Here is a 62,396-nt window from a genome sequence, read left to right on the forward strand (position 1 = left end):
ATGGGGTCCTGGGCAACCTGATTCCTCCAGGGCCCAGGCAGCTGCCCAGGAGCTGTCCTGGTGACCACAAACCTCCGCCAGCAGTCAGGCCTTCCTGCCAGTGGTTCTGTCGTGACCTGCTTTCCAGCAGAGCCAGAGTCCTAGGCAAATGGGCCTGCACCTGCCAGCATCCAGCCCCACCCCTGTGTCCTGCCCACCTAGAGAGATGAGGCCTGCCAACCAGGGAAGGGGCTAAGACACAGCACCTCTGGGTGGTGGCCAGGCTCTGCACCTTCCTGCCATCTCCACACCATTACCTGGGCTGTGTCCACCCCCTGGCATGCCCTATTCCTCCAACAAACATTTATTGAACATCTATCTACTATGTACCAGCCCTTGGACTAACTAGTCAACAAGACAAATCACCTACCTGCCTTCAATCTAGTGGGGGTGGGTAGAGGAACCAAGGTTGAGATGGATGAGAGCACTGTGACTGGGTGGGGGCCCAGAAGGGCCACGAGAAGGTGATTTGGGGGCCATAGAAGGACAATAGGTAGATTTGACAAAGCACATGGGGTGCGGGTTGAGGGGTGGGAAAGGAATACTAGGCAGAGAGACCTGCTTGGACAAAGGCCCTGAGGGAGGCCCCACCCCCTCGGGGCAGCTCAGCTGCCACCCAGTCTTCAGCGGCCATGAATGGGTCTTTCATGCCCTGGACCAGGGCAAGGTCAGGCCTGGCTGTTCCCTCCCCCGCCCTGGGCTCCTGACTGTCTGATCCTTGATCTGGAGGAGGGTGGCAGGAAGTTCACAGCTCCCCCTCGGGGTGAGCTAAGGAGGCCGGGGGAGGGACAGAGCCTCGCCTGAAATCACCAGAACTAGCAGCACCCTTCTAGTTGTGAGACTTTAAGTCAAGCCCTGCTCGTCTGGGCCTCAGTTTCCCCACCTGAGCTGCTGGTTGGGCAGCACTGAGCTCCCGTCCTGCTCCGACCGGGGAGGAATCCAGTGCGGGTTTCGCGGGCGTCCACGGCCACTGACACCTTCAGCTCAGCAGAGCCGGGCTGCGGCCCCGGGTCGGAAGGGGCCGGGGGAGACCTGGAGGGGACCAGAAGGCCTTCGGGGACCCAGAGATGCTTTTGAAGCTGAACCAGTCCCCGGTGCCTGGCACCACAGGGAAGGGAAACCCTGCCTGCTGCCTGTGCTCCACCCGTCGGTACTCCCTGTATTGGTGCCCCGCTGTGTGACTCCAGTCAATCCCTGCCCCTCTCTGGGCCGAGCTGGAGCCAGGCCCTTGGGCAGTGGCACGCCAGGCCCCGCCTCCTCTCAGGCGGGTCCCAGCCTCTGTTTCCTGGGCCAGGTGCTGGCCCTCCTTTAAGCCCAGGTTGGGGATCGTCAATGTTGGGTCTCGTCCCAGGTTCCAGCTGTGGCCCGGGAATCCCCTTGGGGCTCAGAAAGAGCGGCTCAGATTGGCAGAGGCCTCCTGTGACGTCAGGGCCTCCCCGACGCCCCCTCCCCCAAAGGCACGTGGGGGCGGTCGCTGCAGGGAAGGGTCCCGGGATCCCGGTGGGTTTGGGGTGTCCACCCAGCCTGAGCCGGCAGCTGGGCGGCGCAGACGCAATTCTCCTCGGACAGATTTTTCCCTCTTTCCAAATCCCCCTCCAGCCCCCCCAAGAACGGCAGCTGCTCGAGTGGCAGATGCGCCGGCTAAATCCGCCCAGCTGGTCCCTCCACAGAGCTAACAGCCTGGAGTCCATGGTTTGTGCTGGGGGAGCGGGTAGGTTTGTGTGTGCGTCATAGTCCTTACCCTTCCCTGACCCTGCCCTTTGACCCTTGCCTCTTCACTGGGGAGAAGGGGTCGTCTCTTGGACACGTTGCCAAGTTCAAATACCCTCTGGAGCTCCTGGAGGATGTGGGTGTAAGTGGTGCTCAGAGAGGGTGTGGAACTTTCCAGAGACTACACAGCACCTGTGGGTCTGCTGCCCAGAAAATACCTCATATTGTGCATATATTAATCATTATAATGATGAAGATTTATGGAGCATCTACTGAATGCAGCCCCATGATTCTAGAACAAAGCTGCTGTTATTATCCCATTTTCAGGTGTGGAAACTAAGGCCCACAGAGAAATGGCTTCACCACTCACATAGTCAGGAAATGGAGCTGGAATTGGAACTCCACTCTTTTCATCATTTTCATGGGCTGAGGGACTCCCTAGCTTGGAAGACTTTTAATACAAATGACTTGGGACCTGGGCTGAATGAGTGGGGTCTCAGTGGCCTTCTTCCTGCCCCCTGTCCAGGCACATCTGAGCCTGGGATGGACCCTCCCTTCCTTGTTTCTTTAGCTCCATCATGAGTGCCACTCTCATCTGAAAGCACTGAGGATCTAGGGGAGCTTCCTCAAGGAGGAGGCATCACTTGGGCGTGTTGGAGGTACAGCTGTGAAGGGTGTGAGGGTGTCTCTAAGTGTGTAATTTTGTACCAAGCCTGTCCTGCCCCAGGGCCTTTGCACTTACTGTTCTCTCTGCCTTGGATGCTCTCCCCATAGATTTCCATGTGGCCTCACTCTTCATCCAAGTTGCAGCTCAAATGTCACTTCCGCAGGGAGGTCACCCTGACCTCTGCATGTACAGCAACACCCTATCCTTTCTTATCTCTTATCCTGCTTTGTTTTTCTTCATTTTATTTTTCACAACCAAACATTGTATATTATCTCTCCCACAGCACCATTTTGTTCCCTGCTGGATCCTCATTGCCTAGAACAACCCTGGCACACAGTAGGTACTCAATAAATATTTGTTATCCAGAAATCTCAGGGACATGAGCACAAATGGGGGCTGGAGGGCAGAAGCAGCCATGGGGAAGTACATATGGTAGTTCTTTTTTGGTGTGTGTGTCTAGGACCCTAGGCCATGACCCTGTCCTGTGCCTCCTTCATCCACAAGTCTCCACAGGGCCCACCTCCTCTCACACTCCCCCCATCATTCTGCTTAAGCTGCACAGATCTCTACCTCCTCTCTGCTCCTCAGAAAAGTCAGACACACTCCAGCCTTGGGGCCTATACATTGGCTGCTCCTTCTGCTTGGGAAGATAGTTGAGCTTGGTCAATGTTCCTTTCCCCGAGAAGCTTTTCCCGACCATTGCAAGTGAAGGAGGCAGTTCTTTGCCACCCAGGTGTTTCCTTCTAAGATTATCTTTTCTAAAAAGATTTTTAAAATTTATTTTTAGAGAGGGGGAAGGGAGGGAGAGAGAGGGAGAGAAACATCGATGGTTGCCTCTCTCAATGCCCTCAACCAGGGACCTGGCCTGCAACCTAGTCATCTGTCCTGACCTGGAATGGAACTGATGACCTTTTGGTTTGTAGGATGAGGCCCAACCCACTGAGCCACACCAGCCAGGGCTAAGATTATCTTATTGACTCATTTTTGAATCAGTGATGGAGTAGTGAGCTACCTGTCATTAGAGGCAAGCAAGCAGGTGGTGGGATAGGTGTGCCCTCTTCAGTCTGGGGTCCAAACCTCAGCTTTGCCACTCCCCAGCTTGAGCAAACTGTTTAATGTGAGGATGTTTCAAAAGATGCCAGGGCCTGACACATAGTAGGTGCTGAATAGAGATGGGTTTCCTTCTCACCTCCTTCGAGGTTCTGAAATTCCATATTTCTTCCTCATCCTTCCTTGAAAGTTGTGAGGAGCTATGATACCCTTGACATTGTTTGGGGCATTGTCAACAGAGAAGCAAAAACAGACATCTAGAACAAATACTTGTATGTCAGGAATAGATCTTTGCACACTTATGTTCATACCACCATTATCCGCAATGGCCAAAAGGTGGAAACAACCCAAGTGTCCACGGACTGATGAGTGGATAAACATAATGTGGTCCATCCAAAGAAGGACATTCTGACACCTGCTACAGCATGGATGAACCTTGAAGACATGATGCTCAGTTAAATACGGCAGACACAGAAGGACAACTACTGTGTGATTTCACTCATAGGAAGTCCCAAGAGGAGTCAGATCCGTAGAGGCAGGATGGTAAATGATGAGAGCCAGGGGCTAGGGCAGGGACAAGGGGTGGAGAGTGTTTAATGGGGACAGAGTTCCAGTTTGGGAAAATAAGAAAGCTCTGGAGATTGGCAGTGGGGATGGTTGCACAGTATTGTGAATGTATTTAATACCATTGAGCTGTACATTACAAATGGCTAAAACAATAAGTATTATTATATCTAGTTTACCACAATTTAAAAGAAAAGAAAAACTGCTATGGAGGAAAAACCAGATGGTGATAGTAGAGAGGATGTGTGAATGACCTCAGCTAGTGGCAAGTCCCTCATTGCAACCAAGGTTAGAGGCTCAAGTGATGCTGACGTCGGTGTGTGGAGGTGCTGTCGGCAGGTGCTGAGCTTGCAACTCCACACCCATGCTCCCTGTACCCTTCTTACCCTTCCTGGGACAAGCTCAGCTCCAGCTACCAAACCTCCAATGTCTTCAGGAAGCAGAGCTGAGCTCATGGGTCTCAACCCTCATTGACCTATTTATTCAGCTAACTTCATTGAGCACCTACTGTGTACCAGGCTCTGGGCGGTGCTGGGGACTTAGCAGTGACCAAGACCAAGCTGATCATGGAAGAGTTTATAGTGAGCAAGTGAGATGATCTGATTTAATTTTTAAAAAGGTCCCTCTGGCTGTCTTGTGGAGAATGATGCATCCTGGACAGGAACGGTTCATAGGAACCAGGGAGAAGGTGACTGCATTAGACTAGGGAAGTGACATAGGTGCCTGGACCAGGGCAGGGGCTGCGGAGGTAGAGATCAATAGGAGGATTTGAGAGGCATTTTGGATGCAAAGACACAGGACTTGGGGAGTGAGGAAGAGGGAAGAGCCCAGGAGGACTTGGAACTTCTTTCCTGCAACCGCCTCCCCAATCTGGCTCTTCAACACCCCTGTCCCCCATCTCTATCAATCTCCTTTGAGCTCAGTTCATATCACCTCCTCCAGGAAGCCTTCCTGATTGCCCTAGGTGAGTCTGAACTGTCTGCCTTGGTTCTGCCAGCTTCCCAGTGCCCAACACAATGTAGAAGTCCTATGTGTTCCCTAAGAAAAGGAAGATTCCAGAGTTTTGGAATATGAAGATTTCAACAAACTTGTAATTCTCACCTCTGGGCTTAAAATGTCATCAGCACCTCCCAGAGACAGGTCCAGAGATGCCCCTCAGACATCTGACAGGAGGAGGAAAGGGCAAAAGTTAAGCTCATTGGGGTAAACTGAGGCTGTGCCTTTTGCTTCCCTCCACCGTTTTCTAGTAAGGGTACCTGGAGTTGGGGGCTTTGGCCCAGCAACTACTAGGGTAGGCACCTAGCCAGAAAAGATTCAGAGTGGGAGAGAGGTAAGGCCGAGAAGAGCTAGAAAAGTGTCTATTTTTCCTCCTGCAGCTATATTTATAGATTCCCTTTGATGTCCCAGCGGTTGGCTGACCTGGTTCTCTGCCACCATGGGAGGAAGACAGGTTCTTGGAGCTGCTTCTTGGAGCTGGGTGGAGGTGCCTGGATGTATGGAGCCTAGTGAGCACTGACTAGGGTCCAGAGCTAGGGAGGGGGGAGGCAGGGATCTGGCCTCAGTTTCCCCATTTGCAGTGTACGGTTCTCTGAAAGTTGAAAACATGGTTCCTCCCAACAGAGTAAACACGTGTCAATGATAATTAACTCACTCAGGGAACCAGTTAAACGGTCACTGGTTCTAAGAGCATTGGAAGAACTAGGTATTTATCAGGATTTTTCTTTTTTAAGAATGCTAGAATAAGGTTAGGCTGTGATACAAACGCAACGCGTCCTGCATGTAACAAACTAATAGAGCTTCTCTTCTGCACCAGGCAGGAACCTACAAGGAGACTATAGCTTTGCAGGGCCTGAGCTTTAACCTGGTGATAAAGAGCAACTTCGAGCAGAGGCTCTTTTTCCTGGAGACGCCTGGTCCAACGGGACTTCCTGTGATGAATTCTGTGCTTTTTTTGACACAGCAACCGCCAGCCATGAGGCCATCGAGCACTTACACTGTGGCTAGTATGAGTGAGGAATTGGATTTTTAACTTTATTTCATTTTAATGGATTTAAATTTAAATTGACATAGTCGCCAGTGGCTGGTGGTCCCATACTGAATGGTGCTGTAAAAATGAAATAATCTGTGGTGGTCATGTTGGACACTACCCCTGTGGAACTTCAAAATTGCACACTGCAGCCCTGACTGATGTGGCTCATGGGTTGGGCATTGTCCTGCAAAGTGAAAGGTCACTGGTTTGATTCCTAGTCAAGGCACATGCCTGGGTTTCGGGTTCAGTCCCACATAGATATTTCCCTCTCTCTCTCTCTCTCCCTCCCTTCCCCTCTCTCTAAAAATAAATAAATAATATTTTTAAAAAATACCACATGGTGCTGTCTCTTTTCCTGCATTTCCAAGTTTTAGATAAGTTTTCTTAACGGGTAGAAGAACAATAATAACAGTAATGATAATAATGGCCCTATTCGTTGTGTGTTCCCACTGGGTCCCATTTATACAGCTTTGTGACTTGGGGCCAATTGCTTAACCTCTCTGGGCCTCAGTTTCCACATCTATTAAAGAGACCTCTATTAACATTTCCCACACCTCTTTTGGTTTTGGGGAGACTTATATGAGTTAATCCATATAAGAAAGGCAAATAGTGAACAGGCAATATGTGTTATGTTGCTTATTACTGATTAGACTCTTTCACCTTGTGAATCACATAACCTCGCTCTGTGCCTCAGTTTCCATTTCTTGTACTTGAAAACTCAGAGTCCTGCTACAAGACAGAGTTTGTTCATAGAAGGATCTAAACATGGCCCCAGGCACATATATGCACTGAAGACGTGTGGGCTGGCATGATTGCTGGCTGTGATGGTGACCAGAGATGCTGTCTAACTTTCCCCAGGCCACACACCCAGGCAATGCCAGAGCTAGGAGTTGAAATGGGGTCTTTTCAGCAAAGGTTGGGAGCAGTGCCAGAGTTCTCTACAGGGTCAAGAGGGACGGCATTGGGCCTCTGAGGACCCGGCGCCCAGGCTCCAGGGTTAAGCCAGTGAAGCAGCTGAACTTCCGTGCGTCTACTCCTCTGAAATCCCTGGGAAGCAAGGCATCAGGTGTTCCGGAACAGGCGCCTGCTCTTGACAGACTGGCGCACACATGGAGGGACAGCTGCTGGAGGGCTGGTGGGCCAGGGGGAGAGAGGCCCATGGGAGGGGGCGCCAGAAAAAGGTCACAAGCTGCCCCAACCTGCTCACCCCAGACAGGGACCATGAGACTTCTCTTTCATGACAATCTTCTAGAACCTCAGTTTTCTCATCGACATTTGACAAATACTTATGGACTGCCTGGTCCCTTCTGGCCTTCAACCTGAGTATTGTGAAAGTGAGGCTCAGAAAGAGTCAATCACTTGTCCAGATCACAGAGCAAATAAATGGCAAAGCTGGGACCAAAGCCAGGGGCTGTTACCTCAGGGCCTTTGCACTTGCTATTTTCTGTGCACCCTCCCTTAACCCCTAATGCATTTAGCTCTCAGTTTAGATAATACCTTCTGCAGGAAGTCTTCCCAGATCCACCAGCTTACTGACCTCCCTCCATAGCTACCTGCTTCCCCATCACAGCCCTCTGACCCCCATCACCCCACTGGACTGTATCCCCAGCTATATTCCGGACCTTTAGCACAGACTTGCAGACAGTACGCGCTCGTGAAATATTTGTTGAATAATATGAATGAATGAGCCCTGGCCCTGTAGTTAGGTTGTTTAGAGCATTGTCCGGATAAGCCAGGGTTGCAGGGGGTGGGGGGGTTTGATCCTTGATCAGAGCACCTACAAGAAGCAACCAGCGAATGCATAAATAAGTGAAACAACAAATCAATGTTGCTCTCTCTCTGTCCCTTCTTCTCTCTCTCTAAAATAAATACATATGAAAAAAATATGAATGAATGAATAGATGAATGAATGACAGAAATTCCACCCATCCCCCACTTCAAAATCCACTCCTAGATGGGAAGTGAAGTGGAGAGGTCTGTGCTGGGGTTTGAAAGGGTGGGGAGTATGGGTGGCTAAAGGTCTTTCTGGCCCAGTTTCCAGCGAGGAGCTAGCCTAGGACTGCACGTCCAGGTCTGTGCTGTTCACAGATGTTTGCTGGGTGATCAGGCTGCAGGAAGCCAAAGGGCAGAACCTCAAAAGTTCTGGCCTGTCTTCATATCACAAACTATGAGGGTGCTGCCACAGATAAGGAAGTGCCAGGAGGTCCCCACTAGCCAAAGGGTCACATTTATCTCTGGGAAGGGGTGTCCCAGGTCACCCCCTCTGAAGGGGCTGAAAATGGGAGGGGGTGCTCAGAAAAGAGAGAGGGGAGGGGATTCAGAAGGGAAAGGAGGCTCAGGAAGGGGCGAGGGTCAGGGAGGGCTGGGATCTTAGAAGGAGCGGGCTGAGAGAGGAGAGGGGACTCAGGAGGGGGGCTGGAGACTCAGCGGGGGAGGGGCTCAGAAATGGGAGAGGCTGAGAGACTACAGGAGGCTCAAAGAGGGTGGGGGCACAGGAAGGGACAGGGCTCAGGAAGAAAGGGAGCTCGGCAAGACGCTGGGCTCAGAAATGTTGAGGACACGCGGAGGCCCGCCTTCCTTCTGCCCTCCCCTGGGGCCCCAGGACGCCAGGGTCAGAAGTGTATCTTGTCACCGGGTTTCGTGCTCATCCAGAAACCTGACCGCATCCCCAGGTCTCAGGGTCGCCCCCCCCCCAATCCTTCACCCTACCCACTTCTTCTAAGGTCCTTCAGGTTTTCTCCGATCTCCCCTCCACCCCTCAGCCAGCTGCGTCCATATTTATAGCGGTGTAACCTATGTCACTTCACTTCCGAAATGGATTGTGTCCCTTATCCTGCCTTCAGAACCCCGACACCTGTTCCTGGAACGAGCTGGAGGCCGGGGAGAGTGGGGGGCCTCTCCTTCTGGAGCTGTGGTGGGAGAACTAAGGTGCCTCCCCTCATTTAGGCTCCTTCCCACCCTCTCTGAGGCCTCGTCCCCTCAGAGGTTCCGCCCCTCCTGGAGCTCCCTTGGTCCCCCACCCCCGCCCAGCGCCACCCTCTCTTGGAGCCTCCGTCTGATCTCAGGCCCCCTCTCTGCACACCAGCCCCAAGTCGCCTTGTTCCCAGGCCCCCAAGGCCCCAGCTCCGCCTACCCCCTTCCTAGGCCCAGCCTGCTTATTGTCCTGGCTCTGGGTTCCAGGGGGCTGGGCGGGAAGGGGTCTGCGTGCAGGAATAGTCGCCTGCCTGCTGCCCACCCGTCTCTGGGCAACGCTGGCAAACCTCGACCAGAGACACAGAGGCAGTGCTGTTTTCTGGGAGGTTCTAAGGGCATTAGGTGAATGAACCCCTGGGAAGGGGGGGCTCAGGCAGGGGGCAGATCTAACTGACCCAGGTTGGAGTGAGGTTAATGGGCTGCTGCCATGGGACCCGGTCTTGGAGTCCCGGATTGACGTAGGTGTCTGGGACTGGTCCCTTTGCTTGTTGAGTGACATAGTAGGTTCCCCTACCCAACCATCCATCTCTTCTTTCTGGGCTGTGTAGACCACCAGAGCCCCTGAAGTTGGGAGACCCACCCAACTCTGACCCTGTCTTGATAGTCTCTAGGGAGCAAAGCCCCCGCCATGTCCTCATATTGTGATTCCCCAGGATGCAGGGGGCTGCAGGCAGGCTCCCCAGCTCTCCCCCTGTATCCTTCCCAGAGCAGTGTCCTAGTAGTGTGTGTGGGGTGGGGTGGGGTGGGGTGGGGTGGGGTGGGGGTGGCAAGAGAGACTCATTGGAGCAGATTCTGGAGGGAACACGAGAAAGGGGAGTGGGGACAGTGAGTGGGGACAGAAAAACCAATGGTCACTGGAGAGGTGTGTGGGATCAACAAAAGGGTTTTAAAAAGTGCCTTGAACAGGATACATGCTCACCAAAATGCATGCTGCTAAATACACTTTTATTAAATAATAATTAAAATCATTATCCCAATGACAGTTATTACCAGTTCTCAAGGCTTTGGGCAAATCCCAAACTGCTCCAAAGTCTGTCCTCCATCCCTTCAGCTCACAGAAGGGCTTAAAGTGACAGCAGGTGGCTAGGGGGCTCACAGCCCAAGGACTAAGCCCAAGGGTGTCCATGTGGAGGAGGTGTTGATTTTTGTTTAATGTGTTGATTTCAAAACCCAGGAGACTGCAGCTTTTTGCCTCTCAGACTGTCAGGGAGCAGTAATGAGGCCTCTCTAGGGAGGATGGGAAGCTGGAAACAGCGAGGTGGCCACGGTAGGGACAGCCTGGATCAAGGCGGGCAGGTGGGAGGACCCCAGCCTGACCTTCCCCAGCTGCCAGTTGACAGGTTCTCCAGGAGGGGTTGCATCCCAGAGCTGAACTTGAATGCTGGTGCTTTCAGTGAATACGCATTTATTGAGCTCCCACTATGTTCCAAGCTCCTGGAACTTAGTGACATCTACAACAGATATTAATGAAAAAAGCTCCCAGAGAGTTTCAAGAAATCAGAGACTCCAAGTGAGTGAGGGAGCAGAAGGTGTACCCTGAGGAAGTGATGTTTGATCTGAGAACACAATGAAGAGAGGGAAGGAAGCTTGGCAATGGAACAGCAGGAGCAAAGGCACTGGGGCCACACAGAGCACAGAATGTTGCAGAAACTGTGTGACCATGAACAAACCTGTTTCCTTCTCATCTCAGAGCCTCACTTACCCCATCTGTGAAATGGGAATAATCATAGAACCCTGTAGAAACTGCCTCTCCAGGTGGTGTGTGTGTCTATTCATCTTACTCTGTCCCACCCCATTCAAATGTCAGCTCCCCAGGACAGGAATTTGTGCATATCCTGTTCACTGCTGTAACTGCTAGGTGTGGCATGCAGTAGGTGATAAATAATTGCTGAATATGTAAATAATACACATTGGAGAACACTGAGTGTATGCTGGGACCTGTGTGAAGCATTTTCTAACTTATTTCATCCTCCCAGAAGCCCGATGTGTGTGTGGGAGTGCTGTTGCAATCCCAATTTTCAAGCGGGAAGACTGGGGCATAGAGCTGTTATGTGCCCGCTCATCTCATCACCACGCTACACTGCTTCTCTGCCCGGTCTGTGGGTTGTGAGGTCGTTCGCATGTGTTCATGTGCCTGCAGGTCGGTGAGTGTCCCAGACCTGGGGGCCAGGGAGGGGAGGGCAAGTGGCCAGCCGGGTCCCCTCCAGTAAGGTAGAGTCCAGCCTTTGGGCCTTGTTTCCCTCTCCTGGAGTGGCCCCTCCAGCTTGCTCCAGCTGGCCCAGGCCCAGCTGCTGACCTTGGGAACTTGAGTCCACTCACCCTCCTCACCCCCACTCCAGGATATATAGACAATCAATTAGGATTGACAGCACCTGCCTGAGTTAAAGGTCTGTTTTAATGAGGATGCCAGAGGAGCTGCTGTGGGTGGGAGGCATTGGGCTGAGCTAGGCAGAACCAGGCTGGTCAGTCCCAGCCAGGGCTAAGAGGTCCTCAGCTTACCAGTGCCCACCCAACTGCCTAGTTTGTGAGTCCCTGTTTGTTCTTATTATGTTTATCATAATTAGGCTGGCTGTTTACAGACCTGAGTAGAGAAGCCTTCAAATTCTGCTGGTCACAAGCATTTATTGGGCACCAACTGTGTGCTGGGCCCTGTGCTAGGTCTGAGGACACAGCAGAGACAAGACACACCTCCCTGAGCTTCTTAGTTCAGCAGGGGTGATAGACATGTTACCAGGTAACCCACACAGGATTGGTAAGGACTGTGATGGGGACATACAGATTGTAATGGAGACCAGAGGGGAATCAGGGTGGGCTTCCTGAAGGAGGTGATACACAGGCAGAGATCTGAGGGATGACTAGAAGCCACTCTGGAAGGAGGGAAGCGAGGAGGACTACTGTGGCATGGTAAATAATTTTTCCACCTGTTTCAGTTGTTTGAAGCTTTCTAATCAGTTGACATTAAGATAAATTGATTGTTTTGGATTATCCAGGTGAGCCCAGTGTAATCACAAGGGTCCTTGTAAAAAGGGAGGCAAAAAAGTGGAGTGATGCAATGTGAGAAAGGCTTGATCCTCCACAGCCAGCTGTGAAGACAGGCCACGAACTGCGCATGCAGCGCCTCTAGAAGCTGGAAAAGGCTGGAAAAGATTCTCCCCTGGAGACTCCAGAAGGAACCAGCCCTGCCCACCCCTGGATTTTAGACATATGTCAGACTCCTGACTTCTGGAGATTTAAAATAATAAATTTATGTTGTTTTAAGCCAGAGAGAGACTGAAAGAAAGGAAAAGAGGGAGAGGGAGAGGGAAATCTGTGAGAGAAGCTCCCAGCCCATCCTCTGCTTGTCTTCTTGGGGTACCCCAGGCCCTATATCTCTGACTGTCCCGTCCCCTCCCCACTTCCCTAGCTGGTACTTGAGACCCCATCCCTAAGGGGCCACAGTCCCTAACATGGGGTCTCGCCACCACAGGAGTCCTGGGTTCTGCCCTAGAACTCAGATAGTGGCACCATTCCACCTGAAATGGGGGTGTCTACTCCACCCAGGCCTGAACTGAAGGGGAGTTCAGTCATGGTGGCCCCTTGTGCAACCAGCACAGCAGTTTCCCTGCCTTCTCTCAGCAAAAAGCTTATCAGAACACAATTGACTTTATTTCATTCATCTCACCCCAATCTATTCGATCTGTTTTTAAGAGTCTGGTATTTTTTTTATTTTTTTCTGTGTGTGTGGTTTTATATTTCATGTACAAGTGAAACTGTACAGTATTTATCTTTCTCTGGCTGACTTATTTCACTTAGCATAATACCCTCTTGGTCCATCCATGTTGGTACAAATGGCAAGATTTCATTCTTTTTTATTGTTGCATAATATTCCATTGTGTATATGTATCACATCTTTTTAAAAAGATTTTATTTATTTACTTTGAGAGAGAGGAGAAGGGAGGAAGAGATACATTAATGTGAGAGAGAAAGATCCATCAGTTGCCTCTTGCACACCCCCAACCAGGGACCAAACCTGCAACCCAGGCATGTGTCCTGATCAGGAATCGAATTGGTGAGCTTTCACTTTTTGGGATGACACCCAAACAACTGGGCCAAACTGGTCAGGGCCACATCTTTATTTAATCATCTATCTATGGACACTTAGGTTGCATTCATACTTGGCTCTTGTAAATAATGCTATAATGAATACAGAGTGCATATATCTTTTCAACTTAGTGTTTTCATTTTATGCAGAAGAGGAATTGCTGGATTGTATGATTGCTCTATTGTTAGTTTTGTTTTTTTTTTAGTGGAACCTCCATACTGCTTTCCAGAGTGACTGCACCAATTTGCTGTCCTACCACAGTGCACATGATTTCTTTTTTTTCCACATCTGCGCCAAAACTTGTTTGTTGATTTATTTTATTTTACTTCCCAGTCGATGAAAGGAAAATGTTTTTGAGGCCCCAGGGTCACTGGACCAAAGAGATGGTGGAGGGGCCTTATTTGACCGTCTTCTTGGGGCACAGGTTGTTGGTGTGGCTGCCCTCTTTGTGGCAGTTGGCAGCACAGGAGCAGGTGGGCGTGAGGCTTGCAGCAGATCATCTTGTTGCAGTGTACTCTGGGGTGAGCTGGCAGAGGGAGGGCTGGATGGTGCCTCCCCGTGGAGGAGTGCAGCCATTATATGCTGGTCGGGTGGGTGCCCTCGCTGTCTTGACTTTTATATTTGACATTCTCAGAGGTATCACCGGCCTTGACCTTGAGGGGGGATGGTCTTGCACATCAGTCTTCACAAAGATCTGCTTCTCTGTGTCTGCTGGAGAGGCTGCTCTGCCCTCTCATTGAAGAGAAAGAGCTTTTGTTGATTTATTGATGATAGTTATTCTGACTGGTGTGAGGTGATATTTCATTGTGGTTTTGATTTCCATTACCCTGAAAATTAGCGACACTTAAGCATCTCTTCATATGTCTGTTGACTTGTATGTCCTGTTTGGAGAAATCTCTCTTCATGCCCTCTGCCAATTTTTTGATCAGATTGTTTATGTTATTGTTATTGAGTTGTATGAGTTTATTGTATATTTTGGATATCAGCCTATCAGATGTACCATTTACGAATATCTTCTCCCATTCAGTAAATTTTTTGTTTGTTGATGGTTTCCTTTGCTGTGCAAAACCTTTTCAGTTTGATGAAGTCCATTTGTTTATTTTTGCTTTGTTTCCCTTGCTTGAGGGGACATGTCCAAAAAGATACCACTCAGACTGATATCAAAGAGTTTACTACTTAATAATAAAAAAAAATTAAAATAAAACAAAAAGAGTTTACTACCTATATTTTCTAATGGTAGATTTAAAAAAAAAATGTTTACTGATTGACTTTAAAGAGAGAAATATCGATTTGTTGTTCTTTTTTATGCATTCATTGGTTGCTTCTGGGGATTGAACCCCACAATCTTTGTGTATCAGGATGATGCTCTAACCAATTGACCTACCCAGCCAGAGCCTCTTCTGGGAGCTTTATGGTTTCAGATGCAACATTTAAGTTTTTTACTCATTTTTATTTTATTTTTATATATGGTGTAATAAAGTGGTCCAGTTTCATTTTTCGGCATGTGTCTGTCCAGTTTTCCCAACACTGTTTATTGAAGAGACTGTCTTTAACCCATTGTATATTCTTGCCTCCTTCGTTGTAGATTAATTGACCATATAGGCGTGGGTTTGTTTCTGGGCTCTCTATTCTGTTCCATATATGTGTTTTTGTGTCAATATCATGTTGTTTTTATTGTTAGAGCTTTGTAGTATAGTTTGAAATTAGGAAGTGTGGTACCTCCACCTTTTTTTCATCTCAAGATTGCTTTGGCTATTTGTGGTCTTTTGTGGTTCTGCATAAATTTTAGGATTATTTGTTTTAGTTCTGAGAAAAATGTTGATATTTTGATAGGGATTGCACTGAATCTATAGATACTGCTTGGGTAGTCTGGTCATTGTATTAACATTACTCCTTTCAATCCATGAGCACAGTAGATGCTTCCAGTTATTTGTATCTTCTTCCATTTCTTTCCTCAATGTCTTATAGTATTCTGAGTATAGGTCTTGTACCTCCTTGGTTAAATTTATTCCTAGGTATTTTATTCTTTTTGATGCAACTGTAAATGGGGTTGTTTTCTTAGCTTCTTCTGATTGTTCATTATTAGTAGATGGAACACCATGAATTTTTGTATATTAAATTTGTATCATGCTACTTTATTAAATATTTTCTTAAGTCTATTCTTTTTTTGGTGAATTCTTTGGAGTTCTCTCTCTATAGTATCATGTCATCTGCTAATAGTGACAATTTTACTTCTTCCTTTCTCATTTGGGTGCTTTTTTTCTTGGCTGATTGCTGTGGCTAGCACTTCAATACTACGTTCAATAATAGGGGTGAGAGTGGGCATTCTCGACTTGTTCCTCATCTTAAAAGAAGAACTTCAGCTTTTCACCACTGAGTATGGTGTTAGCTCTGCGCTTGTCATGTATGGCATTTATTATGTTGAGTAAGTTCCTTCTGTTGTTGAGTTTTTTTTTTTTATCATAAATGGATGTTGAGTTTGTCAGATGCTTTTTCTGCATCTATTGAAATAATCATATGATTTTAACCCTTGGTTTTGTTGATGTGATAAATCACACTTTTGGTGGATGTTGAACAACACTTGCATCCCTTCTATGGTTTAAAGCAGGACCCAAATTAGATCCACACACATACATAGTTGATATATCTGTAAGTGTCTTTTAGCCTACAAGTTCCCATCAATCTCTTTCCATTTTCCTTGCTTTTTATTCTTGATGATGCAGCATTCTGTTTTAGGTGTGTGCCCTAAAAGAACATACAGGGTTGGGAGAAAGTAGGTTTACAGTTGTGAGTAAACAGGAGTTTATTCTTGTATTATTACTTATTATTTATTGTATTCCATACAAACAACTGTAAACCTACTTTTGCCCCACCTTGTAAAGGTGGGTTTTTTTTTTTGTTTGTTCTTGTTTCTATGCAACTAATTTGAGATCTATGTCTTTCAATTGGTAAGTTTAATCCATTTATATATATTGTACTTACAGACATATTTGCATATATTTCTGTCACCTCTTACTGTCTTTTATGTTCAAGTGATTTTTTCCATTGCTTCCTTTTTTCTTCTTTTTCAACCTTCTGCTGAATTTGTCAGATTTTAATTCTTTTTTTTTTCTTATTCCCCCTAATGAATTGAAATCATTCCTTCTGTTTCTGCCCTCTGAGTAGTAACTCTTATACTTTTTAACATGCATTCTTAGCTTATCATGGCAGGAAGTTAATCAACATCTCTTTCTATCTTCTAACAAGAGACGATCTTAGGCTTCATGCTCCCAAAACCCTCCATTACCACCACTCTGCATGTTACTCTTGTTCGGTATTTGAGGTCTGCCCTGGCACACCCAAGAATGAAGACCGGGTGGTGGGGTGCAGCTGTCATTTGCCTGCAGGGAAGGCAGAGGTGGAAGTGGATTCCAGAGGTCCTAACTCTCTGTGTGGCTCCAGGCAGGTCCTGCTTTTGGCCTCAGTTTCCCCATCTGTAGGGAAGCATAAAGAATCCCTCTGGTGCTGACATCTAAGGATTTTGAGCTCCTCACTCTCTCCTTTGTTCTCACCACACCCAGGCAAAAAAAACTGTGCAGGCAACTAGATTGCAGGACTGAAATGGGGGAAGGGGGTCTCCAGGAGCTTGCAGGAGAAAGCTAATGTCATTATTTACTTCACTGAACTAAATAATCTTGGAAATTGCTCATCGGGGCCTGATAATTCGATTGGATTTTACGCACAATTAGGCCTTCAGAGCTGAGGCATTTGTGGATGAGTTCAGGGAAGAAGCCAGGCTTCCTGCCAGAAAGGCTTAAGGTGAGAGGGCAGCAATGGGGTACCCAGCCCCAGGGAAGGATTAAATGTTCCTGCCAGAGAGAGGCCTGAATGTCTCAAAGTCCATGGATTCAGCTGGGGCTGGAGTTGGAGACCTACTGACTGGATTCAGCGCAGCATTGTTGGGTTATTAGTTGATGTATACTTGGAGAGATGTTTAAGTAACATAGCCCTGCAAATAATACCATGTAAGGACCAACCTCAGTTAATGGACACAGTTAATGTTTTGTCACTTTTGCCTGAGATTTTTGTTTTATTTTATGAAAGAATTCAGAACATTCAATTTAAAATTTAAATCAGATCCATGCCTTTTCTGCTCACAGTCCTCCAGGGCTCCTACTTCTCTCTGAGTAAAAACCCAGATCCTCCCGCAAGTCCCCGCACAACCTGCCCCCATTTCCCCCTGCCCCCATGGCCTCCCTCTCTCCTCCTCACTCACTCTGCTCCAGCCACATGGGCCTCTTGCTGTTCCTCCAACATGACAGACAAGGTCCTGCCCTAGGACCTTTGTATAGGCCGTTCCCATTGCCTGGAATGCCTTCCCCCCAAATCATTCCTTCCTAGTAACTGGTTGCCTATTAATCCTTTAATGGCCTGGCTCCAAGCCCCTCTTCTGTACAGCCTTAATTCTCCCACCCAGACCAGAACCTCCTCTCCCTGTTCCTCTCTGGACAATTCCCCACTATCTCTACTCTTTGCACTCCAACCTGACCACAAGGAGTAGTGGGTGGTCTGTGGGGGACTGGGGTACCTCCTGGGCTCCAACAACTACCAGGACCTGCCTGGGTACCCAGAGATAACTGCTGAAAAGGACATACACCAGCAACTTAAACAATTACGATCTGAATGCAACTCTGAGGTCCTTCCCAGATTTTGGTGACTGTCTCTCCATCTCCCCTTATCTGTGCATATCTCTGACCCCCGTGTGTGCACTTCTCTCCCGTTCTTCTTGGTTTCCTCTTGTCTCTGTTTCTTCCTTGGGACACCTGCTTCATTTACTGCCACCCTCCTTCTCTCTCAACTTCCTGGCCCTCTCCCTCTCCCCCCTCCCCTAACTCTCCTCCCCACTATATCTCCCTCACTCCCCCTTCCCTCCTTTCTTTTCTTGCCTTCCCCCATGAAAGTGGGGGACTCATATACCCTTCTATGACTGGTCACAGGGTGAGGGGGATGGTCTAGCATCCCTCCATGTTCCCCTCTCTACCCTTCCCTCTACAAGCTCCCCTCTACCTGACTCCTTCCTCCATCAGTTTCCCACCTACCCACTCACCTCCCTCCCTTCTCTTTACCTCTCCTCTGTCCCTTGATTTTCTATTTCCATCTCTGGTAGCAGGGATCAAAGATGTGCTGGGCGCCCTTCTCTAGCACTGCCCTTCTCTGAGCTCCACATTCCCCTTTTTCTACTGGGTGGCGTCCCCCTCTATTTCTGGGCCCTCCATCTGCTCCCTGCTTCCACAGCTCTGCAGCTTAGAGCTGGGAGGCAGAATTGAAATGTATCCTATGAATTCTCCCAACCTGACTGGGATGGGTGTGGGGAACAGTGTGGGGAGGGGGCCTCCTCAAAGTTACACAGCAGCTGGCCTGCAGTTTCAGGTGTGAGTTCCATCAGGCCACCACTTGCTGTTTGACCTGGGAACTTCAGCCTCATCTATATGGGGACAACAGAGTGCCACTTCACTGGGTGACAGATAAGCAAACTAGCACAGGGAAGGTACTTAGAACATGGGAAAGATGTTTTCAATGAGACCACTGTAGACATGGCTATTTCCAGGAGGTGGATGTGGAAGTGGGGAGAGACCAGCTTGCTTTGGGACCTCATCCAGAGGCTAGTCTGGTTTAGAAAGGGTAGCCAGGAGGGTGCATGGGTAGGGGGGAAAGGGATGGGGGTGTGTGGGAACAACTTATCTGAAAATGAATTGGGGGCTGGGGGAGTCAAGAGCTTTGAGTTGCCTAGAAAGAAGGATGAAACTGACAGAAAGGGTCAAGGCCACCTACTTCCCAGGGTCTGAGGTGAGGGGATCATTTAAGAAAAGGGAGCTGACCACCTTCCAAGCAAGGAACCAGCAAACTTTCACTTTATAGGATGATGCCCAACCAGCTGAGCCACACCGGTCAGAGAGCATAATACTCTCTTACTTTTTAGGGTGGTTTTCCAAGGGATGGTGAATGTTATCACAGAAAGGGCTTAACGCAGTGCCGGACACATACTAGGTGCTCAATCAATGTTAGAAATTATTATTGTATTAATCTAATTAATTTCCACACTTGTGCATCATTCGAATATACTTTTGTTCATTTATCTGTTCTCGTGTTGGTGAATCTTTAGGTTAATTCTTGGTTTTTGATGTAATGAACACTGCTGCTGTGAACAACTTTTACACATCTCTTTATGTACTTGGCAAAGTATTTCTCTAAGAATTTTGGCTAAAAATGGAATTGCTGGGAGAACTGGATATTTGCACACAGAAGCATCAATCCTCCTCCATCATCTCTCCATCTGTCCCCAAACAACAGCTCACCAGAGTTAATGCCTCAGGGCCTTTGCACATATTGTTTCCTCTGCCTGGAACACTCTTCCTGCAGATAAGCACATGGTTCCCTCCTTACCTCCTTTAGGTCTCTGCTCACATGTCACTTCTTCAGAGATGCATTTATGATCCCCCTGTTCCTCTGGTAATAGGCTTCATTTCTGGTGGGAGGACTTACACCTGCCATTATATTATGCATTGTATTCTATTCTTTATTGTGACTCTTCTCTAATGGAATGTCACTTCCATGAGGGTAGGTATTTTTGTCTGTTTTCTCCACTGTTGCATCCCAGAGCCCAGGAAAGTGCCTGGCACACAGTAGGCATTCAGTAAATAGTGGATGAGCAGGCATGAGGGCTGGGTGGAGCTCTCCAGGGTCCTGACACCTCCACTGTGCCCCTTGGGTTCTGCCCTGAGCTCCCTTGAGCTGAAATCAAGGTGTCAGCAGGATTGCAGTCCTTCTGGAGCCTTTAGGGGAGAACCCCTTTCATCACTTTTTTCAGCTTCTAGAAGTTTCCTGTATTTCTTGGCCCATGGCCTCTCGCTCCATTTCAAAGTCAGCAAAGGCTGGTCCAGTCTTTCTCAAACAGTATCACTACAGTTCTTGGTGTCTGTTGTCACATTTTATCAGATGCTGATGCTCATGCCTCCCTCCTATAACAACCCTTTGATGACATTGAACTCACCCAGTTAATCCAGGACCACTTTCCTCTCTCAAGATCTTTAACCTAATCACATCTGGAAAGTCACTTCTACATGAGGTGACATGTGCACAGGTTCTGGCAACTAGGGCATGACATCTTTTGGGAGGAGATCATTATTCTGTCAACCACGAAGAGATGAAGACATGAATATATTCATTTATTCTACAAACACTTATTGAGTGCCTATGGTATGTCAGGCTGTTGTAGGTGCTGGAGACATAGCAGGAAACAAGGTAGACAATCATCTGGCTTTCATGGAGCATCGTGAGAGAGGCGGACGGGAAACATTGATGAAGAAGACAAAATATCTGATGTGGACTGTCAGGGGGTGTCTGTCTGGGGGATGAAGTCCTAGAATCTGTGGCCAGTGTTGCCCCAAGTACTGTGTGCTTATAGTTAAGAAGTAACATGACTTCAGGGGGTGCTTGACATAGTAGGAAATAACATCAAACTCCAGTTGCAAAGGAATGCCTCTAAATGTCATTTCCATCTTCTTTCAAGTCACAGTTGGGTCCTGGGAGGTCTGTAATACTTTTTCATCTGCTTATCCCACTACATGCCCACAGGATCAGTAGCCAGCGAGATTCAGATTAAATTGTATTTCCAGTTACCTTCTACCTATGGCAAGTGATGCTGATTTTTTAAAAAATGAATACATTTATTGAAAACATGAAACAATTGTAGATATGTGGGAAATGGAAAGAGTAAGAAACCATTGGTATAGGTTTGGGAAAGTTTACCTGTCCATTTTACAGATGGGGAACAGAGGCCCAGGTAAGGGAAAGGGCTTTATGGTGACCATAACCCACTGGGTGAGCTGAAGTTTTTTCTCTGAGGGGTGAGTTGAAGGGAGCAGAAAGCATTCCATCATCTCCACCCTCTCACCCATCTGTGAGCAGGGATCTCCTCCATCCTCCTTACCGTCAGCTAACGTGAAGGAGATTCTCTATAAAGATCTTCAGGAAACAGCATCCCAAGCAGAAGGAACAGCTTGTGCAAAGTCCCTGGGGCAGGACTGTACTTAGCATATTGAAGGAACATCAAAGATGCTCATATGTCTGGAATAGGGAACAAGGGGAGAGAGGGAGGAGGTAAGGGCAGGGAGGGGATGGGTCAGGTCCTGCAGGACCTTGTGGGGAAGACTCGGGTTCTTACCGTTAGGGAGGTGGGAGCCCTGAAGAACTGTGGGCAGAGGAGAGGGAGGACCTTACTTGACTCAGGTACTCACAGGCGCCCTCTAGCTGCTATAGGGAGAATGAATTGAAGGGAGAGTGCAGTGGCCGAGGGATGATTAGTCCCAGTTCTGTCCATCATTTGCTGTGTGTCCCAGACAGTGAATTTCTTCTCTGGGTTAAGTTTCTTTATCTGCCTAAGTGGGTCTGTAACAATGCCTTCCTCAAGTGGCCATGGCAGGGACTCTGAGATAATGTGTAGAAAATGCTTGTTGCCTCAGATTCTGGCCAGATGTGGGGCTGCTGAGTTATTATTTTATCTTGTCCAGCTAACACATCCTCCAGAAGTGGGAGGATGAGGTCAGCAGTACCCCCTGCTCAGGCCCAGATGGAATCATCAAGACAGATAGGTAAGTGTGAGGACAACAGAGGAAATAGATTTCCCCCCTAAGTCCTGTGCTTCCCGGAAATTGAGGATGAGCAAACTTACTAGGACATCACAGGCTGTTCAGGGTAATCCTCAGCACACTTTGCTCCCAAGGAGCTTCCTCCTGCAGGAAGCCCCCCCGGATTGCCTTGACCCTCTGGGGGCTTGCAGAAACCTGGTGGGGGGAAGGTCTTAGGGAAATAGTCAGGGACGTCAGAGAGGCTGACCAGACTGAGCTATGGGAGGGAAGGACAGTCAGAGAGGATGACAGAAGTGTTCTAAAGGTGAAGGAGCTGGACAGGGGGCACAGAGCATGTAGGTTTGAATCCCAACTCAGGACATTAATTTCTCCTGTTTTTCTACTAATGCCCTTTTTTCTGTTCCAAGGTCCAACCCAGGATCCTGCTTTGTTTTGAGTAGCCACTGTCCTTTAGAGTTGCATGATTGTAATTTTAAATAATTCGCATAATTCCTGCTTTGTGATTCACTGGAAAATTAGCTCCATGAAGGCTTTTGTCTGTTATGTTCCACAATAGATTCTCAGTGCCTAGAACAGTACCTAGTATAAAGTAAATGTTCACTAAATATATGTGGGATGCATGAGTATGTGGGGAGGTGCCTAGGGTGGGACAGGCCAGAGCCCTGAATTCCTCACCTGGGTTCACATGGACACCTGGTGACTTTGGACAGGTGATAGTAACAATCCACATGGGTTGACCCACCCAGTCCCATGATACCCCGCAATTCAGTATAGTGGGGACAATTAGCCCCAGTTGATGGATAGAAGAAACTGAGGCTGACAAACAGATAATCACTGGGGCCCGAGCTGGAAACTTGTGATTCAGGAGCTGGACTTCCTCCCTCATGGAGCTAACTTACCAGCTGAGTCTGGAGTGCAAGGATTCTGAGGGGGGAGGGAACAGCTAACCAGGTGTGGCCCTGCATCTTTGGGAAACTAGGAGAACACTTTGTCAGGAGCAAGGTGATGGGGGTGGCTGGGTGGGGCGAGGGTGAGGTGACAAGTGGGGCACTCCAGATGGGTGTGGTAGAGCCTGTTAGAGCCACTGCAGGTTTCAGAGCAGGTGTTGATCAGAGCAAGGAGCAGGGATCTTGGGAGTTTCTCAGCCTCTCTCTGAACAGGGCCAATCTGGGCCCTGGAGGAAGGCAGCTCCTTTGGGGAGTGGCAGTAACATAGCCCCAGAGGGTATCCGGTGGCCTAAAGGGACCCAGAAGAGATGGGTCCACCTGGAGAGACTGGAGGCTGCGGGATCCCCAGAGCCTGGGACTGGGGCGGGGTGGGGGGCGGGGAAGTCAGCCAAAACAGTGGCTCAGTATCAATTCTGTCCCCAACTCTGACCTTCCCCCTCTCTTTGCATTTCCCTTGTCTTCACCTCTGGTCACATCCTCAAACAGTGGGACTCTGCATCTTATCAGTGACCCCCCCAACTCCCCCCTCCCCAATTATTTCCCCCAGGAAAAGGCAGCTTGGCCAGGTCTCCCACACTCTGGTTCTGCCTGAATCTATCCTGCTCAGGACCCCCAACAGCTTCTCCTCTACCCCTGGGTGCAGTTGAAACAGGGCAACCCCTGTCTGTCTCCACATCCCCTCCTCTCTGATCTTTCAAATTCAGTCCTGCCTACTACTGTCTACCCCTTGCTGCCCCCAGAGGGATTTTCCAAATACCCTAATCTTCTCCTGGCTCTAACACACTCTATGGCTCCCCATTGCCTTAGGATGAAATCTGGAATTTCATATTCAGCTTTGGATGTCCTGAGGGTCCCTATGATCTGATCAGGACACACTATTCCCTATCAGCCCCCAGAGCTTCCTAACCTCTGCCCCTTTGCTCCTGCCTGCAGTGCCTTTTATTCAACCCTTCATCCCTTTCACAGAATCCTTATGCCTCCTTCCCATAGCCTGGGGGCTCTTGGAGACAGGAAACAAAACCCCAAAATAATAATAACCAATCTTCGTGTTGGGCACTCAAGCCAGGTTAAGCACTGTCCCACATCCTCTCGGCCAGTCTTTGCAGCTGTCCCGCAAGGTGGGTATCATGAGTCTGATTTAAAAATGAGGAAACAGGCTCAGAGTGGTCCTATGATTTGACCAAAGTCAGTAAGCCAAGAATAGGAAGGACCCTTCTTTCTGCTTCTTCCCATGGTTGACTCCTGCTCTTTATTAAAATTTTTTAAAAAACATTTTATTTATTTATTTTCAGAGAGAGGGGAAGGAAGGGAGAAAGAGAGGGAGAGAAACATCGATGTGTGGTTGCCTCTTGTGTGCCCCAAACTTGGGACCAAGCCTGCAACCCAGGCATGTGCCCTGACTAGGAATCAAACCAGCGACCTCTGTTCACAGGCCTGTGCTCAGTCCACTGAGCCACACCAGCCAGAGCTCCTACTCTTTCTTAAAGTTTTAGCTCTGTTGTCATCTCCCCCTGGAAGCCTCCCTGGGCCGCCCCCCACCCCCACCCCGGGGTCAAGTGACTAATCTGGGCTCCCACAGCTGCCTGTGTGTTCCTCACCACAGTCCTGACTTGGCTGCCTGTGCATGAGCATCAGGTCTCCTCTGAGCCTACTGTGTCCTCAGACTTTTATAAATCCCTGAATCTGGTGCTGTGACTGAGCCCATTTTCCAGTCAACGGAACCGAGGCTCGAAAAAGTGAAGTTTCCTCCTGCCAGCGATGATGTGGGGCTCACTACCTGATGGCTGCAGCAAAGCGGGCCATCCCATCCCCAACTACACACACTCACCTACATGCCTGCACACAGGCCCACAACTGGGGTTTATCACCTCGGATGCCCACCTCCCACACACAGGCCTCACGTGACACTCCCATATGTACACCCTCCTGCTGAGGTCAATGTGATCCTTAGCTGAGCCGGCAAAAGACTGAAGTTGTTTTAGGACCTTCCCACCCTACCTTTCTTCTGCCTTCCTGTTAGAGGAGGGGAGGGGAGGGGTCGCCTGGGCCCTGTGACCCTGACCTCAGGTTGAGTCAGTGACCTCAGAGATGATGACAGACCCCACCAGCCTCAGCACCCTTGGGAAAGTTTTGCGAGACCTCTTGTCCTGGCCCAGTGAGGTTCTACCCCCCTTCCTCCTGTCCCTCTCTGGGCCCACCCACGCACTCCCTTTCTTAAGTGGCCTTGGAAGGGGTCTCTCCCCACAGAGGAGAGGGGCTGGGGACAGATAGATTGTGGGAGTTACGCCTGGGCTTGGGGCGTGGGGTAGGGATATTACGGCGACCTCTACGAGTGGTTCTTCAAAGCGCCTGGGCAGTGGGGAAGCCGCTAGGCCAGGGATTACTGGGGGCTTCTGGAAAAAAGGCTACCCCCTCGCTCGATCCCCCTCTACAGCACTGAGGTCCCATTGCGTAGGGACGAGCCAGAGTCCGAGAGAAGGGATTGCTTTCTCTGGGTCACACAGCCAGGCGGAGTGCAAGGCCTGATTTCGGGGTGCAAGTGACGCTGGATGGGTCTAGAGTCTGGGATGACTTGGACCTGGGACCCTTCCCCGCACGCAGATCCCGCCCCCTCCGGCACCCACTTCTAGGGGAGAGAAGGCGCTGCGGGGCTAGCTGTGGGCAACGCACGCCCCCTGCTGTGCACAGCCGGAATCGGCACAGCTGCTACCCCGAGACCTGGCCTGAGCCCCAATTCCGAGCTGAGCCTCTGACCACAGATAGAGCCTCTGGTCTGTTCCTCACTAGGTTCAGGAGTACCATCAGCCCCTTAGCCGGCGGGGGCAACCCCAAGGATGTCCAGGCAACTCAGAAGAGCTTTACACATTACACCCAACTCAGACTGTCCCAGGTACTAATCCTACCGCTGTCAAGAGCTGGCTGTGGGGCCTGGGACAGGCCACTTGCTTCCTCTGAGCCTGTTTCATTGTCTGTGAAATGAAACAGTTGTAGCCCCTGGCAGGGTTGCTTTGAAGATTCGATGAGTTAATTTATATAAAGTGCTAATAGTGACTGGCACATAATAGGTGCTCAATAAATATTAGTTATACTATTGTTGTTATTACCAGATGTGTTGCTGAGCACTTTCTAAAACAAAACAAAAGGAAAAAATAGTTTTATTGTGACATAATTCATGTACCATTCAATTCACCCATCTAAAGTATACGATTCAGTGTTTTGGGATATTCATTATTCATTTCTAAAATTGTGGTAAATATTTAACACAATGTTTTACCACTTTATTTTTAAGTACACAATTCAGTGGCATTAAATGCATTCATATTGTCGTATAATTGTCACCACCATATGTCTCCAGAACTTTCTCATCTTCCCAAACTGAAACTCTGTCCCCATTAGATACTAACCCCACTCCCCTAGCTCCTGGCTCCCACCATCTACTTCCTGTCTCTGTGGGTCTGACTCCTCTAGGAACCTCATGTGAGTGGAATCACACAGTATTTGTCCTTTTGCGTCTGGCTTATTTCACTCAGCATAGTGTCCTCTAGGTTTATCCATGTTGTAGCAGGTGTCAGAATTTTCTGCCTTCTTAAGACTGAATAATATTCCACTGTATGGATGGACCCCATTGTATTTATCCATCATCTGTTGAGGGGCACAGGTGGCTTCCACCTTTTGACTATTGTGAATAAGACTGTTATGAACATTGAGTCCCTGCTTTCAACTTCATTGGATAGATACCTACAAGTGGAATTGCTCAGTCATATGGTAATTCTATGATTAACTTTTTGAGGAACTGCTAAACTTTTCCACAGCAGCTGTACTATTTTACATTCCTACCAACAATGTTCAAAGATTCTAATTTCTTCACATCCTTCTGAGCATTTTTAATTCATTGTCTTATTTGTGGACCTGTAGGCTTTGTTATTCTTATGTCACAGATTTGGAAAACTGAGGCTCGGAGAGATGAATACATTTGGGCAGATACTGACAAAGCTGGCATCGAACCCACTGCAGTCACACTTCACACCTGCCCATGCCCACGCAGCACTCATTGAAACAATCTTGCTGTGGTTTGATAAGGTGCCAAAAACAGTTCCCTCTGCCCCATTAGCTACCCTGATCCAAAGAAGCAGTCTCCATAATTTGGAGCTCAGGGACATGAAGAGCTGGATCTAGTTCTCAATCAGAGGCCATTCTGCCCCCAGGGAACACTTGGCAATGACTAGAGGCATTTTTGGTTGTTACAACTTGGTGGGGCTACTTTAGCATTGAGTGGGTGCTGCTTAACAGTGCAAAGGTTGGCCCTCTACTCTCACAAGCAGGAATTACTGTCCCCAAATGTCAATAGTGCTGAGGATGAGAAACCCTGGACTAAAGAGAGAGAGTAGGACCTAGTTGTGGGTGGGAAGAGGTGAGACAATCAGTCCTGGGTTTTGAGTTGTGGCCTGGCCACTTGCGCCTGCATGTCCTCTGGCAATTCACTTCTCCTCTCTGGGCATCAGTTCCCCCTCCAAAATGGGCTAAAGAGATATTTTATTAATTTGGGTCTCATGAACCCTGAGTCAGGGTTGTGTGACCCCCACGTGCAGGACAGGACTAGGCACTCACCAAACATGTGTTGTCTGGCCTACTCTGGCCTCCCCAGACTATAGCAGCAACTGGGACCCTGGGTTGGGGCTGCAGGGAGGAAACAGAAGCAGCAGAGGAGCTGGGATCCGCTCCTGGGCCCAGTTCCCAGAACTCACAGCTGCATCCTCTGGGGGGGCCCCAGCTGGCCCCGCCGCCCCACCCACTGGCAACCAGGAGGTTCATTCCCACGGAAATTGAGGCTGGATCTGGGAGTCCCCTGGTGGGATCTCCAGGGCTTGTTTACCCAGCGACTGTCTTAAACCTCACTCTGAGAATTTACCAATAACCCAGAACGACTGATCTTTAACTCTGGGTCATATTCAGCCTGTCTGGGGATACTGGGATCTGCATTTAAAAAAAGGGGCTCCCAGGTGATTCTGTTGTACTTTAAGAAACAAGCTTCTACGCAAATTTTTATTACCCTGGTGGGTAAACTGAGTCCCAGAGGGAGGAAGGGGCCTGTCCAGAACTGCACGGTTGATCTGTTTTTCTTTTTGGCTCTCTGTGTCTTCCTCTCTTCCTCTGGGTCTCTCTCTGTTTTTGACTCTGTCCCCTTCCACCCCTTTCTTCGGGTGGGCCCCCAGCCCGCGTCACCCTCAGCATCCGGCTACTTTTGAGATTCCGGAGGAATCCCCCGAGCCGTCGGGCCCCGCCCCTCTCGCGGAGGTGACCTGCTCCTATTGGCTTCTTCGTACGCCGCCCGCACTGCCATTGGCGGATCCCATGTCCTTGGCCCATCCCCCTCCTCCCCCGGCCTCTACGCTTCTTCCAAGCGGGCGGGGCTGGGCGGGGGCGGAGCGATGGGAGGGAGGGCAGACCTTCTCGCCCCGCCCCGCGTGGTTATCAAGCCCGAGTGCTGCGGTCCCTCGTAGGCGGCTAGGCGGAATCCAGGTGGTGGGACCCACGAAGGGCCCCGAATAGCAGGTGAGAACGATGCCGGGGCGGCCCCCATCTAGGCGCATTTCGGGAATCACCTGGCCACCCTCTGTTTATCTCTCCCGCTCCCCCAGGCTCCTGCAAACCCCCCTTCCCGGTCAGTCTGTATTCCTGCCTGAGTTTCTTTCTCCTTTTCTCCTTTTCCCTCTGTCTCTGACACTCCATTGCTGTATGGATTAGGGAAGGTATACTGGATCTGAACTGCATGGGGCAGTGCTCTGGAACCAGCGAGCCCCCACCCTTCCCGCCCCATGGGGACTCTGTTGTACTCTGCCCCTTTCACGGTGCAGAGCGCCAGGTGCTAGGGCCAGATTCCAGAGTCGGAAGGGCATTCCAGGTGGTGGGCAGCCCTGCCAAGGGCGTGGAGGTGGAAATGAGTGTGGCTTCCAGCAGGTCCAGGCTACTGGGCTAGCCAAGGCCAGGCCCACCCAGACTGGCCACCTAGGAGCTCCCCAGTGGCCTGAAGCCTTGGCCTCAGTTTTGCCAGCTGTGAACTGGGACTGTCATCCACTGAGGTAATTGCCAGGTGAGCTGGCACAGATCTGCTGGCATCACCACCTCCTCTATCCTGGGGGCCCTCCTGGAGAAGGGGCAGCCGCAGGTGTGAACAGGTCTTCATGGTTGCCTGCTAAGTATATCTGAGCCCAGCTGAGGGAGGTGAAGGCCCTGAGGGGCTGCTTATGGGTGAAGGCAGTTTAGCAAGTGATTGAGGAGTTCAGATCTTGGAATTTGACAAACCTGTGTTCCCACTCTGCCACTCACCATAGTACTTGAACAGATGATTTTATTCTCCCAGCCTCAGTTTCCCATCTGTATAATGGGAGGATCCCTGAGGGTGAGTGCTGCTTCCAGGTTAAAGGCAGGAATGTGGGTCCTGCATGTCTCCTGGCTCTCATCTCCCATTCTCCCTCTTGCTCACTGCTCACTCTACTCCAGCCACACTAGCTTCCACATTCACAGTCCTCGAATGATATTGCCTCTGGGCTTTTGCACAGGTTATTTTCCCCACCACCATGCCAGGTCCGCGATGCCAACTTTAAAGCATAACAAGTTGACTAGATGGGCTGGGCCAAACGGTTCCCTCCTGGGCAAGGGCTGGGCAGCTGGGAGGGGTGGAGGAGGAGCCTGCCCAGGGACGCTGTACCTATGGAAACCAGAACAAAGAGCTGTAGCCCCAGCCACACAAACACCTTGGCTGTGCTTCTCCTACTTGGCAGGCCCTGTGGCCTGGTACACCAGTGGTGAGTGAGTGCCCAGATCCGTGGGGGGCTTGAACCCCACCCTAATGGGGAGCAGGACAGGAGGATCCCTAATAGAAGAGATTAGTCAGACAGGTGCAGATTTGAGGCCCTGTGGTGTCCACTCCTGCTGTGTGATCTTGGGCATGTCTGAGGCCCAGAGCCTCGGTTTTCTCATCTGAGGCCTGGGCAGGTAAGGGGACTTTTGGTTGCATGGTGGTCTGATGAGGTGGATTTAGGAGGCCTCAGCGTCCCTGCCTGTCAAATGGGGCCACAAGAGGGTGCCTAGGGAAAACTCCAGCTGTTGGCATGAAAACAGCCTCACTCAGAGGCAGATGCTGAATAATGAATGACCCATGCTTGTTTGGGTTCAGCCCCAGCCATAACACATGGAGAAGTGGGAGCCTAGAGCTGGCAGGATTAGACCCAGTTCCATAGCGTGCATGCCTTCTTTGGGATCCTTCTACATCCCTCCATGAAATGACCTCCCCAGGAATCCCACCCTCCTGAGCTTTCATGATGGGACCTCAGCCTGGGTCTTTGAGATCTTCTAAGGCCTCATCTTTTAGGCCACAGTTTCCCCTTCTGTCCAGTGGGGTGGTGGAAGTTGGGGAGCTTCCAGCTGGGGGAGCCCCCCTCCAGAGAGGCTTCTGCTGTGCTACTCTGTAACCTTGGGATAACTCTGTCTGTCTCTGGGTCTCAGTTTTTCTGACTGAACAACAGAGCCCTTGAATGAGATCTCTGTGACCCTCTGAGAGGTTCATTTATTCATTCAACAAACAGGTTCTGAGCACCTACTGTGAGCCAAGCTTGGGGAATGGAAGAAATGTACTTTCATCCAGAAAAATCATTGCACTTAGTTGTAACTTCCTGAAGATAATGGAGAGCCAGATGGATGGGGAAATTAGTTTAGTTGGAAGTTCTGAGAGGGCCTCCTGAGGAGATGACATTTGATCCAAGCCCTGAATGACAAGAAAGAAACAGCCATGCAGAGACCTGTGGCAGGGGGAGAGCATTCCAGGCAGAGGGCACAGACTGTGCAATGGCCCTGGGACAGGACATTGCCTGATATGTTGGAGGAACAGGGAGGAGGCCCTTGTGGTTGAAGCAGAGTGAGTGAGTGGGAGAGAGGGAGGAGGTGAGGGCAGGGAGGGGGATAGGGCAGGGCCATGTGGGCCCCCCGGGAGGACTTGTGCTTTTTACCCAGAGGAAGGTGTGAGCAAAGGAGGTATAGTATAGGATCTGACTTAGGTGCTCACATGCACCCTCTGGTGGCTGATGCAGGGAGGACAGTATGGGCACCAGGGGACCAGGGCTGAGGCAGTAGGTATAGGTGAGAACTGGATGGAGCCATGTGACCCTGAAGTTTCCACTTGCTGTTAAATGTCTTTTGCTTAGCCTGAGCCCCAGCCTGTCCTTCCCTGCAAGGGGCTTGTCAGTGGCCTCCCAACATTCGTGTTTGACCCCCAAACTCTTTCTTTAGTAGAAATCTAACCACAGTTAAAAGTGTTGTGGCTCCCACTGCAGCCTGACAGGTGGCCAGACCCTGCCCATCCATGGGGTGGCCCACAAAGGCTCTGAGGAACCCTGTTTGGTAACCACTGTTGTCTACTCAACTTCAGGCAAACAGATTCCCCTCTCCCTTTGGCCATATCTAAAATGCACAGACAGATCGGTCTGAGTGGTGGTTAATAAAGGGCTCAATGTAGTGGGTGTCTGATGTGTGTGAACAAGAACTGTGGGGTCATTTGCCACCATGGGCAGAGGCCTGGGGCCCCCTGAGGCCATCCTGGGCCATTGCAGCCAGGGCTGAGAGAGGAGAGAACTGGCTGGTTTCGACCTGCTGAGCAGTTCCATCAATTATTGATACCCTTTGTGTGGGACATGAAGAATTTATGTGGTGGGGGCTGGGGACAGGCTGCTTGTGGACCAGTGGCATGCTGGAGCTGTCTCACCCCAGCTCACAAAAGCCACTTGTTGTATTTTCAGAAAATTTGCCATTTAATAATTATGTCATTATTAAAAATGACAAATAATGAATTTACAGTTAAATACATTATATTTGAAGCAAAGGTATGGAATATTATTCAGCCATAAAAAGGAGTGAAGCACCACACTTGCTACAACATGGATAAACCTTGAAATCATGTTGCTCGGTGAGAGAAGCCAGACCCAAAAGGCCACAGAGTGTGCGATTTCATTTATGTCACATGTGCAGAACAGGCACATCCACAGACAGGAAGTGGATTTGTGGTTGCCTGGGGCTGGAAGAAGAGGGGAATGGGGGATGACTCCCAGGAATAGTGGGAGTGGAAGTGTCCAAAATGTGAATGGGGGCAAAGGTTGGAGTTCAAAACATGAAATGGGGTTGGCAGAGGGCAAAAGTCCGAGGTGTGGACCAGGCTCCAGTGTTCTGGGGAAGAATGTAGGGGGTAGGGCAGGAGTTGACAGAGCCACTCAGTGTCTGGAACCCATTTCACAGATGGGAAGGCTGCCCCTAGGGGCATGGAGCTTGTCTGGAGCCACTGTGGGAGGATATGGACAGTGACCTTTGAAGGGTTGTATATGGCCTACGGCCTTCTTGCTGTTCCTCCAACACACCAGACATGGTCCTGCCCCAGCGCCTTTGTATAGGCTGTTCCCTCTGTCTGGCTCAACCTTCCCCCAGACCTTGTCCTTGCACTCTTAGCTCCAGGGGCTCTACCTCAGAGAAGCCTTCCTGGCCACCCCAGCCCAAGTCACCTGCCTGTTCCTGGCTGTCACTCCTCCTTACCCCCATGGCCCTTATCTCCTTTGAAATTATCCTGTTTACTTTCATGCCCATTGGTTTCTGGCACCTCCTTCCAGTGTGGGTGACATCTCTTAGGGGGCTGTTTTGGAAATTTGGAGGGATGCTATGTTTTTTTTTGCTTCTGAAATAGCAGGGTGTTCTGGTGTTTGAGGGCAGGGATCAGGGACACTAGGTGACCAGCCACACTTAGGGCAGCCCTGGGCCTCCACTGCTTCCTAATATCCCACCAAAAACTTAAGCTGATGAGTGGGTTCTTTTTTTTTTTTTTGCTCTGTTTTAATATTCAATGAATATTCCTGGGTAAATTGCAGGGAGATGGAGATCGTTTTTGGTAGGATTTTATAGCTATATGTTTACCATATGGGCAAACCTTGGATAGATTCTCTTCATCCTCAAGTGCAGTGAGCTTGAGCTTTTAAGGAGGGAAATTCCTTTTAATTAAGCATGTCTTGAGTACTGACTGAGTGCCTGTCAATGTGGAAGTGATTTATAAATCTCAGCTTGTGGAATCCTTTTACTTTCTGTTTGTATTACAGTTTGGGCCAAATCCTGTTTTAAAAAAATTTTAATTCATTTAACATTATAAAAATGAGGTATAAAATATATATAGTAAGGAGCACAGAGGTGTAAGTATATACACTTAATTTTTTTTTTTTTTAAAGAGAGAGAGAATCGATTCATTGTTTCACTTACTAATGCATTCATTGGGTGATTCTTGTATGTGCCCTGACCAGGGATCTAACCTGCAACCTTGGCATGTCGGGATGACATGCCAACCAACTGAGCTACCCGGCCAGCACTACACTTAATATTAATAGTAAGTCTGGGCCAGTGTGGCTTAGTTGGTTGGAGCATTGTCCCGTACACCAGCAAGTTGGGGGTTTGACTCCCGGTTGGGGCACATAGCTGGGTTGTGTGTTCTATTGCCTGTCAGGGTGTGTATGGGAGGCAAGGGAGGCAACTGATCGATGTTTCTCTTTCACATTGATGTTCTCTCCCTCTCGCTCTCTCTCTCTCTTCCTCCCTCCCTCCCTACTTCCTTCCTTCCTCTCTAAAATCAAGACATATTTTTCAAAAGTTTTTTAAAAAGTAAGTTCTGCTTGATGAGATATAAACTCACTATTTTAAACTATTCAAATTCCAGAACATTCCAACACCCCCAAAAGAAGCCCCGTCTCCATCAGCAGTCACTCCTCATCCCCCTCCCCCAGCTCCTGGCAGCCCACTTCCTATGTCTGTGGATTTGCCTGTTTTGGACATTTCACATAAATGGAATCACATAGTACTGGGCCCTTTTGTATCTGGCTTCTCTCACTGAGCATCATGGTTTCAAGGTCCACCCACGTCGTAGTGCTTGTCAGAGCTTCACTCCTTTTCACGACAGTAATATTCCGTGTGTGTGGAGGGACCACATTTTGTTTATTCATTTGTTGATGGCTATTGTGGTTGTTTCCACTTGTTGACCATGAATCGTGCTGCTGTACACATGTGTGTGTGAGGTTTTGTGTGGACGTGTGTTTTCATTCCTTTTCTTTTTAATACGTGTGCTTTTTAAAAAAAATTTACTTGTTTTGTTTATATATTTATTTTTAGAGAGAGTGGAAAGGACAAAGAGAGGGAGAGAAACATCACTGTGTGGTTGCCTCTCACTTGCGCCCCCAACTGGGGACCTGACATGCAACCTAGTTATGTGCCCTGACTGGGAATCAAACCAGCAACACTTGGCTCGCAGGCCAACGCTAAGTCCACTGAGTCACAGCAGCCAGGGCTGTTTTAATTTCTTTTGGGTAGATATTTATGAGTGGAATTGCTGGGTCATGTGGTAACTCTGTGTTTGAGGAACTGCAAACATGGCTGCACCATTTTCCACTCATCATACCATCCATATATGAGGGTTCCAGCTTTTCCACACCCTCATCAGCACTTGATGTTGTCTGTCTTTTTGGTAAGAGCTGTCCTAGTTGGGGTAGGTGATGTATTCTTACGATTTTGACTTGCATTTCATTAGAGGCCAGTGATGTGGACCATCTTTAGCTGCTTGTTGTCCATTTGTATACCTTCTTTGGAGAATGTTAGATATCCTTTCATTTAGATATAACTCACATAACATAAAATTCACCTTTTAAAGTGTACACTTTGCTGGTTTTTAGTGTACTCACAGCGATGTCCAACCATCTAACTCAATGACGTTTTATATATGTATGGACCCAGATTGAACAGAACATGGAACATTCCAGATCCCATCCCTTAAGTACCCTTGGTTGGTGGCCTTTATCACCATCTGTTTACTTTACTTTTAAAGTTGTGGGTAGAGAGGTAGATGATAGTGCCTGCGGATTTCATTTCAGGGTAGTACTGGAGTACCCCAATTATTTTGTAATAAGGAGAAAGCATGGGGTCTAGAGGGGAGGGACCTCCAGGAAGGCAGGGACCAGATACCATTTGGTCATTGCTGTATTCCACATGCCTGGTACACAGCTAGTGGCCCATAAATGCTCACTGAGCAACTGAATGAATGTTCTGGCAGAGCCTCTAAATCTTTAGTGGGCCTTTTTTGGTTATAATGACAGTGGAGGTGTTCTGGTATTTGGTGGGCAGGGGCCGGGGACACTGGCCATTTGTTCCCTGAACCTCTGGCAGTTCCTGGGGAGGTCCTGATACAGGAGGGCTGGTGTGGCACAGCCTAGTCATCTCCTGGCTTGCTCGCCCTGAGTCCTGGGAGAGTACAGCGGGCAGGAAGGAAGGCCAGGGTTTATTTTGGTCCGTGGCCTGCTTCCCTGGGAGAGCAGTCATCTCTCTGTCTGCTTAAATGGGGGCATTTCTGGCAGAACAATGGGTCAGGGAGGAGAGGGGGGCATGCAGCTGGGCTGGCCCAGGTGTGGCAGGTCTGAAGACTGGCTGGTGGGGCTGGGAGTGTGGAGGCTGGGAAGGGAGTCTGCAGCTGCCTCCACTCCCACCCCTTTTCCTTCTGGGCTTGGAGAGGGGGTTGCTGCTGGGGGCCCAGGCCTTTCCTAAAGTGTGTAAATAGGCTCAGCTCCCCTCCAGAACCAACATGCCCAACCTCAGTACCTGCATAGGGAAGGACCTACCTGGGCTCACACAGTAACCAAAATAGGCAGAAGGAACTGGGCTCCAGGGCCCTTGGGATCCAGAGGCCTGGGCCTCATCCCTGGACTCAGAAAAAGTTCTTCTCTGAACCTTAGTTTGCGCATCTATAAACTGGGGCGACTGGACCCGGGGCCTTGGGAGTAACCTCTCATTTCCAGTGTTTGCAGACATCCTTTCCCTTACATGTTCAACAAACACGATGGGCACCAGGCCCTGGGTTGGGAGACACAGCTCCTTAAGGTGCCACTGGGCCAGGGACATAGACATGGAAACCAAGGTGCTTGAGGCCACAGTGGAGGATGCCCAGGGCGCCGTGGGAGCCAAGGGGCGCCTGGCCCAGGTTGGGACTTCTGGGAAGGCTTCCAGAAGTAGGTGATGGTGATGCTGAGACTTGAAGGATGAGTAAGAGTTTATAGGGTAATGGGAAGAGGGGTCTAGCTAAAGGGAGTGGGATAGAATGTTCTAGAGAAACTGGTGGGAGAGCATTCAGGAGGCATAGGTACTTGTGACTAGTGGCGAGCCTGACGCTGCTGCTGCTCAGAGGCCTTCACATCCAGGTTGCTGAAATGGCAGAATCCTAGAAGGTTGTGCCTAGCCTCTTGCCCCAGGAACAGTCAGCCTGGAGGGCATTGGGGTTGGCCATGAGTTTCTGCCCCAGGGCAGAGTTAGTTCTGATCTTCCCCATTTTACAAATGGGGAAACTGAGGCACAGGGCAGTTATGTTTATTGACCTAGTGGTCAGAGCCAGGAGCAGGCCCTGAATACTGGGGCTGGTTTTCTCATGGGGGGCAACTCCCGACCCCCCAAGGCTCGGAGTGACTTGAGGTGTTAGCCAGGGAAGGTGGAGGGGGTTAGACATGCAGAAGTGTTGGGGCAGGCAGTCACTGTCTTCTTGTGTGCACCGGGAAAGTGGCTCAGCATCTGTGTTTTCTTTCGCAAAATGGGCAACCTGCCCAATACCTGGTGGAAATGACAAAATGGGCACATGTTGCCAGCTCAGGGCCTGCCACATGGTGCTGGGTGAATGGTGCCCCAGCTTTCGCTCCTGCCTGCAGGGCCCTAAAGTCTGGTGACTGGTGTGGGGGCAGGGAGGCTGCCCCAGTAGTCCCTGTGCCCACCTTAACCTCTAAAATGGTGGCTGAGGGCTGGAACTTCTTCCAGGGTCTGAGCTCCCACAAAGATGGGCTTTGTGGGAGCCTCTGGGTGTGAGTGGGTGCCCACAGGACATTCCTGGTCTGGCCGGCCTGGGGCCAGGGCGGGGGTGGATTCTGACCAGGGCCTGGGGCAGCGGATGAGGGCTGGGGGTGGATCTCATGTTCCCCTCATTCATTCCACAGATGTTTCTGGAGTCTCCAAGGACACAGTGGATAAGGAATCAGGTCTGTGGCCCCTGCTGCGGCCTGGTGTCAGGCAGGCCGCGGGAAACGAAGCCAGGTGGTGGGGGATGCTTGGGGTACTGTGTGGCCTAAAGGAGGAGCCTCATGGTCAGTTTGACTGTTCAGGGATGGCTTTCTGGAGGAGATGGTGTCCAGGTTAAGCTGAGGGATGAATCTGCAAGGGGAAGAGGCAGGAGCTTGGGGGCCAGGGCATTGGGGGATGTATGTGAGTCCACCAGGAAAGGGGCAGGGACTTGGGGAATGTAAACGGGTTCACCAGGGAAGAGGCAAGGGCTTGGGAAGAGTGGAAGCAAATAAAAGTGGCCTGCGCAGGCAAACCCATTGTGGCCCAGGGACCGTGGCAACTGATGCTGGGTCTGTCTTTCCCCTGGGCAGGGCGGATGGACACCTTCAGCACCAAGAGCCTGGCTCTGCAGGCCCAGAAAAAGCTCCTGAGCAAAGTGGCATCCAAGGCGACAGTGGCCGTGTTCATCGATGACACAAGCAGCGAGGTGCTAGACGAGCTGTACCGTGCCACCAAGGAGTTCACCCGCAGCCGCAAGGAGGCGCAGAAGGTGCTCAAGAACCTGGTCAAGGTGGCTGTGAAGCTGGGCATCCTGCTCCGTAGCGGCCAGCTGGGCGGGGAGGAGCTGGCGCTCCTGCAGCGCTTCCGCCAGAGGGCACGCCGCCTGGCCATGATGGCCGTCAGTTTCCACCAGGTGGACTTCACCTTTGACAGGCGTGTGCTGGCCACCGCTCTCCTCGAGTGCCGGGACTTGCTGCACCAGGCCGTGGGCCCGCACCTGACCGCCAAGTCCCATGGCCGCATCAGCCATGTCTTCGGCCACTTTGCCAACTGCGACTTCCTGGCCGCACTCTATGGCCCAGCTGAGCCCTACCGCTCCCACCTACGCCGGATCTGTGAGGGGCTCACCAGGATGCTGGACGAGGACAACATATGACCCCTGTCTACAGTTTTCCTGCTGGGGGTTGGGGATTTGTGGGGTTTTTTAAATGACCTCTTTCATCCCCAGTCTGATTCTAGCCAAACTCCCCTGTCTGAGGATGCTGAACCATTTAAAGCAGCAGTTTTAAGGACCTGCGTCACTCCCACCTAATCTTGCTGGGGAGAAGAATTCAGCGTGGAAACCAGCATGGCCTCCCAGGCCAGCAGCCTCCCCACGCACCATGGGACTGCTCGGGTCCACCTGTCCTGAACAGCCATTACTGGATGGCACCCCTCAAATTACTGGTTGTTATCTGAAAGCTGGTGCTGCCCACTTAATGTTGTAACCTGGGCTTTTTATTCCTTCAGAAAGGAGTCATCATGTCCTGGCCTGTTTGGCTCAGTTGTGGGCTCAATTCCTGGTCAGGACACATACCTAGGCTGCAGGTTCAATTCCCAGTCCAGGTGTGTACAATCCCTGGCCCAGGAGTTTATGGGATGAAACCAATCGATGTTTCTCACATCGTTGTTTGGTCTCTGTCTTTCTCTCTCTCTAAAAGCAATGAAAACAAAAGGAAGTCATACTGAACTGGAAGAAAGGAAGTGTTATGGGGTGAGCAGTAGTTGCCACCCCCCCAATTCCATTATTGAAGTCCTAACGCTCAGTGACCCAAATTTGGAAATAGGGTCATTGCTGGCGTAACTAGTTAAGAAGAGGTCACCGTGGAGTACAGTGGACCCCTAACCCAATATGGCTGGGGTGCTTATAAAAGGGAGAACATATGAAGATGGAGGCAAACACTAGAGAGATGTGCTACAAACCAAGGGACATTAAGGACCACCAGCCACCCCCGGCAGCTGGGAGAGAGGCCTGAGACAGCCCTCGGAAGGAACCAGCCTGGCCAAGACCTTGACCTCAGACTTCTAGCCTCCATAACTGAGAGGAAACGAGTCTCGTATTTCAGCCACCCAGCCCAGGGAACGAGCATAGGGAGCCATGGAGAGGGGTGCGCCGGGTGCTGGTATGTGGGTGAGGACACCTTGATTTATCTGGAATCCTAGCTCTGACTCCCACGTGGGAGGGGACAGAGTGTGCCCACATACAGGATGCGAAGGTAAAGCCACCTGAGGTGCGTGGATGTTTTTCAATTATTATTTCAAGTTCGGAAAACAAACACACCAACAAACATTTTTCAGATCTCAGAAAGCAAAGCGTAACAAATCTTGGCTTTGGGGACACCCAAAAGATACAGTGATTCTCAACTGGGGCATGGATGGGTATGTGGGGTGTGGGAGAGTATTTGCAAATTTTGTCACAAGAGGGCAACGGTTGCAAAACAGGGCTGCAGGGCCCTTCATGTCAGGTTTAGGAAGGTTTTTCCGGGTCCCCAAAGGGGGAAGAGGAGTGATGTCGTGTGACTGTTGCACTGAACTGGGTCTGGTCTATTCAGGGCAAAGGTTGCAAATAGGAGGCCTACAGGCCTTATTAGGCTAGAAAATGGGTTTGCTTGCCCCTGTTCAGTGTTTGAGCCATCTGGAATTATTTGACAACGTTTAAAACTGGGAAACTGCACATACCAATCTGGATTTGGAATTTCTCTCACAAACTCGGCTCAGCCTGCATCGCTAGCTGGTGAAGCTGCACAGAGGTTCCCCTCTCTGCTCTGTCACAGTCCCCATCACTCTTTTCCTCTCCTTGGCCTGTCGCACTGGCTCCTAAGATTATGACCCCATATTCAGGTCAGCCTTTCTGTGGTTTGGTTTCTGCTTCCTTGAAGAAGCCAAAGCCTTTCACCTGAGAACCAGCTGTTTGTACTTCCTACCCCACCATTCTAAGGCCAACTTTCCCTCTTATCTCTCCAGTCAAGAGACAGCTCTTCATATTCAAGAGCAAACTTGCATTTTGAGTATCCCTAAGATGAGAAGCCCTAGATGAAAAAAATTTTTTAAATATTTTATTTATTTTTAGAGAGAGGGTCAGGGAGAAAGGGAGAAGAACATCACTATGAGAAACATTGATTGGTTGCCTCTCGCACACCCTCAACTGGGGACCTGGGCCACAACACAGGTATGTGCCCTGACTGGAAATCGAACCGGCAACCTTTCGGCAACCCACTGGGCCACACCAGTCAGGTTCCAGATGAAATTATTTTCCCTCAGCTTTACTGACTGAATTTATCAATATGCATAATGCTTGTACTTGTTCCTTGCTGGGCTGTTCAGCCTCTTGACTCTTCATAAATTTGGGATTTAATTTTGAAAAGCCAAACAGCACTGCAGAAAATTTTAAATAAAAGCACATGTCTTCCATTGGCAGTATGTGAGGATGGCTTGAATTGTTTGGTGCTGAGTTTTCTCCTCTGGGGGTTTTTGCCTTTTAAAAAATTTCAATTACAATTGACATACAATATATTAGTTTCAGGTGCACTGCATAGTGCTTAGAGACTTATGTAACTTAGGAAGTGATCAGTCTGATGAGCAGCACCCACCTGGCACCACACACAGCTATTGTAATATTATGACTATATCCCCTGTGCTGCATTTTACTTCCCTGTGACTGTAACTGCCAATTTATATCTTCATCCCATTAACTTTTACACCCGGCCTCCTACTCCCTCCCATCTGGCAGTTATCAGTTTGTTTTCTGTATCTATGAGTTTTGTTCATTTTGTTTTTTAGACTCCATATATAAGTGAAGTCATATAATATTTGTCTTTTTCTAACTTATTTCACTTAGCATAATTCCCTCTAGGTCCATCCATGTTGTTGTAAATGGTATGATTTCATTCTTTTTTATGGCTGAGTAATATTCCATTGCATATATCTATCACATCTTTATCAGTTCATCTATCAAAAGACACTTAGGCTGCTTCCATATCTTGGCTACTGTAAATAATGCTTCAGTGAACATAAGGATGCACATATCTTTTCAAATTAGTGTTTTGTTTTCTTTGGACAAATACCCAGAAGTGCAATTGCTGGATCATATGACTGCTCTATTTTTAATTTTTAAAAAATCCTTACCCAAGGACATTTTTTTTCCACTGCTTTTAGAGAGAGAGGAAGGGAGAGAAGCATCAATTGGTTGCCTCCCATATGCGCCCAGACCGGGGATTAGACCTGCAAACTTTTAGTTACAGGACAATGTGCCAAACAAACTGAGCCACTCTGGCCAGGTCATCTGTTTTTAATTTTTTGAGGAAACGCCACACTGGTTTCCACAGTGGCTGTACCAATATTCAGTCCCACCAACAGTGCACAAGGGTTCCCTTTTCTCCACCTCCTCGCCAGCACTTGTTTGTTCCTATATTGATAGGAATTCTGACAGGTGTGAGATGAGGTCTCATTGTGTTTTTGAGTCACATTTCCCTGGTGATTAGAGAAGGTGAACATCTTTTCATATCTGTATGTCCTCTTCAGAGAAATGTCTATTCAGGGCCTCTGGTCCTTTTTAAATTGGACTGGGTTTTTGTGGTGGTGGTTGTTGTTACTGTATGAGTTCTAGGTTTATACTGTTGTGATCGATGGTTTCATCTTAAATTTATTGAAGCTTGCTTTGTGGCCTAATGTGGACTATCCTGGAAAATGTTCAATGTGAACTTGAAAAGAATGTATATTCTGCTGCTTTTGGGTAAAATATTCCAAAAATATCAGTTAAGTCCATTTGGTCTGATGTGATATTTAAGGCCAGTTTTCTTGTTGATTTTGTCTGGAAGATCTATCCATTGACAATGGGAGTTCAAATGCCTACAATTACTGTATTACTGTTGATCTCTCTCTATGCCCATAAATGTTTACTTTATATATTCAGGTGCTCCTACATTGGGTGCACAGATGTTCACCAGTTATTTCCTCTTTCTGGATTGATTCCTTTATCATTATGAAATGTCCTTCTTTGTCTCTTGTTACAGCCCCACCCTTTTAAAAAAGATTTTATTTATATTTTTAGAAAGAGGGAAAGGGAGAGGGAGAGAAACATTGATGTGAGAGAGAAACATCAGTTGGTTGCCTCATACACGCCCCAACTGGGGACCAAACCCCAAACCCAGGCATGTACCCTGACTGGGAATTGAACTGGTGACCTTTCACTTTGCAGGATGATGCCCAACCAACTGAAGCACACCAGTCAGGGCTACAGCCCTTGTTTTAACATCTATTTTGTCTGGTATAAGTATTGCTACCCCAGGTTGTTTTTTGTTTTTGTTTTTTGTTTTGTTTTTAAATTCCATCTGCATGAAATATCTTTTCCCATCCCTTTTCTTGGAGTCTGTGTATATCTTTTGATCTAAAGAGTCTCTTGTAGATAACCTATGTAAGGGTCTTATTTTCTTAACCATTCAGACACACTGTGTCTTTTGATCAGAGCATTTAGTCCATTTACATTTAAAGTACAATCAAACCTTGGTTCTCAAACATCTCCCAGCCCCAAGAATTCAGCTCTCAACCGAGTTGTTTGTGGGAAAAATGTCTCAGATATTGAACCAAATTTTGGTTCTTGACCCAACAACCCTTTCATGCTGATACCTGGGAAAAATGATTCAGTTTTCAAACAAATCACTTCTCGAACAGCCTTCCAGAATGAATTGAGTTTGAGAACAAAGGTTCCACTGTAACTATTGATAGGTATATATAATTGCCATTTTATTTATTGTTTTTGTAGTTCTGTTACCTTTTATTCTCTTGCTCTCTTCTTGTGTTGACTTTCTATAGTGTTGTGTTTGGATTCCCTTCTCTTTATTTCTAACATAGCTCTTACAGATTTTTGACCTGTGGTTACCATGTACTTCATACATACCAAGCTATCTTTACAGAGGTCTACTTTAAGGTTGATGGTTGCTTAAGTTTGAACAATTTTCACTCAACCTCCCACATTTATATTTTTGTCATTACTTTTTTACCTGTTTTGTGTATATCCCTTAATTTTTGTTGTAATTACACTTAATCCTTTTGTCTTTTAGCCTTTTTACTAGCTTTAAAATTGGTTGACCAACTGCTTTTACTGTTTGCCTTTGTTAGTGAGATATTTTTCTTACTCATATTTTTTCTTTTCTACTTAAACAAGACCCTTTAACATTTCTTTTAATACTGGTTTGGTGGTGATGAAGTTCTTCAGCTTATTCTTGTCTGGGAGGCTCTTTGTCCTTCGATTCTAAATGAGATCCTTACTGGGTAGAGTAAGCTTGGTTATAGGTCCTTGCTTTTCATTAGTATGAATATTTTGTGCCAACCCCTTCTGGCCTGCAAAGTTGCTATTGAAAAATCAGCTGAGAGCCTTATGAGAGCTCCCTTGTAGGTAACTGCTTTTAAGATTGTCTTTAACCTTTGGCATTTTAATTATGATGTGTCTTGGTGTGGGCCTCTTTGAGACTCTGTGCTTCCTGGACTTGTATGTGTTTCCTTCACCAGGGTAGGGAAGTTTTCCATCAATATTTCTTCAAATAGTTTTTCAATCCCTTGCTCTCTCTCTCCTGGTACCTCTATACTGCGAATGTTGGTGTGCCTGATGTTGTCCCAGAGGTCCCTTAAACTACTCTCATTTTTAAAAATTCTTTTTTCACTTTGCTGTTCCAATTGGATATTTTCTGCTACCTTATCTTGCAAATTGCTGACTTGGCCCTCTGCTTCATCTAATCTGCTATTGATTCCTTCTAGGTATTCATCTCAGTTATTGTATTCATTCTGATTGGTTCTTTTTTTGTTTTCAATCTCCCTTTTAATGTTTTACAACTCTTTGTTGAAGTTCTGAGTTCATCTATTCTTCCCCTAAGTTCACTGAGCATCCTTATGACAAGTGTTTTGAACTCTGTATCTGATAGATTGTCTCCATTTCACTTAGTTCTTTAAAAAATTTTTTTTAAACTTCTTTATAGAAAGAGGGGAAGGGAGGGAGAGGGAAACACTGGTATGAGAGACAAATGTTAATTGGTTGCCTCTTGTATGTGACCCAACCAGGCAACGAACCTGAAACCCAGGCATGTGCCCTGATCAGGAATTAAACCAGCAACCTTTCATTTTGTGGGATGACACCAAACCAACTGAGTTCTTTTTCTGGAGTTTTGCCGTGTTCTTTCATTTGGGATATTTGTCTTCTCAATTTGGCTGCCTCCCTGTGATTGTTTCTATGTATTGTGTAGATCTGCTATATCTCCTGTTCTTGACAGAGTGGCCTTATCTAGGAGGTGTCCTGTGGGGCCCAGTGGTGTCCTTGGTCACTTGAGCCGAGTGCACCAGGCATGTCCCATGTGGGTTGAGTGTGCCCTCCTGTTGTAGTTGGCCTTTGATTGCTGCTGGCATGTCAGTACGTGGGGTTAACCTTTCGGCTGATGGACTGTGATGGCTGGTCACAGAGTGGATGAGTTGTTGTGTGAGGGATGACCCCACGGGGCGGGAGTCACTTTAGTAGTGCTCTGGTGAAGCCAGGCACTGGGTGTTTTCAACCTGAAGCCTCTTGTGAGGGGTTCCAGCACAGGCCAAGTTCAGTGGCGACTTGTGCCTGGCTTTGGGGCCCCTTGGTGGGGGCTACAAAGGGATCTGTGGCTGGTTGCCACTTGTGCCAGGGTTGGGGGGCCTTCAGAGGGCCCTTCAATGCAAGCTGAGGCCAGATGCCACGTGGGTCAGGTTTGTGACTGCTTAGTTGAAGCTACATTCCAAGTCAAGACTGGCTGCCACTTATGCCAGGCTTGGAGCCACCTGATGGGAGTTGAAATTCAAGTTCAGACTTGTCATGGCTTGTGCTGGGCTTGGGGCTGCTGGCAGTTGCTATAACGCACACCAAAGCTGGCCACTGCTTTTTTGGGATTTGTGGAACTTTACGAAGTCTGCAGCACAAGACTTGGGCAGCCACTGCTCGTGAGATTTGTGGATTTGGGGAGAAATGTGCAGTGTGAGCCAACGCAGGCTGCTTGTGTGGAAAAGCCACAGGAAGCAGCTCAGGCTGGGTGAGCAAGCTGGGGGGGCGGGGGGGGGGTGGTCTCAGGGCATCACCAGGACAGGGTGGACAGTGTTAGCCAGGCGAACGGAGAACATAGATTTGGTGCCTGCCTGGGCCTGCCAGTGGGGCAGGGGGAGGGCTAAGCAAAGGAGCAATGAATGGTGTCTGCCAGTACTTCCATCTTGAGTTGCCCCACTCCCTGCCCCTGTAGCCTTGCCTAAAATTAGTCAATTCCATTATTTTCCATATGTCCCTGGTGCTTTTTAAACAGCTGCCCCTGTGCTGGAGCTTAGTGAGTTTTGAGCAAGTGAGTCTGTTCTCAAGCCCTTTAAGGAAAGCACCTCCTCAGCCCTAGCCAGGGGGCTCACTTGGTTAGAGCATCGTCCCATATACTGAAAGGTTGAGTTTGACTCCCATAGGCACATGCCTGGGTTGTAGGTTCTAGCCCTGGTCGGGGCACATACAAAAGGCAGCTGATCGATTTCTCTCCATCTCTCCCTCCTTTCCCCTCTCTCTGAAAGTCAGTGGGCATATCATCCAGTGAGGATTAATAAAAACGAACAGTGTTGTCTTTAGCAGCCATTTGTCTCCCCTGGAGGCAACCCCTGCTGGTTTTCACACCAGGTGGGGAAACACTGGTGCCCCTCCTGCCTGATGTAGGGCTGGGACCCCTTGCTCCTCAGGGGAGACCTCTGTAGCCAAAATGTCCCTCCCAATTTTTAATTGCCACACACAGGTGTGGGACTTGCCCATTCCTCATCTCTGCCCTCCCTACCAGTCTCAACATGGCTCCTTTATATCTTTAGTAATAGCTGTGTTCAGCTAGTCTTCAGGTGGTTCTCAAGAATGGTTCTGTAATTTAGTTGTAATTTTGTTGTGGTCATGGGAGGTGGTGAGTAGTATTTTCCTATTCTGCCATCTTGATCAGAAGTTTGACCAGTTTTTGTCTTTTAAATTGAGGTTGCAGGTGAATGTCATGCATCTGTGGACCTTGCCGAGAGGTCGGATTGCTGTTGTACCAGGCACTGTGACCAGAGCTTGGCTTCTGCATGCTTCTCCTCGTGAGAAGGTCCTGGCGTCAGTGTGGCTTTGTTCTTTCAGGTACCTGAAAGCTACGTAAAGATGCATGCGTCATGTGGAGGCAAGAGGAACCTTCTTTGTGTCCAGGAATGCCCTCCTGTGTTCTGCATCCTTGGTGACACCCAGATTTTTGGTAGTGGTGATTCCGGGCTGACTAGAAAAATCCCCCTCCCTTCTGCTGACACCTCAGTGCTGTGTCTAACTGCTCGGTTTGGCAGGAGTCCTGGGTGGTCATCTCTTGGGTTCTGTTGCGACCTGCAGTTGGCCATGCTCACCAGACCTCAAAGCTGGATCGTTCTTAGTCTAGTAGCCTTCCCTGTGGACGTGTAGAACCTCCAGAACTTCTCTCATGAGGTGGCGGAATACGTGGCTTAGAAGTTAAGGCTGGCTGAGTCTTTCCCTTGAATGTCTTAAATGGTGATCTGTCCTGGGAACAGGTATTCCTCACGTTCATGCAACACAGCCTGAAACTGGTCTGCCTGCAGGACCCACCAGGGTGTGGACAGATGAGCACCTCACTCTGCTTCCTGCAGGTGTGAGACTTTTGGCAGGAACCCAATGCCCTCATGTTGGCACAAGGTCAGTGAAAGGTGGAGCGGCCTCTGTTGATCCAACACGGTGATTCCCATTAGGAAGGACCCTGCTTCACAGCCACCTAGTTTCTTTTCCCCTTGTTTGCTAGTGAAGACATAGTCAGAGGTTAGTCTGGAGGTCACACCAGAGGTCAGACTCCCAGCCCCCACATTGCTGGGAGACCAAGGCCCCTCTGAGTGCTGGGGCATTTTTGGGTTTCATTTATTTTTGTTTGCCTGCGGGTGTCTTTTGTTGTTTGTTTTTGTTTAATCACCATACTGCAACCTGGCTTTTTAAAACTAAAGAAAGCCATCACCAGGGTCAGAAGAGCAGGTCTCACCCTCCACCAGGGCTGCCTGTGTGATGTGCGGGATGTGGCAGGGTCTGCCCCACATGTTCAGGGAGCCGCAGTGCCTGGACCCAGGAGCAGGCTCACGGCTGCCGCTGCTTTTGTACCTGCAAAAAGGTTGTGCTTAGAGATTCCAGAGGTCCTGGGGGAGAGAGCTTGCCTGTTTCCAACAGGGAAGTAGGGGCAGCCAGACCCACTGTAGTCCCTGGGCCCCCGGCCCCTCATGCCCAGCCAGGCAGGCACCAGCACCAGACAACCAGTCTTTGCGGTTTCTTTTAATTTATTTATTTAAATACAAAAAAAAAATTTCATTTCCCAGTTCATCTAAAAGGTGGTCTCCTGGGGAAATAGTAAGAAAACAACTTGGGGTCAGAGGACAGCAGGACTATTCTTCCCTGGAATGTCCGGAATCTGGCCTGATCCCAAGGGGAGACACACTGGCTTCAGAAAAGCTGAGACCCCCCACCCCCCCTTGTGCTGATGTCTCTCCTGGTAAGACAAGCAGTGGGGCTTAGACCCACACTCTTGTGTTCAGAAGAGCACAGGTAGAGTGGGGGTGCAGAGCTGGGGGAGGGGCCCAGGCCACCCTCAACCTCCTGGCCCCCTGGACTTTGTCCCAGTGCCTTAGCCACCCTGTGAACACCTCCAAGCAGGGCAACATCAGCCAGGACAGAAATCAGCAGTGACCTCTAGGAAACCAGTCATGCGCCAGCCCTCACAGGGCACAGCCCTTTTGGTAGAGATGAGGGAAAGCCGCCCTCAAAGGGGCTGCTGGTCACAGCTCACTGCGTGATGCCTTGGCCACGATCACCAGCTTGGACAGCTCAGCCTTGAACGCCCCGGGCCTGTGCGACACTGCAAGATAAGAAATGCATGGTAGAGTCCTCGAGATTCCACACACATTCTGGGCCAGGGTGAAGTACAGTGGGGCCTGGCAGAGCAGGTGAGCAGTCCCCAAAGTGGACTGCATGTAGCAAGGACCCCAGCCCCGAAAGCCTTATGGGTAAGAGAGAGAAGGAAGGTGAAGAGGTTGGCTGCCCTGTCTGAGGGCAGTGGGAGTCCACAGGGAAGCTCAGGGTGGGAAGAACTATGCTTGTTTTTGGCACACTGAGCATGAATGGAGGTTGCGGCCGACTATCACCTCCTGTTCACACTGGCAAGCTTGTTTGAGGACCGTATGATGCTTTTACAGCAGGGTCAGGGAATCTGCAAACACCATCTGCCACACCTGGCCAGACCCTGACTCCCTGTGCGCCTGGCTCAAGAGTCTGCCCACAACCCAACATCCTCTGTCCTTGACCTCTACTCTGAATGGTCCCCATGCCCTCAAGGACCTGCAGGTGGGGCTCTATCCAGGCCCAGTGTCTTCTTCCTAAAGCCCCGCCCATGCCATTTCCTTCCCAGGGTTTTCAGGCCTGCTGATATCCACAGCCACATGGCGTCCTTCACCTCATCTTTTCCTGAAACCCAGGACCCTTGGGGCTCCGCCCCACTCGGCTAGCTCCCACGTCCACCGCCCTAACCACTCACTTGTCTACCCTTGCTCTGGAACCACAAGCCCCAACTTCAGGGCACCCCACCTCCTTCTGTTCAGTATCTGCCCTTTGTGGCTGAATGTGACTCATAGGACTGGGGTGGGAGGGCTCTCAGGAACTCAGAAGGTCCCGATCCTGAAGCTGCGCTTGGTCACAGAGCCCAGGACAGCCAGGCTGTGTGGTGGTCACAGCCTTCCCATGGAGCATGAGGATGTTCTCATGCTCTCTGCTACCTACCAGGGGTTAGCACAGTGTGGCCCACCACCCTTGAGCTAAGGGCATTTTTTACATTTTTAAATAGCGTTAACAGAAATATAAAGAAGATCGTATTTTGTGGTAAGGGAAAGTGATATGACATTCACATTTCCAAGTTCATAAAGTATTAAAGTTTTATTAGAAAGCAGCCACACCCATTCACTGTCATGTGGAATGGCCTTTGCCCAACAGGGGCAGGCTGAGTAGTTTCAGCAGAGGCCATGAGCCCCCTGAACTGAAAATACTTACTATGGAGCTCTTCACAGGAACGGTTTGCAGATGCCTGGCCTACAGTCTGCATGTGCCCTGCAATAGCCTACCCTCGCCACCTGGGCCCCTGATGGCTTTCTGTTGTCACCTCTTACCTGCCTCCCCCGGGTATCGGTTCCATGCCCACAATCCATTGTTACGCACCTGCTGTTTTGGTCACTTCAAATTCCTCGTTTTTCAGGGGAACGTCACTCTCTCTTTCAAATGCAGCTTTAGACTGAAAGAAAAAAGTGAAAACTTTCCTGATCAAGAGAGAACAGGATTTGGTTTGCTTTCCCAAAAGGCACACACTGAAGCCTCGTGCTTTCACTGAACAGCCAGTGACACTTTTCTGAGCACACAAGAGAATCCAGGAGTGGCTGCTTATCTACTTAAGAGCTTCTCAATGGCTTAAAATTTTGTGCCTTCACTGCAAATCCTAGGAGGGTATTTAATTCTATTTTTTCTTTAATTTACAGAAATGGGAGAAGCACGGCAGTCTCTTGAATTTAATTTTTAAAAATCAGAATTGGGCATCTCAAATCAGCTAAAATAATAGTTTCAAAGTAAGAAGGGACCCTGGAGAGTTATTAGTTCAAAGGTATGACAGTCAGTCTGATGGGTCACCTAGGAGCAGCCACGTCCACAGTTATGCAATGAACCTCTAACTAGGTGCTGCTGTGGAGGCATCCTGTACATGTGATAAAAATACATTCTGAGCTGATTCTTCTCCTTGATAGCCTGGGTGGGCCTGACTCAGTCCCTGGGAGGGGCCTTCAGAGCAGAGCGGTGGCTCCCCTGAAGAAATCCCACCCAGGGGCGACTGCGCCAGCCTGCTGGGCCAATCCCCCATGACAAGCCAATTCCTGGCAATAAATCTCTGAATGCCTGTTTCCTACTGGTTCTGTTTCTTCATTGAACCTGGACTGATACAAGTGGTTTTCAAACTTTCTGACCAAAATGCAGGAACGGTAGGCTCTGCAGTGTGGCCGGCTCTGGGGAGTGGGTGCACAGGAGAAGGTGCTGCCCAGGCTGTGAACCACGGGTCCCTAGGACCAAGGGATGTGGACCTCCAAACACAAACCAGTGAGCCACACCATCTGTCCCTCCAAGGCTACTGCTGGCCTTGTTCCCGTCCCAGAGCCGAGCATCCAGGCCTCCCTGCCCTCTAGCTGCCTGTTGGCATTTCCAATGCGGGGCAGCAGCAGGAGACTGGCAGATAGTAGGAGGGACATCAGGTTGTCCACTTCCCGCTCTGTCTACCTGCCAGGTTTCTAGGAGTTGGCAGGGTTCCTCCCTGGGCACCACCACTGCCTTTCCCGCTGCACCTCCAGACTCGGGGACCTGCAATATCCCATGTTCTTCCAAGTTATGTCCATCTCCTCATCTTGCCTGTCCCCCCAGGGACCTAAAAGGTGCTGTCCACAGTGGGGCACCACAGGCAGCCACCCAAATGCGCATAGCTGATACTCACGTAAGCCATGCCGTACTCGATCTCAGCACCGCGCACCTCAGCCTTGAATTGCGTGAAGTATAAGTAGGACTTGCCCTGGGGCCTGCAGAAGAAGGTTGGGTACAGGTCATCCCAGGGCCATGTGTTTCCAAGCACTACTGTCTTTGGGAAGTACTGACAGGGCCCCTCAACATCATCCCCCCTTTCCTTTGCCAGATACTCTTCTGGCTTTTTACTGACAGGCCTCTTTCCCTTCTGTGGGGAAAGCTGTTTAGGACAGGGATCCTCATGCCCATTCACTGAGTGCTTTGGTTTTTTTTTAGTATATTTTATTGATTATGTTGTTACAGTTGTCCCAAATTTTTTTCCTTTGCTCCCCTCTGTCCAGTACTCCCCTCCCCTCCAGCAATCCCACCCCCCTTAGCTCATGTCCATGGGTCACGCATATAATTTCTTTGGCTTCACCCTTTCCTATATTATTCTTAACTTCCCCCTGTCTATTTTGTACCAACCGATTATGCTTCCTAGTCCCCGTACCATTTCCCCATTTCTCCCCCTTCCCCCTCCCAGCTGATAACCCTGCAAATGATCCCCATACCTATGATTCTGTTCCTATTCTGGTTTGCTTAGTTGGATTTTGTTTTTATTTTTTAGATTCAGTTGTTGATAGTTGTGAATTTGTCATTTTAATGTTCATAATTTTGATCTTCTTAAGTAAGTCCCTTTGACACTTCATATAATAATGGCTTGGTGATGATGAACTCCTTTAGCTTTACCTTGTTTGGGAAGCACTTTATCTGCCCTTACATTCTAAATGATAGCTTTGCTGGATAGAGTAATCTTGGTTGTAGGTCCTTGCTTTTCATCACCTGAATACTTCTTGCCAGTCCCTTCTTACCTGCAAAGTGTCCTCTGAGAAATCAGCTGACAGTCTTATAGGCACCCCTTTGTAGGTAACTCTGCTTTTCTCTTGCTGCTTATAAGATTCTCTCTTCATCTTTAACCTTTGGCATTCTAATTATGATGTATCTTGGTGTGGTCCTCTTTGGGTCTGCACTTCCTGGACTTGTATGTCTATTTCCTTCGCCAAATTTGGGGAGTTTTCCTTCATTATTTTCTCACATAAGCCTTCAATTTCTTGCTCTTCCTCTCCTCCATCTGGCACCCCTACGGTTTGGGTGTTGGCATGTTTAAAGTTGTCCCAGAGGTTCCTAAGGCTCTCATTTTTTAAAATTCTTGTTTCCTCATTCTGTACTAGTTAACTGTTTATTTCTTCCTTGTGTTCCAAATCATTGATTTGAACCCCGGTTTCCGTCCCTTAACCATTGGTTTTGTGTGGATTTTTCTTTGTTACATTTAGCATAGCCTTCACTTGTTCCCTTATGTGTTTGCCGTACTCAAGCATATCTGTCAAGCCTGTGAGTATCATTATCACCAATGTTTTGAACTCTGTGTCTGTTAGGTTGGCTATCTCCTCGTCACTTAGTTCTCCCACTGGAACATTGATCTGTTCCCTCTTTTGGGCCATACTTCCCTGTCTCATCTTGACAGGCTCCTGTGTTTGTTTGCCTCTGTGTCTTAGGTAGAGCTGTCCCACCTGTTACGTTGTAAGGGGTGGAACCTTAGGTATTCGTCAGTACAGAGCAAACTGTTTCACCATGCTGTGGTTATGTATTAGGGGAGGGGTTTGAGAGGGAAAAATGTCACTTGCTTGGCACTTGCCCCTTTTCCAGGCACTTCTCCCACTTCTGTATGGGACTGGTGCTTCTCTAGCTGTTGCCCTGGTCATTTTTCCCAGAGTGGGTGGGTCTGTGGACGTTCTAGGACCGCTGGGGCCCTTTAAACGAACAAACTCTGCTAAGACCCACAGTTTCTGCCTCTGTCCCAACACCCACTGGTTTTCAGTCCGAAGCAATGAGGCTTTATTGTCCTCAGCACTGGAACCGTGAGCTGTGCAGTTTGTTCTGGTGCTGGGAGCGCTCCCCAGGTGTCCCTCCCTACTTTTAAATGTGTGACTGTGCTTCCTGCTGTCCTGCTGCTGCTGCCGCCGCCACCACACCGCATCCTCTCTGCCCTGGTTCTGCCCCTTCCACCAGTCTGGATGAGTATTTCTTCTATATATTTTTGCTTGTTGGACTTCCATGCAGCTCGATTTTCTGGAACTTCTGATTGTCTCTAGTTTTGAGGTAGTTGTATTCCTTCTTAGTTGTGGAGGGAGACGCAGCCTGTCTGTCTAGGCTTCCATCTTGGCTGGAAGTCGGAGTACTTTTTTTTGAGTGCCAATGACATCCAGGTATTACAACGAGTGAGAAGCACAGGAGTTAACTAGGAAGGGGGTGGGGTAGAGGGCTGGCCTGGGCAGAGGAAATGTTGACTGCAAAGGTCCCTCAGAGGGTGCAAGTGGGGATATTTAAGGAACATGAGGTCAGCATGGCAAGGGTAGAGAGAGGAGCCAAAAGAGAAGGACTGGTGACAACAAGGGGACAATATCTGCAGTATGAAAAGCTCCAAATGGCCACGCATGGAAAGCAGACAGTAATGAGGGTGGGAGTAGAAAAGGCAGCAGGGAGGCCAGGGAGGAGGTTGTGGGGGTGGGAGGTGGCATCCAGGGAGGCCCTCAGATTCTCTAAGCCTCCGTGTGGATGGAGGGCTGGTGCACATCTGAAATCTTATGCCTATATAGGCTAGACCTCGGTGGAGCAGGTGTCTGGGGACGAGTGAGCACTTGGGCCTGCGTGGCCTGGGTCTGTGTCCCTGGGAGTACTGGTGTTCACATGCCCTGAGAGAGGCAGCAACCTACATACGGTAGAGGGCAACCTCTGTAGTAAGCACGCCCCAGGCTCCTTCCTCTGTGATGCTTCTCTCTGAGGCTGGGGGAGGCGGCACAGGCAGGGTCTGGCCTGATGAGGATGCTGGGTTTCTTGCCCCCCAGCAGAAAGGCAAGAATCTCCTCCATAGCACTTAGTAAACACCTGCTGTTTGTAAAGCACTGAGTAGGAGACTGGGATGATGCCTGCAGGTACAATTAAAACACGCCATGTCTTATTGTAAACTGAAACCTGTATTATTAACCAATGTCACGCCAATAAATTCAAAACAAACAAACAACATGCTGTGCCCCTTTATTAATGTCGAGTCCCTGCTCTCCCATCATGTCCTGGTCCCCTAAAGGTGGAGCTACAGCTTGGACTTTTTCTGTTGGGGATGTAATAAATGCTCAAGAAATCAGTTCTGCTTGGGTGACACATTCCAGGCAGAGGAGCCCAGGGGAGAAGGGACGTGATTCCATGCAACTCCATCACCCTCCTCCCTACCCAGAGCCACCCTCCCTCTCCTTCATCCCTTGCTGGGCTCACCGCTCCCTCATCAAGCTGGGTGCCAGCAGTCGAGTACGGGATGGATAAACAAGGCATCAGTCCCTGGTGGGGAGACTAAGCCTGAGAACCATGAATGTCACTGAGGGTGACAGTCACAAGCGAGCATCTGAGGAGCCAGACCCTGCTCCCTGGTATGTGGTCACTGCCTAGACTGCACTTCCCAGTCACCACAGCCTCCTCTTGGCCTCAGTGTCAATGTGTTCCTCAGGGGAGCCCTCTGGCCCCTGTCAACTCCCAGCACAGTGTGGCACTCCCTTTGTGCCCCTCCAGGGGTACAACATGCTGTTGGTCTGTCTGCCACTCAGAGCAGCAGTGCACTCACCCCTGGCAGCCTGAGCCAAGACAACTCCTCCCAGGAGACCCCGCTGCTGGGACCCACAGCTCACCTCCAGATGGTGCAAGTGAAGTGCTGGTGGTCTTCGCTGGTCCCCAGGCTCATCTGCCACTTCTGGGGGCGAGGAGAAAGACATGGGTCAGTCTGGGACACACAGGCTGACAGTGCGCGGTCTAGCTCTGAGAGCTTCAGATTTACTTCCAGCTCTGCAAAATGAGTGAACTTTCCTGGGCCTCCTAGCTGGAACCTGGCCCCATGTGCCCCCACATTCTGCTCAGGGCCAGTGAAACTACTCTATATGGAACTAATAATTGTGGATACATGTCATTTTACATTTGACTAAACCCACAAAATAAATGCATACCAAGAGTGAACCCTAATGTCAACTATGAACTTGGGGTGACAATGATGTGTTAATGTAGGTTCCTTGACTATATCAAATGTCCCACTCTGGTGGGGGATGTTGCTAGCAGGGGAGCCTGTGCATGTGGGGAGGGGAAAGGGGATATATCCAAATCTCTACGTCTTCGGCTCAATTTTGCTGTGAACCTAAAACTGCTCTAATAATGTCTACTAAGAAAAATAAAAACAAAAAGAAAAGGGAAGACAGTGCACTCGTGCCTGCTTGCAGAAGCATAAAGAAGTCCTCGGAAAAGACACATTTTAATACTTGTAGTTACCTGCTGGATGTGGGCAGGAACTGGACATGTAGAAGGCACTATCATCTTTTGTATGTTTTTCTTTTTAGACATTGTAAATGTATTACCATTTTTTTAAATTAAAATTTTAAACTGGTTCCAAAACTCACCACTACTAGTATATCCTAATATTCATGGCCTCTGCAAACCTGGCCAAATGGAAATGGAAAACCCACTGTTACCTTTCGGGTTGCTTAAGGCACTCTCAGTCTGTTAGTAAAATGAGTTTACAGTCCCCTCCCAAGAGTAATAATGGACTCCGATTACTGGTTTAACCTCAGAGCCTTTTCATTAATGGAAACAAGGCTGTTTTTATGTTAATTATCATGGGAGTAAATGGTCACTTAGATGCCTTTAGCCTGCAGCACAGATGTAGGAACCAATTACTAGTTACATACACTATACAATTCATCCTTTTAAAGGCAGGCCCAAGATGGTGGAGTACACTGAGCTCTCCCCTCCCGAGAACAGATGAAATATTTAGAGCACTTCCTTCTGAGAGACAACTGTGAGCCAATTAAACAGCTCTTCATAACAAGCAAGAGAGAGAAACCAGAGAGAGAGGGACCAGAGAGCTGTCTGCAGCTGAGACACCCAGGATCAGAGGAGCCAGTGAGCGCCATTGTTTAGGACAGAGAGTGGGAGCTCCACCCAGGTTCTCTGGTCAAACTGTAGGGTTCTGCTGCAGGTCCTCAGCCACTTCCAGCTAGATCCAGCAGGAAGAGGAGGATGCCATAGCATGCATACACGGGGCCCCTCCACCCTGAGATTATCCAGCAAGTACAGCAGGGTGCTGCTTCATGTATCCACTGGGCTGTGTGTACATGTGGAGCCCTCATCCTGGGAGGAGTGCAGAACTAGCAAAATATTGCAGTACCTGACTATAGGGCTACCCTGTCCAGAGAAAGTGCAGACATAGTGAAAGTGCAGAGATAGTGAATTGCCACTGTGTGTTCATATGGGGCTCCCCCACCCAATGAAAATGTGCAGTTAATACCCACACACAGGACTGCCCCATGCAGAGTGAGTGGGGAACTGCTGTGTGCATGGCAGAGAAGGTGCAAAAGTAGCAATGTGCCACTGTGCACTCACACAAGGCTGCCCAAGGAGAAAGGGCAGAGCTAGTAGGGCACTGAGACACACACAGAGTAGCCTTCCTCAGGGCCTGCTCTGCCAATAAACAATTAAAGCAAGAGGGCATGCGAAGTGCACACCTAGCAGTCGACACCAGGCTGCCCCTCCCAGGACCCACCTCTAAAAGCCAGGTGACACACCAGGCACCACATGCACCTGCCCCAACAGTAACTGGCCTGCCCAAACTATCCGACACATAGCTTATTTACACAGGGACCACTTTTTCAAGACTGGGAGAGACAGCTATTCCATCCAACTCACAGAAACACACAGAAAGTCAAAGAAAATGAGACAAAAGAATATGCCCCAGATGAAAAACAAACAAAAGAGAAAAACCCTAATGAAATGGAGATAAGTAATTTGCCTGATAAAGAATATAAATAGCGCTGGCCAGGTAGCTCAGTTGATTAGTGTCACCCTGATACACCAAGGCTGCAGGTTTGATCTCCAGTCAGGACACATACAGGAGGCAACCAATGAATGCCTAAATAAATGGAACAACAAATCAATGTTTCTCTCTCTCTCTCCCCCTAAAATCAATTAAAAAAATTAAAGTTACTTAAAAATATATACATATATAAATGGTCATAAAAATGCTCAACAAACTCGACAGCAGAATAGAGGAACTCAGGGAGCACTTCGACAGAGATAGAAAACATAATAAAGAATCAATCAGAAATGAAGAACACAATGACTGACATGATGAACACATTAGAAGGAATCAACATCAGATGATTAGTGACCTGGAAGACAGAATACTGGAAACCACACAATCTGAATAGCAAAATGAAAATAAAAATTTTAAAAACTGAGGGCAGGCCCTGACTGGTGTGGCTCAGTTGGTTAAGCACTGTCCTGCAAAGTGAAAGGTTGCCAGTTTGATTGCCAGTCAGGGCACATGCCTGGGCTACAGATTCAGTCCCAAGATGGGGCGTGTACAAGAGGTAACCAATCAATATATCTCTTTCTCATTCCCTTCCCCTCTCTCTAAAAATAAATAAAATTTAAAAATGCAAAACTGAGGATAGTACAAGAGATCTCTAGGATAACATAAAACACCCTAGCATTTGCATTATAGAGATTACAGACAGAGCAGAGAGAGAAAGGGGCAGAAAGACTGTACGAAGAAACAATACACGAGCCCTGGCTGGTGTGGCTCGGTGGATTGAGCGCTGGACTACAATCCAAGAGTCAGAGGTTTGATTCTCAGTCAGGGCACATGCCTGGGCTGCAGGCTGGGTCCCCAGTTGGGGATGTGCGAGAGGTCACAACACATTGATGTTTCTCTCCCTTTCTCGCTTCCTTCCCCTCTCTCTAAAAATAAATAAAATTTTTAAAATGGCAAAAGTTAAAGAGACAATCTTGAAGGTAGCAAGAAGAAACAAGGAGTTACATACAGGGGAAACCCCATTAGTCTAGGAGCTAATTTTCAGAAGCAACTTTACAGGCCAGAAGGAAGTGGCAGAAATACTTCAGTGCTAAAAGAAAGGAACCTACACCCTGGAGTACTATATCCAGCAAGGTTATCATCCAGAACTGAAAAACAGGTAAAGAGTTTCCCAGACAAGCAAAAACTACAAGAGCTCACCATTAAACCAGCCATACAAAGAAAGTTAAATGGTCTTCTTTATGCAGGAAAGGCCACAATAAAAATACAGAAGTAAAAAATATAGAAAAGAAAAATAATCTCATGTTAATATGAAGGTTAAAAGACAAAAGTAGCACAATTAACTATAACTACAGTAAACAGCTGGGATGCACAAAACTAAAAAATATAAAGCATGACATCAAAAACAAAGAGTGGAGGGGGGAGTAAATATGTAGTGCTTTTAGAATGCAATTGAACTTAAATGCCTATCACCTTAAAATAAACTGCTATAGATATAGATAGCAGTAACCAAAAACATACAAAAATTACACAAAAAATAGAGAGAAAGGAACCCAACAAATCAAAAGTAACAAAATCAAGGGAAGAAAAGAACAGAGAACAACAAAAACTAACAAAATGGCAGTAAGCATGTGTTTATCAATAATTATGTTAAAAGTAAACGAATTAAAGACTCCACAAAGACACAGGATGGTAAATGTATGAAAGATCCATCTATATGCTGCTTACAGAAGACTCACTTTATATTGAAAGAGACACACAGACGAAGGAATGGAAAATGATATTCCATGCAAACAGGAACGAAAGAGAGCAATACTGATATCATACCAAACAGACTTTAAGCAAGGGCTCTAATAAGAGACAAAGAAGGACATTACATAGTTTTAAAGGGATCAATCCAAGAAGAGAATATAAAACAGTAATAGTTGGGTACTTTAATATTCACTTACCTCAATGGATAAATCATTCAGATAGAAAGTTAATAAAGAAATGGCCTTAAATGTCACATTAGACCAGTTTGACTTAACAGATATTTATAGAGCATTTCATCCAAACACTGCAGATTACACTTTCTTCTCAAGTGTACACTGAACATTTTCAAGGAGAGATCACATTCCAGACCACAAAACAAGCATCAATAAATTTAAGGACTTTGAAATTATATTAAACATCTTTTCTGACCACAATGGCAAGAAACTAGAAATCAACTACAGAAAAAAATACCTAGAAAAAATACAAATATGTGGAGATTAAACAACATGCTTCTAAACAACCAATGAGTCAGAGGAAATCAAATACTACCTTGAGACAAAAGAAAATGAAAACATCTTTACAAAATTTCTGGGATACAGCAAAGGCAGCCATTAGAGAAAAGTTTAAAGCTACACAGGCCTACCTCAAGAAGCAGGTAAAATCCCAAATAAACAATCTAAATTTACACCTAAAGCAACTAAAAAAGAATGATCAAAATTCAAAGTAAATAGTAGCAAGGAAAAGATAAAGATAAGAGTGAAAATAAACAAAATAGAAAACAGAAAAACAACAAAAAAGATCACTGAAACAAAGAGCTGGTTCTTTGAAAGAACAAATAAAATTGACAAGTCTTTAGGCAAGAGTGATCAAGAAAAAGAACACACATAAATAAAATCAGAAATGAAAGAGGAGAGATTAAAACTGACACCACAGAAATACAAAGAATCATTAAAGAATTCCTATAAACAACTATATGCCAAGAATTGGACAATATAGAAGAAATGGTAAATTTTTAGAAACATATAACCTTCCAAGACTAAACCAGGAAGAACAGAGAATCTGAACAGAACAATTACTAGCAATGAAATTGAAGCAGTAATCAAAAAACTCCCAACGAGCAAATGCTCAGGACCAGACGGTTTCACAAATGAATTCTACCAAACATTTAAAGAAGAATTAGTACCTATCTTTCTCAAACTATTAAAAAAAAATTGAAGGGAAAGGAATGGTTCCAACTCATTCTAAGAGGCCAGGAATACTGTGACACTGAAACCTGACAAGACACTACAAAAAAAAGAAAAAGAAAGAAAGAATTAGAAACCAGTATCCCAAAGAACATGGATGCCAAAATTCTCAATAAAATACCAGAAAGCTGATTTCAACAGTACATTAAAAGGTTATACACCTTGATCAAGTTGCATTTATACCAGGGATGCAAGGCCGGTTAAACATCCACATAACAATTAATAGATTCATTGCATCAACAAAACCAAGGATAAAAATTATATAATTATTTCAGTAGATGCAGAAAAAGCATTTGACAAAATTCGACATCCATTTATGATAAAAACTCTTCATTAAAGTGGGCAGAGAAGAAATTTACCTCAACATGATAAGGGCCATATATGACAAGCTCACAGCTAACAACATCACATTCAATGGTGAAAAGCTGAAAGCTCGTCCCCTAAGATGAAGAACAAGACAAGGATGCCCACTCACCCCTATTACTCAACATAGTACTGGAAGTCCCAGCCACAGCATCCAAACTGGAAAGGAAGACATAAAACTGTCACTATTTGCAAATGAATGATACTGATACTATATATAGAAAACACTGAAGAATCCAACAAAAATGACTAAATAATTCAGTAAGGTAATAGGATACAAAATTAATATACAGAAATCCATTGTGTTCCTAAACACTAATAACAAACAATCAGAAGGAGAAATTAAGAAAACAATACCAATTACAACTGCATCAAAAAGAATAACATACCTAGGAATAAATTTAACCAAGAAAGTAAAAGACCTGTACTCCAAAAATTAAGACACTGAGGAAAGAAATTGAAGAAGATACAGATTAAACGGAAGCATATACTGTGCTCATGGATTATAAGGAGTAATATCATTAAAAATGACCATACTACCCAAGCAATCTATAGATTCAATGCAATCCCTACCAAGATACCAATGACATTTTCCTCAGAACTAGAACAAATAATCCTAAAATGTATGCGGAATCACAAAAGACTACAAATAGCCAAAGCAATCCTGAGAAAGAAGAACAAAGTTGGAGGTATCATGTTCCCTGATTTCAAACTATACTATAAAGCTATAACAATCAAAACAACATGGTACTGACACACACACAAAAAAACACATAGGTCAATGGAACAGAATAGAGAGCCCAGAAATACACTTACGCCTATATGGTCAATTAATCTACAACAAAGGAGGAACAACATACAATGGGGTAATGACAGTCTATTCAATAAGTGGTACTGGGAAAACTGGACAGATGCCAAAAGAAAGAAACCGGACCACTTTGTTACATCGTATATAAAAACAAACTCAAAATGGATGGAAGACTAAATGTTGGCCCTGAAACCAGAAAACTACTAGAAGAAAATATAGGTAGTAAATTCCTTGCCATCACTCTTAAGAGTATCTTTTTAGATATATATCCTTGAGCAAGGGAAACAAAAGAAAAATTAAACAAACTGGACTACATCATACTACAAGGTTTTTGCACAATGAAGGAAGCCATCAACAAAACAAAAAGACAGCCTACTGAATAGAAGACATTCGCAAATAATATACCCAATAAGGGGTTAATATCCAAAATATATAAGGAACTCATATACAACTTAACAAAAAAAACAAGCAATCAGATTAAAAAATGGGCAAAGAACCTGAATAGACACTTCTCCCCAAAGGACATATTTACAGCCAATAGATATATAAAAAGATGCTCAACATACTAATCATCATAGACATGCAAATCAAAACCACTATGAGAGATCACCTAGAGGATGTAGAGAAATGGGAACCCTCATACACTGTTGGTGGGATTGTAAAGTGGTGTAGCCACCATGGAAAATGATATGGAGATTCCTCAAAAAATTAAAAATAGAGCTACCACAAGATCCAGCAATTCTACTTCTGGGTATTTGTCCAAAGAAAATAAAAACACTAATTTGAAAAACTATATGCACCCCTGTTCGTTGCAGCATTACAAGTAATAACCAAGATATGGAAACAACTTAGAAGTCCACTCATAGATTAATGGATAAAGAAGATGTGGTGTGTATACACAATGAAATATTATTCAGCACTTAAAAGGAATAAAATCTTGCCACTTGCTACAACATGGATGTACCTACAGTGTAATTGTGCTAAGTGAAATAAGTCAGAAAGAGAAAGACAAATACCATATGGTTTCCCTTACATGTGGAATCTAATGAACAAAACAAATGCATAAGCAAAATGAAACAGAAACAGACCCGTAGGTTCAGAGAATGAGCTGATGGTTACCAAAGGGGAGGATTTGGGGGAGGGGGGGTTCTGGGCAGGGCATGGTGGGGCTGGGTCCTTTGCTGTATCACAAGCAAAATGAAGGTGTAGGTCAGCCTGTGATCCCTTTGGAGCTTGGGGTCTTCTTCCAGCTCTAGTGGTGGTAGCACAATCAGTTATTCTGTGGTTGTACTACTGAAGCCCTTGTTTCCTTGCTGCCAGCAGGGGGCCGCTCTAACCACATAAAGGCCACTTGCACTGCTAGCCACAAGGTCCCCTCAAAGCAGGCAATGGTGCTTGGAGGGACTTCCTCATTTACAACCAGCTGGAGAAAGCCACCAGCAAGGAAATGTGGACCTCAGTCCTACACTATAAGGAATTGAATTTGGCCGACAAACTGATGGGAGCCCGCTCTGACTGACACCTTGATTTTGGCTTATTAAGCATCTACCTCAGTCGCCAGGACTTTTGGCCTCCAGAACTGAGAGATAAGAAATGGGTGTTATTTTAAGCTATGTTTGTGGTAATTCGTGAGGCAGCACAGAAAACAAATACAACACCTCTAACAGAGGCTCATGGGAACAGTAGGTTCACATCTCATGTCTCTTATTCTGTCCAGACATTGTTCACTCTGTGGAATTGAGTGGAACATACCATCACTACTTAAAGTACTCTCTCATTTTTATTGGTTAAGTAAGAATAATTCAATAATTCTATCCCTAGAGAGCATCTCTGTATGACAACAGATATTGTCATACTAAATTACGTGGAAATTTGTACAACTCACCTCATTGGTTCCTCCTTGAGAAGCATAGGTGAATATACAAGTATATTTGTCCTAGAAAATGGAATGGAAAAAAAAAGGCTTGGTAGGAGGTAATCCTTAGTACCTAAGGTGCAGATACCTCTGGCAGATGTCCCTGGAAGCCAGCCCCACAAGGCCTCCTGGTGGCTGACAACCTAGAATTCCTCTGCCTGCCTTCCTACTATTGAGCTCCTGGGTCAAAACAAACAACCCATGTGGCTTCTGGGTAATAAAGAACAGGAAGGTCACATCCCCACAG

At 47.8% G+C, this 62,396-nt stretch overlaps 2 protein-coding genes across 2 annotated transcripts in view; one reads left to right on the forward strand and one right to left on the reverse strand.

Moving 5' to 3' along the window:
* Positions 1-28,155: 28,155 nt before the first annotated feature.
* Positions 28,156-39,624, forward strand: TIPE1 (TNF alpha induced protein 8 like 1). The gene is made up of 2 exons (XM_090288724.1): positions 28,156-28,240; positions 37,162-39,624. The coding sequence occupies exon 2, from the start codon at positions 37,167-37,169 to the stop codon at positions 37,725-37,727; it is 561 nt and encodes a 186-aa protein (XP_090144850.1). The 5' UTR covers positions 28,156-28,240; positions 37,162-37,166; the 3' UTR covers positions 37,728-39,624.
* Positions 39,625-46,904: 7,280 nt separating this feature from the next.
* The window catches only part of MYDGF (myeloid derived growth factor), a 16,465-nt gene continuing 973 nt past the window's right edge, over positions 46,905-62,396 (reverse strand). Inside the window, exons 2-6 of the mRNA XM_090289397.1 lie at positions 62,120-62,170; positions 53,900-53,961; positions 50,158-50,239; positions 48,849-48,921; positions 46,905-47,499 (exon numbers count right to left, since the gene is read on the reverse strand). Coding sequence (XP_090145523.1) covers positions 47,420-47,499; positions 48,849-48,921; positions 50,158-50,239; positions 53,900-53,961; positions 62,120-62,170 — 348 coding nt within the window. The 3' untranslated portion in view covers positions 46,905-47,419. The remainder of the gene's footprint in view (positions 47,500-48,848; positions 48,922-50,157; positions 50,240-53,899; positions 53,962-62,119; positions 62,171-62,396) is intronic.

This window comes from Furipterus horrens, unplaced genomic scaffold, assembly GCF_987537825.1.
Source record: "Furipterus horrens unplaced genomic scaffold, mFurHor1.1.pri manual_scaffold_10, whole genome shotgun sequence".
In the NCBI taxonomy this organism is placed as follows: domain Eukaryota; kingdom Metazoa; phylum Chordata; class Mammalia; order Chiroptera; family Furipteridae; genus Furipterus; species Furipterus horrens.

Bases quoted from the DNA above. Each gene is read 5' to 3' on its own strand.
- TIPE1 (XM_090288724.1), top strand. From the start codon at position 37,167: ATGGACACCTTCAGCACCAAGAGCCTGGCTCTGCAGGCCCAGAAAAAG.